At 32.7% G+C, this 57361-nt stretch overlaps 2 protein-coding genes across 21 annotated transcripts; both read right to left on the bottom strand.

Moving 5' to 3' along the window:
• Positions 1-806: 806 nt before the first annotated feature.
• Positions 807-25982, bottom strand: LOC127264395 (protein Dr1 homolog). 20 transcript variants are annotated; one of them, XM_051293880.1, is made up of 9 exons: positions 25819-25967; positions 25240-25323; positions 24774-24795; positions 23765-23868; positions 11394-11454; positions 5841-5930; positions 2937-3031; positions 1321-1389; positions 807-1237 (listed from the first exon to the last, which is right to left on the bottom strand). In XM_051293880.1, the coding sequence occupies exons 4-9, from the start codon at positions 23846-23848 to the stop codon at positions 1109-1111; spliced, it is 528 nt and encodes a 175-aa protein (XP_051149837.1). In that variant the 5' UTR covers positions 23849-23868; positions 24774-24795; positions 25240-25323; positions 25819-25967; the 3' UTR covers positions 807-1108. The 20 variants fall into 20 exon arrangements, with proteins under 20 accessions (XP_051149837.1, XP_051149836.1, XP_051149851.1 ...); XM_051293879.1 differs by lacking the exon at positions 24774-24795; XM_051293894.1 differs by lacking the exons at positions 23765-23868; positions 24774-24795 and adding an exon at positions 17377-17522 and having other exon boundaries at positions 11394-11449.
• Positions 18935-23747, bottom strand: LOC127264394 (uncharacterized). The gene is made up of 2 exons (XM_051293877.1): positions 22343-23747; positions 18935-22125 (listed from the first exon to the last, which is right to left on the bottom strand). The coding sequence occupies exon 2, from the start codon at positions 21411-21413 to the stop codon at positions 20535-20537; it is 879 nt and encodes a 292-aa protein (XP_051149834.1). The 5' UTR covers positions 21414-22125; positions 22343-23747; the 3' UTR covers positions 18935-20534.
• Positions 25983-57361: the final 31379 nt, after the last annotated feature.

Below are 57361 nucleotides of genomic sequence, written 5' to 3'. Positions count from 1 at the left end.
CTAATGAAATAAATACATGACAAAAGTGATAATAAAGTGTACGTGTTCGAGATATTTTTTGCAATTTTCCCTCTATCCGTCCATCGTACTTATGCTATTTACTTTTAAATTTACAAAAAAAAAAAATTAGCATAATTAGCGGATAAAAGTAAATATCAGATGGAATGAGGAAGTATTATTTATCCAAAAGTAATTTTAAAGAAATAAAGATTACATAAAATATATATATATATACATATATCCGTTAGTTTCAATTCTATAATTCTGTTTTATCATTTGTTTCTATCAAAATAGTAGTTTTATATTTATAAATAATTATATCATCAAAAAATAATTATATATATTTTAGCATATATGCTGCATTATAATATAATATATATTATAAATATACTGAAATACTGCTGACTTATCGAATCGAATTTATGCGACTTATCGAATCGGATTTGTGCCCATGAAAGTATAATTAAGAAAGTGCTAATCAGCACATGAAAATATAAAAACTATCACATAGAAGTAAAACATATAGTCCATGTATAAATTATTATTTGAATTATTGTGTTATATATATATATTTGTATTATATTAACATATACTTTGTACTATTGATTTATATTTCACACGGTACCGTAGCTAATTATTACTATCAGTTTATATTTCACACGCTGCAATAGCTAATTATCGTTAGCACAAGAACAACCAAGTAGCATTGTTAGGCAATGCAACTCAGCACAACTCTTAATATATGCAGCGGCAGATGATATAATATAATACTATAACATAATTTCTACTTCTTCATCTTCTACATAGGTGGATGAGTAAAAATCATACCAATGATTACAGATATATATATATATATAATTATAATATATATATATAATTATATATAATTGGGTAATGTGTAGTGTAGACACAACTGACTGACAAACTGCACTTATGTACAGATAAAACAACCTCCTTCATAGTACGACAGCAGAAAAGGGAGGAAGAGGGAGTCAAGAACAACAACAATGCTCTTTCTCTCTCTCTCTCTCTCTCTCTCACTAAAAATTTAGGTATTAAGACATTATCATCACCTGAGTGTATTGGAGTCCCTCTGCTCTGCTCTACTCTACTTGGGCTCTGAGGCACCTCCGTTCATCCTAGCACGCGCCTCCGCAAACATTCTCTGTTGCTCTGCTAATGCCTCTTCTTCCGTCATCTCTGCTCCGTTGCTCCATTTACCACTTCTCATGGTGTCCTTTGTCAAACTGCTTGTCAGAGAGAGAGAGATAGAGAGAGAGAGAGAGAGAGAGACAGACAGAAACAGAGAGAGCTGCATACCATAGTCTCAAGCCTGTGCTGCTCATACGCCGCACAGACTTCATCAGTATACTCCGCAAATCCAAGAACCTAACACATAATTAGCGATAAGAGATTTTCAGTATGACAGATGTTTCAATAACACTACAACATATCAAGGACTATATTCAATTGAAACTTAAAGCCCTACAAGGATAAAAACGGTGGATGAGATAAACAGCTGAGACACTCAAGTAACCTTAACCCGATCCTCTCTCCATCTCAGGTTTTTACTTAATTTAAAAAGCGAAACCATCCACCATATGAATACGATAAATGATAAAAACATCAAAAACAACTCGCTCACTCAATAAATCTTCACCATCTCAACGGATATTTAGAATATGAATCACAAAATGAGGTCATAAGAAAAATCTGTTGTTAATGATAACAGATTGAAGCTTATGAAAATTTCACAGACCTGCAAGTATGGGGCAAATACTTCAATAATCAATCACTTGGCGGCAGTCTTCAACATCGTTAAATCAAATTATTTCAGCTTTAAAACTTAAATGATTAATACAGACAGACCACAGGCATAATGGTTTGTGGGTGTATAAACACCAATGAAGAGCTACAGTAACTAATTTGGATAAGAAGATATAAATAAAACGAAATTCACAGTCAGCCCTGTCGTCCAAAAAAGCATCAAAGCAGAAAAAGTAACGTGGCAGTTATTTGAGTTCATCTTGGGCTCACCATTCATCCTGTAAAACAACATATTGGGACTGAAGATTCAAATGTGGCTGAAATCCTTGCTATCTCAGAAGTACTCGAATGTACTTTGGTACAACTAGGTGCTTTCCCACAAATTGTTGAGCATGACTCAAAAAATGTACTTGGTTGGTTGGATGGATTCACAGTGCTGCAATCCCTTGGAGATTGAACTTAAGTATAAACAACCTCTACTACATTTCTACAGCCCCTTCATCTCTTTACGATACATCTCTCGTAATATTAATGAAAAGGCATATTTCTTTGTAAATTGTTTAGAAATAGGACTTGCAACTATTCAATTGGCTTTAACAATTTATGTGACACCCCGACCCGCAAGCCACGGAAAGCCGGGCGTGTCGAGATTATAGACCGGCCCCACAGGTCCACACAAGTCCTTTCAGCGCGCTTATGTCCTCACTCTCGCGCACCTTGAGAGACTTTCCAGAAAGTTACCCATCCTTAAATTACTCTAGAGCAAACACTAGTTCTTCAAGTAGGACTTTCGAAAATAAATGTACACATTGTTGACATGAGTAGTCTATTCAATCCATTTAACCTCTAATCAACTTCGGATGATCTAATACCAGCTCATCCATACACGGGAGTTGGCCAAGCAACGACCCAACTCCGGGGTATCACAATCTATCTCGCAGTCTTGTTTTTCCATTTCTCCATACTATTAGCCCCTATTTCCAGCTCTCATTCCATATCATCCATGTAATTCTATCTAAAGGGGCTCCTAAATTCCTTGGATGGTAATCCACCTATCTTATTTTATACTTGACGCTTCTTTCCAAAATAATAATAGCAATCCAGTTAACTATGTTTAAGTTACATATAATATGATAAATCATAACAAAATTAGCATTATAATTAAACACCTCTAAGGCCTTGATTACATGCTCTGGTGCAATTGTTCTTTTCTCTTCTTTGTTACAAACTTCGTTGGATTCTGAAGAAACAAGATTAATAAATTCTGCAAAACAAGGAAAACTTGCAAATTAACCTGTTATTGAAATGGAAGTTCATGCTAATAAATTTACATGATATTACAGTTATATGGATGGGTGCAGCAATTAGAAGGTTCAGTTTTATCTAACAACTAATTATAAATGCTAATATCTGCTCACGGACAGGAAAATAACTTCTCATATATATTGGAAAAAAAAAAGAAGAAGAAAGGAAGAAACTTCTGTGATCTATGCCATTTGAACAGTGTACTAAATCTGAAAAAAGCAAGGAAAATATCAAAGACTGGCTCTTATTTGGTTCTGTTTTTCTTGGGTGGGAACATGGTCAGTCCTATAGGCATTCACAAAGCTAATAACTGTTTTAAGTCATTTCTACTTGCTGTCACCACCTCAAGCATCAAGAAATTGCTACGTCGAGCTATTATTAAAAAATAATAATAGTAAAAATAAAAATCTTTTAATTAATAGGCATACAGATTTTTAAATAAATATGCAATCTTCAGGTAGAATAATTACTTTCTTTAGTTAAAAGACACTCATTGGTTGCTAAAAATGGATTAGGGTGTGTTTGTTTTGTGAAATAATTTGAATGAAAATTTTTTTTTCTATGAGGTATAGAAAATTGTATAGCTAATATAAAAATAATAAATGTGTGTAATGTATTAATTTTTTTGAAAAAATGTGTAAGAGAAAAAACAAAAGAAACACACCCTTAGTCTCTTTAACCAGAAAGCATGGTTCATGATGATTTTAGTTCCACACAAGCATATCAAGAATATCAATGTAAATAATATCAAATTATTAATTACCAGATTATGAGAATAAGAAATATCAAGCATAAACACCTAAATAATAAATAAAACACCAAAAGGAACCCATAGTGAATAATTCCAAGAAACAGTATAATGTATAACAAGACAAGTACAACATTCAAGACAGTTGTTGGTATGTGCATCATGGAAGGCATAAAGCTCATTACTAACCTAAACAAAAAAAAAAGGGGGCTCTCTACTAATCTTCCGTGATGGTGTATTTCTTTATTAAGGCCAAATAATTTTACTCATCTTGAGTGCCTGTTGGCTAGATGCATGGCACACCATTGTTCATACAACTTATAGACTTGTGCTGCTTTTTCTTTTTTAAGGTATTGTGATTAAATGCGATATTTTGAATGGAAAATGGATGTTGAATATAGTGTTTTTGGAGGGAAGTTTAGAGGTTGAATAGCATAAAAAACAAACTGGTTAAAAAAACACAAGAAACCCTTGGTTCTGTTTATTCTGAGTGTTCTTTCAAATTCATTACTATGCAACTTCATGGTTTCTAAATCCTAACGAAGAAAAAAAAAAATACCAATTTTCTATACAAAACATCAAAAACCATTTCACGCAAAAACACAAATCACAAGACCAAAATCAAACACAAAGTAAAAACACACCATTAATCTTTAGTCACTTTTCTGGTTTTTCCAATATATATATATATATATATATTTGTATTTATGCTCTCTTCCAAATGTAACTATAATTATCATTTTCTACCTTTTTTTTTGAAAAAAATTCTAGATAACATTTTCAATGATAGAGAGATGTTAAATCATAATCACCAAGATACTATAAAAAAGATATTATTTTATTTGTTAACATATCCCCATGTAAATTTTACCTGTAGTAAAGAATTTGATATATCAACAATTTTAAGTGCAGAAAGCACAGAACCACACTGTGGCTAAAGAATCTTTGAAGTATTATGTGTCATGCACCATAAACAACTATGATTCAATCCATCAACTAAAATGAAATGAGGCAAACAAGTAAAATACTACTCCCTTCATTTCATTTTAATTGACACGTTTTTTTTTTTTTTTTTTTTTTTTTTTTTTTTTTTTGTCTATTCCATATTAACTGACATTTTTCTATATTTAATAAATTTATCAATATTAAACATACTTAAAAAATTTAAATTAACTTACTTAAATTTCTAGCACCTTAAATGTAGGATCCACACAAAACTCTTTCTCTTTTTTCCTCAATCAACTTAATTAAATTTCTAACATGTTACACATAAGATTCACTCAAAATCCTTTATTTATTTCTCTCTTCTTAATAAATAAATATTTTTAATTACATATAAAATTTTCTTATATTTAAAAAAAAAAATAGTTTATATTAATTATAAATAAATAAAATTTTCCATTTAATTGTATTATATAACATTTTATTACCTTATAAATGGTATCCATATTTTATAGGCTTTACATAAATATACGGTTTAAAATATTTAAAATACTTATTCTAAATATTTTAATTATATATATTAATTTTTATTTTAAAAATATCAACAACACTATTCACAAAAATTAAATAAGCTAATGTCATAAATCACTATCATTAATTCATTAAACCTCATTATCTTAAATATACCGTGCCACAAAAAAAAGTCTCAATTAAAATGGGACGGAGGGAGTATTATTTAGTTGACTCGTTTATATTTTTTTTTATGATAACATAGGAACCCGCAGCCGCTACCCAAAAGTGCGCACTAGGTAAACTCCCGATCGAACCTAATACTTTGTAAACTAAGCCTGACAAGACAAGTCATACTAGGCGAACCATGTGTGGCAGGTAAACCTGGAGGCGTCGGGATTTAAACCTATGACCTCACAGTCACAAGTTCACTCCCACAGCACCAGACCATCCTTGCGGGACGACTCGTTTACATTTTTAATCAAACAAAAAGTAGTATATATAATGACTTCATGATATAATATCATATAATATAACAATTAATGGAGATAAACAAGATAATACGAACCTACACAACATTTAATTAACAAATCTTGTGTGTCCCTTGCAACACGAACATCTGGAGGGAGCATCTCCTTAATAATTTTTGTCATAGTTGCTGCAAGAGAATAACTGTCAATTAGAACTTATGATAATAACTTGCCATTCAACATAACAACCGATTGGATATTTCTTTTAAATTTGAATTTAGCATTTGAATATCTTGTTGGAACTAATATGATAATTTGAAGAACCAAACATCATCTAATACAAATACAGAAAAAAGAGAAATAATTTAATTTATTATCGTTAAAATATAGTTAGAAGCAATATATTATATTTATGGTAGTTATCTTATTTAAGATATTCGTGGGATTCTTGTCTTATTTAGACGATTTGTATATCACTATAAATATGTACGTATTCTTATGATTAAAATAGAGAATTTTAGTTTCATATTCTAACATGGTATCAGAGCCAAATTCTCTCCGGGTACCTCCATAACCCGTTTTATCCCGTATATATTTTTATATTTTATTAATGTATTTGCTTCTATCCACGATCATGCTGTTATTTTCATGTCGTCTCCGCCTCTACTACTCCACTTACAGAGTCTACTTTCGACTCTAACGCCGTTGAGAGTCCTGTTTTCGACTCTAACTCTATTGAGAGCGAGAGAGTCCTGTTTCCGATCTAGTTCCGTTGTTAACGAGCGAGTCCTATTTCCAACTCTAACAGTGTTGAGAGTTCTGCTTCTGACTCTGATCCAGTGGACGGCTACACCACTTTCCGTCAATCTTGGCAAAGTCAAATTCGTACGTGGAAGATCTCGGCTATATCTTTTTCGGCAACTTCTGACAAACTCAAGTTTGCTCCATCATATCTTGAGTTTGAGGAGGGGTGTTAAAATATATTTAAAAACAATATATTATATTTATGGTAGTTATCTTACTTAAGATATTTGTGGAATTCTTGTCTTATTTAGACAATTTGTATATCACTATAAATATGTATGTATTCTTATGATTGAAATAGAAAATTTCAGTTTCATATTCTAACAATTATGATAGTTTTTAAAATTCAAGTGATGTCAAGTAATATATCATTTCTAAGATTGATGTGGTGTTTCTTTATTTTTCCCCTTGATTATGTATAGATTACTTGCAGGGATTTAGAAAATATGTATCAAGAATATTTAGATTTGTAGCTGAGTGCCAAGTTATATTTATTCATTGTAATTTAAATGTAAATTATTATGGAGAACTTTAATGGTAGGAGTATTCATAAAGCTGTTTTAAAGTAAAATATACACAAACTTAAATCATTCAATACGTTTTCAGGAATAAAAAAGGTAGGAAAAATGAAAATAGATAATAGTAATAACAAATTAACCATATTCTAAATTCTATTACATAATAAATACAAAAATATAAGGGAAGCATAAACGTTTATTATTAGTTGTAATTAATCATTTTACTTATCAACGCCCCAACTGTATACATTTTTCATGATATAACATGCGGGTGTTAATAATCTTGGTCGAATTTCAAAAGCAATACTGGATCATTTATAACCACAAATCTCAGCAAAAAAATATGAATTTGACATATATGAAAACTCACCATCATTTCTAATGTTATACATGTAATACCCCGTAAAATAATCGCCGGTAAAAATTGAATTTGGGCCAAGTAAGGTAAAATAAATAATAAAGACCCAAGTCTTTTATATTTAATAAAGTATAAAATAAAATAACATAAAAAAAAGAAAAGAAAAAACAGCCAGCATACACGCCGCCAACCCCCCTCTTCTTCCTTTTGGTCTCTTCTCGTAAGGTAAGTGGAATTAATCTTAGATAGATGATATGTTCTAATCGTTAGACCCCATCTATTGATATTTTTAAATTATTTTCAAATGGGTTTGCCCTAAAAGTGTTAGGTTTTGCCAATTTCTTCTGGGCTTATGTGAAGATTATTATAATATTTTAAATTAAAAATCGTAAAATTTGTGGAATGAGTTTGAAAACCCTAGTTTTGCCTTAACCTAGTTATGGTTTTTTTTTAAAAAAGATTTATGCCTATTGGGATGGACATTTTTTTCAATGTTTATTTGGAAAAATAAGGTGAGATTATAACGAACTTGTTTGGTTTTAATATTCCACTTTTTGGTTGGTTAAATGTCGGCAATTGAAATGTTTTGAGTTTAAAGATTTCTCTTTCTGAAATTTGCTAATAGCATGTTAGTATTTGGTCAAATTGGTAATTGAAACTACCTGTCAAGCCCGATCAACTCGTCGATCGTTTGGATGATAAGACATAGCCTTCCACCTCTGTGCCTTGCAAACACATAAGGGTATACCAATATTTCAGGATAACTAGCTAACCACGAACTAGAAACCGAATGGGCTAGGTCGAGATGGCGAGTTCCCTTTTTGGGTGATTCCGAGGTGCCCGTCATTCACGATAAAAAAGGTCTTTGGACCGTCATCCGTGATAGAGAGATGAATTGCGTACAATATCCTCTTGGTATATTATATTGGAGACTAGAGGGTTGTGGGCCGTTTGGCACCCCTCGCAAACTAATAATAAACTGATTTACGTGTACTTTGGGTTTTGAATCTTTATGTATACATTGTGTAGCTTTCCTTGAGGGTTGTGACCATATGCTTATTATGTGTAACTATGTGACGTGTCATACGAAGTAATAAGATTGGAAAACCGGATCGAGTCAGCCCCGATTAAGGCCTAATGAAGTTTTCTTCGTGATGAGCACATCACTATTATTTGAGAATGAAAAGAAAATATAAAGGAGGCGCTAAAAGACTCGTATGTGTGAGTTATTCTTATGTGATATGTGACATTTTATTCAAATTATCTTTTTCAAATGATTTTTGTGGCATTATACCGTATTAATTTATCTTCAATTAATTGCGCTTACTCAACCGTCGTGTTGACCCTCTTTCTACAAACTTCTTGTAGGTGATGTTGCTTCTGTTATACCTAAATGATGCATTCATGTCATATGATCAATCGGGGGAACTAGAACTACTCTATCTTCTAGAATGCGTTTGAAATTCATTAATTATGTTTAAGAACTAATGTCTTTTGAACTATTTCCAACTTATGCTTTTGACTCGAACCTTATTTATTTAAATGATAAGCCGGTGCACTTTAATTCTAAATCTCTAAGTAGTTGTTTTGTAATAGTTATTTTAGCCTTAGCGCCACAACGTAGGACTCGTTGGTTGATGAACGAGCCTTCCGATATGGCGTAGCGGTGACACTCCAGGTTGAGCCGGCCAGGGTGTTACAATACATACAGATATATTATTATTACCAATTCCTTCTGCCCTATTGGATTGAACTAAACAATTATAAAGGAAATAGCACAAAAAGTTAAAATGAAGTGAAAATTTGAAATATCATGTTAGATATATATATATAATGTATAATAAAATAGCTAATGAACATTTATATAAAGGTTTAAAATTTCAGAGAAGTTCGAAAGAGCACAGCCAAATAAAAAAATGAAATCAAACTTTAAAAAAGAAATGCCCAATAATGGGGATGGCACAAAAAGTATCAAATATCTACACAAAAAAAAAAAAAAGATATCAACTATAAAGTTTGACACTGTAACACCCCGGCCGGCTCAAACCGGAACGTCACCGCCACGCCACACCGGAAGACTCGTTCATTAACCAACGAGTCCTACGTTGTAGCGCTAAGGCTTAAATAATAAATACCAACAACTCATAGGGACTTAGAATTAAAACGCACCGGTTTATCATTTAAATAAATAAAGTTCGAATAAAAAACATAAATTGGAAATAGTTCAAAAGGCATTAGTTCAAAACATAAATTGGAAATAGCACAATCAATGAATTTCAAAACATTTTAGAAGGTAAGGTAGTTCTAATTCCCCCGATGGATCATATGACGTAAATGCATCACTTAGGCATAACGGAAGCATGATCACATACAAAAAGGATCGTAAGAAGAGGATCAACACAACGGTTGAGTAAGCGCAATTAATCGAAGATAAATTAATACGGTATAATGCCACAAAATCATTTGAAAAAGATAGTCGAATAAAATGACACGTATCAAATAAGGGGAACTCACACACACGAGTCTTTTAGCGCCTCCCTTATACCTCATTTTCATTCTCAAATAATAGCGATGAGCACATCACGAAGAAAACTCCACTAGGCCTTAATCAGGCCGGCTCGACCCGGTTTTCCAACCTTATTACTTCGTATGACACGTCACATAATTTCACATAACAAACATAGGGTCATAACCCTCAAAGGAAACTCCACAATGTGTACATAAGGGTTCGAAATTCAAAGTACACGTAAATCAATTTATTATTAGTTTGCGAGGGGCGTCATACGGCCCACAACCCTCTAGTCTCCAATATAACATACCAAGAGGGGATTGTACGCAATCCATCCCTCCATCACGAATGACAGTCTAAAGACCTTTCCATCGTGAATGACGGGCACCTCGGAATCACCCTAATAGGGAACCTGCCATCTCGATCCCTCGACCTAGCCCATTCGGGATCTAGTTCAAGGTTAGCTAGTTATCCTAAAATACCGGTATACCCTCACGTGTTTGCAAGACACAGAGGTGGAAGCCTATGCCTTATCATCCAAACAATCGACGAGTTGATTGGACTCGACGGGTAGTTTTAATTACCAATTTGACCAAATACTCAACATGCTCTTAGGCAAATTTCAAAAAGAATGTTCTAAACTCAAAATATTCCAATTGTCAACATTTAACCATGCAAAGTAGGATATTAGACCCAACAAGTTCGTTATGATCTCACTTTATTTTGCCAAATAAACATTCGAAAAATATTTCAATCACAATGGGCATGGTCTAATTCCAAAAATCAAAATATTTAAATATAATCGTAAATCTTTTTTCAAAAACCATAACTAGGTTAGGGGAAAACGAGGGTTTCAAACCCATCCCATAAATTCCACGATTTTCAATTTAGAATCCAATAATAATCTTCCCATAAACATTATAATCAAAGAAATTGGCAAAACCTAACACTTTTAGGGCAAACCCATTTGACAAGAATATTGAAAAAGATATCAATAGAAGGGTCTAAGGATTAGAACATATCAATCTATCTAAGATTAATCCCACTTACCTTAAGAGAAGAGACCAAAAGGAATTTTGGAGAAGAAGAATCCCCAAGGAAGAAAGAGGGCTGGCGGCGGCGGCGTGCATGATGGATGCTACTGCTGTTCCTTTTCTTTTTTATTTTTTATTTTTTATTTAACATAAAATACTTAGCCCTTTATTAATTATTTTATTCTACTTTGGCCCAAACTCAATTTTTACTTCTAATTTAAACCCAACTCTTTAATTTATTACACTAAAAGACCAAAATATATTATGCCCAAAATGAAATTTGTCCGACTCCGGCAAACTTCCGACGATTATTTTACGGGGTATTACAGACATAAATCATTTCAGATAAAATTCCAAATATGTGAATCATGAGAATATTAAAACATTGACATGAAAAAAAAAAAAAAAAAAAAAACAAAGAAACAAACCTTTAGGAAGAGAAGCATCCTCTTTTGTTCTACCAACAATGTCCATCGGCTCCATTCTAACCTTCAAAATACTCAATGCAAAACATATAAATAATCACAAACCTTTGTAAGATAGATATATTTAAAAAGAAAACAGAAGTATTAAATTTTGGTAATCATTATGTGATAGCCAAATGTTGAGAAAAGATTATATTATTTAATTAAGCTGGTTAAAATAAGCTGATTTACATTTAGAGTTGGAATTGATTTAGGCTAATTAGCATAGACATAACGAAGAGATGTTCATGACAGATGACCAAGGCAGAAAATCCAACTGAAGTGAGTTCAAAAAACAAGAGAAAAAGGAAGAAGATATTAAAAGGACATCCTGTCACAGAGATAACAATTAAATTACAAACATCAAAACCATACATCAAGCTAAACTAATAATTTTTCACACGTACAATAATTATTACAGAACACTCTGATGTGGAGGTAGGGACAATGCATGGTTAATTTTACATACGCAAGCGTGACAATGAGGATCTGAATATTGTATATCCGCTTCAATAGAATGTTAAGTGAATTAAAGTTTTTCATGAGAAGTGGTTGCTTAACATTAGTAAAGAACCACTAAATCAACTTTATAGTGGTAATCTAAGACATAATTTTTGTTTTAAGCCAACACTCAGCAGAAAAATTTGAAAAATCCTCCCAGTTACCACTTAGCCTAATAAGTGTACTTAAAATGCATAGCACTCCGACTATGAAACACTTGGATTTACTAGTTGAACAATGATAACCTCTCAATCAACCATATGAATCTAACAGGAAAATATAAATTTTACTGGATTAGTATCCCTCTTTTAAGCTCCTTATCAACTGTTTGTCCCACTGTTGTCATGGCGTCCCGGCGCTTTTCGGGGAGCGCCGGGTCTCTTCGCCTCGCCATATTAAAAAAAACGGCTTAGGTCAGCCTTAGCAACGCAGTGGCAATGCCTTAACAACGCCATGGCAATTCCATGGCATTTGGCAGGCTAGTCCAGAGCTTTGAACCCGATTGAATCTAACTTGTCATCATCTCTCTCCCCCGCTCTCCTCTAGTCTCTCTCCTTTTCTAGCCACGGTAGTCCATTGTCTACAACCACTTCATCCTATGGCGCACAATAGCTCTCCTTCACTCTCTCTTGTTATATGCTTAGGGTTATTTTTATTTTATTAATATTGTTAGTATTTTGTGCATTACATGATTATCTATTATTTATTTTTATGGTTATTTATTAGGTAAACTGATTTTTTAGCCTTTAACCGGACTCTTTTATCATTTGAGTTTCATAATTGGAGTCTATTGCAAAGTAGTCTCGTAAGTGAAATTTTTTCGCAATTTTAGTACTCCGGCGCTGAAAATGCCTACGTGGCACTCGCATGATTCTCCGGAGGACACGTGTCCATCAGGTAAGCGACACCTGGAGGACATGTGGATCTTATTTAATTATTTTTATTTTTTAGTTTATTTATTGTCTTTTCTGTAAAAATTAGAGATTTTCAAAAAAATAAATAAAATTTTTAAAATAAATAAAAATCTACGTGTCCGCCATGTGTCGCTGACTTGGTGGACCTGGTGGATACGTATACTCCAACGAGCCACACGAGTGCCATATAGGCATCTCCGGCGCCGGATAACTAAATTGCGAAAAATTTTCACTTACGGGACTAATTTGCAACAACCTCCATCCGGTTACGGGACTAAAATGATAAAGGGATCCAGTTACATGACAAAAAAAATCAGTTTACCCTTATTTATTTTTAATTTTAGAATCATTTTTTTATTTTCTTTGTTAGTTATTTCGTATATTCCAAACTTGAAGTAAAAAGTGTCAGAGATCCCAAATCCCTAAAATACAGTACATAAAAAACTAAAAAATACACTAGAACTTGAGAAAATTAAAATGAGCGATCTCCAATAAAACTTTTCGTGAGATGATTGAAGATGCCATTTCCATCCCCCATCAGTTCATTTAAATAAACCCCACTCGAACTGTCCAAAACCGTCTCTGAGTTGATTACCGAAGGTCGTGCATTGAACCGTCGTCGGTTACCCTGTCCACATTAACATCGGTTGCCTTCAGGAACACGTGGTAAATCGTACCCACAACCGACCAACCAACAATTTTATCGGTTCCTTCACAACCATCCGACCCAGTAATCGAATCCGGAAGAGCCTTTTTACCTGATGTGCCAACCAAACGAATCCAATGGTCTGTTAAGTTCTATAAGTCGAACCTACCAACATTCACACATGGCCCACCACTAGGCCCACACCCTTTCCTTCTCTTGGGCCAAAATCCTAATTTAAATATTTAGTGCTCAACAACTTGCTCTCTCCACGTCTGACTTTCAAACATCATACCTTGGTCTTCGGGACGTTTGGAAGTCTGAAACTCAAAGCAACAATGTCATCATTACGCCGTTCCGAGTCCAATTACAGGGTTTTACAAAAACTCTTTCCCTCACAACAATTCACTTTATCATTGTTGAACTAAGTCCTTCGTCTTCCTCAACTTCTCTTTTGCCATTCATCAAATTCAGTCCTTTGTTTTCCTCATCACAAATCACTGCACTTTTATCTTCATGGTCAACCAATATGTTCCTACCTTCCCTTTCGATGGCTCCGATCCGAAAATCCCTTTTTGTTTCATCTAGAGTGCTAACTTCCACCATTCATTTTTACTGTACAACCACCAAAGATGCGTCCCGAATGAGGGATATCCTTGAACAAGAAACCCCTTTGCCATCAAGAATGTTGCTTTCAACCCCTCTTGCCTTTTAGACACCATAAACACTCAGCTCAACGACCCCAAAGATAGCTTTCGCACTTGGCATTCCAGACTACTACTCCACTTTCAAGAGCAATGGAAACGCCAGGGAATTGACAAGGCCATTCTTCTTTCCACCAAAGTACTTCATCTCTATGATAAGGTTTTGTTAGCTGTGGGCACTTTCTGGAATCAAGAAATCGGCATCTTTCTCTTGCCTGCTGGCCTTATGGGTCCAACACTGATGGATGTGGCCATAATAGCCCATCTCCCCATTGTGGGCGAAGACCCGGCGGTGGGTCCCTCAACGGCCAAAAATCCACATCCGACCATGCTGGCTGGTCGTGTCCAACCTGCAAGACAAAAAGTGGACCAACTTTATAACCGACTTCCAAGAAGAATCAGGCACCCTTGTGACCGACCGCAAACATACTGCCTTCATACTATTTTGGCTTTGTAGGTATGTCATTCTCTCTTCTTCTAAGTGCATTCTTCCCTCTCACTTGGATTTAGCTATCCAGATCGTTTCTGGTCGGTTTTCTCGATCGGAACCCTCTTTTTTGCCAACCTTTTAGAAGGTCTATCCCGAGTCAGCAACCGTCTTTTTAATGTTACAAATTAGATACGACTGCCTCCGGCCCTTTTTGGTTTCTTTCGACCCAATTATCTAGCAAATTACTTCCGACAGCCGTAGCAACTTTCGCTTTTATGTTTATGAAAGTTTGATGCAATATGCTACCGAACTCTTCTGGTCCTACCCAGACATTGATTATCTTTTACCATACCCGAATCCATTACCTTATCCAACCTATCTTTTTTTCCTAGGATCCTGCCTTGAACCAAGATCCCTTTTTCCTTAGCAAAAGAATGGACATAAAGAACAATAAGTTCTTCTATGCCTTTAACTACCAACCTCAATATTTGGAGCGCCAGTTCGGTTGTTGCTAAGGCCTTCCTGGTCCGCTGGCCCGACCTCATCTGATAACCCAAAGCCCGAACAGCCTTGTTATCCCCGAACTCATCCAACTATTTTTGACTCAGTTTTCTGCCTATATCACTTCTAACTAGTACCTCCCTTTCAAAACCCAACCTCAAACTGTCGAACTCTTCAGAGAATAGTGGTCAACCACATAGGCTTTGTTTGTCCCGTCATCCTACCAAATGTTAACGACCCTGACACCAACACCGGCGCTGGTCTTATCTCGCCTGTTCCAGCACCGCAAAAGAGACGGGTGGCTGCAGCAGATGACGGCCCCAACAAACCCAAAAAAAAAAAAAAGACGAAAACAACCACCCAAACCAAACCATACGAACCAGCGGATCGTGGGGCAGTGAAGGATTACTTGGTCTCTCTGCCCATTGATACAACATTGGATGCCTCCCCATATCCGAAGTGGCTTCAGTAAGTCCCAGTTTCGTACGTTTATAAAATTATGCTTATTTTTTTCTAACAAGCCATCTTTGCAGTTGGTCCGTCTCTGCCTCCTCCCCCGACTCCTGCACCAATTGCTCCCCCAATCGGAACAACCGTGAACCGACCATCTACTTATTAATCCTGAATCATCGGTACTTCACGCTTTTTTTCACTATACCTTCAATAACTTAGACATCCCATTCTCACGATTCACCGGCACCGGAATTCTCTTCTATTTTTTCCCATGGAGAATCGCCAATGATCGGTCGGTCAGAGGAACCGACCTAGGAGAAAACTCCCCCACATTCGACGAATTCTGAAACCCCCAACATCACGCCGCCGAACCCAATAAGTACCACTTCGATCCTTAATTTCAAACCTCCGAATTTTATCGCATCGATCTGTTGGCCACTTCTTACAGACTCAAAACGCCCTTTATACCGTCCGACAAGATGCAACCGTCAATCCCTCCGAACGATATATTGAATCAACAATCGACAACCCACATCCCAGGGCCCGCCCTTCTGTTGTTGGTCCTCCGACTGCCGACCCTCCCCCCTCTCCGCGGTCGGCCCTACTGCGGCCGCCCGTCCTGGGATTTTAATCCAAGAACTATCTAAGAATTATCTTATTCCGAATCGAGGGAAGGGACCATCAATCAAAACCTGGGAGAAGTGGTGAGTTAACCTTTACTTTGTATTTCCAATTTCCACAAGTCTCACGAGCCTCAACTGTCCATGAACACAGGGTCTAAACCAGTTGCCGCTGACCCAAGCTGACTCCCATGAGGGAAGAAGTTCGGTGTCGGAGCTTAGGCGCTCTGGGGTCCACCCCCGTGGGTCCCCTAACGAGTTTCCCCAGTTCTGGCCATTTCCGAAGCGACGGCCGCCCAAGGTCAAGTAAACATTTTCGAAAAAATTCTACCTCTTAATCAATGTTTCTAACTTCATTTTCCATATTCAATTGGACAACAAAACCCCGATCTGTCCTTCATTTCTCAAGTACCGGTCCTATCAGCCGGCCGACCAATTGTGATTAACTGTGCCACACTATCTTTTGCTGACTTGAGGCTCGAAGACCTTCAAGCTTTGGCTCAAGTCACAATTGACTTGCTGATTCAGCATCCTGCTGTGTCAGCGGCTACTCCAGTTCTCCACCGACTGATTGAGCGGATTACCGAGCTTCAAGCCGACCTCCAAGTAATCCGAACTCCAGCAGCCGGCCCATCTCAACCTCCATCCATGGCGACTCGAACACAATTGAGGCAACCTTGTCCAAGACAAATGAGGACCTCAATTAGGCTGACGCGAGACTGAGCAGCCTCTTGCAAGCTCAAAACATCTTAACTGAAGACATCAACAAGAGGGAAAAAGAACTGGAGCGCCTCCAAAAATAGCTAGACAATCTGCAGAGAAAGCAAACTGCCCTGAACAGCTGCATCGAAGAGAAAAGATGTCTGATTGCTTACTATAGATAGAGCCGATTGAATCTGTAAAATGCATTGCAAGCATCCATTCGTTCGAAGCTCATTCATGAACATCAGATAGCCTACCAACAGCGACAGGCGGCTCGGTCCAAACAGAAATGGACCGACCTCCGTACCGTCCTTGATGCTTTGTTATCTCGCATGTAACTTTTGACTTAATTAATATAACATTTGTTTTGGCCCAACAAACATGTCTATCTTCACGGATAAAAAAAACATGATTTGCACGCTTAATCACCACAAAACCAAATCTAAACTCCAAACTTTTCACCCATAAATAAATCAAACCTGATCAAAGGTAATGTACCAAATTTTCCTCGATTTCCCCCCGCAAAATGGCTTCCCCACGCATTCACATTTCATCTAGCAATTGGGAAAATTCCCTACAACCTTTCTTCGTAGGGCAATACCCCGTTGGCGGCAATGTTGAAGACCTGATACAAGAATAACTGGATTTCAAATTCAAATTTTCGCCAAAAGGCAGAATAACAATGCATCGTGTAATTCGCCTAATGGAACATGTCTTCATTAGGTATGCGATATACTCAGTCCCATTCTTGACCTTAATCATCACATGTGTAATACCCCGGTCGGCTCAAACCAGAATGTCACTGCCACGCCACACCGGAAGACTCATTCATCAACCAACAAGCCCTACGTTGTGGCGTTAAGGCTAAACTAACCGTTACAAACAACTAATAGAGATTTAAAATTAAAACGCACCAGATTATCATTTAAATAAATAAAGTTCAAGTCAAAAGCATAAGTTGGAAATTAGCTCAAAAGGCTTAGTTCTTAAACATTAATAATGGATTTCAAAAGCATTCTAGAAGGTAAAGTAGTTATAATTCCCTCCGATGTATCATATGACGTTAATGTATCATTTCGGTATAATGGAAGCACCATCACCTACGAAAACTTGTAGAAAGAGGGTCAACATGACGGTTGAATAAGCGCAATTCCAAAGATATATTAATACGGTATAAGTTATGATTCACGAGTAAATGCCACAAAATCATTTGAAAAATATACTTTGAGTAAAATGTCACATATCAAATAAGGTTAACTCACACGCACAAGTCTTTTAGCGTTTCCCTTATATTTCCTTTTTATTCTCAAATAATGGTGATGAACACATCACGAAGAAAACTCCACTAGGCCTTAATTAGGGTCGGCTCGACCCAGTGTTCCAACCTTATTACTTCGTATGATACGTCACATTATTACACATAACAAACATAGGATTACAACCCTAAAAAAAAGCTCCACAATATGTACCTAAGGGTTCGAAACTCAAAGTACACCCAAGTCAATATATTTATTAGTTTGCGAAGGGCATCAAACGGCCCACAACCCTCTAATCTCCAATATAACATACCAAGAGAGGATTATACGCAATCCATCCTCCATCACGGATGACGGTCCAAAGACTTTTTTTATCATGAATGACGGGCACCTCGGAATCATCCAAAAAGGGAACCCGCCATCTCGATCCCTCGATCTAGTCTATTCGGGTTCTAGTTCGAGGTTAGCTAGTTATCCTAAAATACCGGTATACCCTCACGTGTTTGCAAGGCACAAAGATGGAAAGCTATGTGTAGTACCCCATAAAATAATCGCCGAAAATTTTCCGGAGCTTTCCGGAGTCCGACGCTGGAGCCGAACAATATTATTTGGGGTTTAAGTTGCTTGGGCTTTTGGTGTGAAAAATATTATAATTTGATTAAAATTAAGGTGTTAGGGTGATTGGACCAAAGTTGGGCACAAAAGGAATAAAAAAAATTAAATATGTATAAGCCAAAGTCTATTTTCTTTAAAAGAAAGAAATAGAGAAAAGGCAGACAATGTTCCAACCGCGTCCTTTTCTTCCTTGGAATTCTTCTTCTCCGAAACTTTCATTTTGGTCTCTTCTCTTAAGGTAAGTGGGATTAATTTTAGATAAATGATATGTTCTAATCCCTAGACTCCTTATGTTGATATTTTCCAAAATTATTTTCAAATGAGTTTGCCCTAAACGTATTAGGTTTTGCTAATTTCTTCTAGATAGATTATTATAATGTCCCCTAGGGCTTATGCGAAGATTATTATAGTATTTTAAGTTGACAGTTGTAGAATTTGTGGAATGGGTTTGAAATCCTAATTTCGCCCTAACATAGTTATGGTTTTTGGGAAAAGAATTATAATTATGTTTAAATATTACTCGCTCCGTCCGTCTCTAAGGGTCACATTTACCTTTTGCATTATTGTACTTAACATCATGGTTGTCACGGCGCCCTTTTGCGGCGCAGCGCTAGGGGACCGCCATACCGCCATGGCGACATGGCGCCCGCTATGGGGACAAAATGGCGAACGAGGCGTAATATGTATAAAATTAAATAGATATATATAATTATAAATAACATATGCCTTAAATCATAAAAAGAAACATAATACCATAAAAAATATAATTTCAATCATCAAACAAAACAAAATACTATCCATGAATCTCTAAGCCACCAATTTAATCATCTCAAATTTCAACAATCAAAGAGCTCAAGTCCACCACTACCACTAGGAATATCTTCCAAATCATCATCCTCAATGTCATCATCTAATGATACATCTTCATCGTCTAATTCTTGCTCCATCAATGCCGAAGTTGACGTTTTCTTACGACGTCTAGAGTATAATTGTATTGATGAACCCGATGTATCTCCGATATTTCCCCTTCTAGGAATATTGCGGCATTCAAGATTGGCCGATGCACCCATAGCTTCATCAACACGACTCTATGTAAGATCCTCTCCCGAATGAACTATATCATTGGTGTCAAGAACCCACTCATTATTCCATTCAAATTCCTCCAACACCAAAGAATTGAAGTTCTTTCCTTCATCGCGCCTCTTTTGAAATCTATTCGCAATTTTTCGATTGTATTGAACGAAAACTAAATCGTTCAATCTCTTATGCTTCAATCTATTTCGTTTTTTCGTGTGAATCTATAAAAAATAAATTATAATATATTAGTATATGACTACAGTAGCAATAATGCTTATTTATAAGTAATTAAATACTTACAAATTCAAATGAGCTCTAATTGCGTTCACACCCGGAGGACGAACAACAAAGACTAATTATACGGAAGGCAAATGATTGAAGCTCGAAATGAAGGCCTCCAAAAGCATTCCACCAATCAACTAAAATTGTAAAACATTAAAAAAATATGTTTAGTTCGATCTTTAAAGAAAAATGGAAAATAAATAAATAAAATAGAAATTATAAAAATTAAGCACTTACGAGGACTTTTTGCCTTTTGTTGCTTAATAGCCAATTGCTTTCCGAAGCTTCCCCACATATTATCATAATCATCGACTTGATCACAAATCTTTGTTTGCAATTCATCATCAATGACCATTTTTTCAAGAACATCATTAAACATAGCTCGTGCCTTACGAGCATAACTTCTTTCAACAAATTTGGCTTTTTTTCAAAATCTTCTTTGATTTTCTTTTAGCTTCATTCATCGCTACTGCAAGCTCCGACATTGCTGGCTTCTCATCCCAGTCAACGATCCTCAAAACAATTAGAAGTGGATGCGATGCTTTTATACAATACTCCACACCAGTCCAAAAAGGAGAAAACAATACCGTGTTTGCTACTAATCTTCCGGCATTTGTATTAGTCGATTTCGATGCAGTCCAATCTTCGCTAAAAAATAAGCTCCTCAAAGCATCCCTATGCTTATATAAGCTCTGCAAAGTCAAAAATGAAGTAGCAATTCGGGTAGGCCCAGGTCTCACAAGATTATTGCCGTCCGTCTTCTCCCGCATCGCATTAAGGAGCCTTACATGCTTATACATATAGGTAGTAACTCTTCTTGCATTGTCAATCTTTGCCCGGAAAACAGACAATTTCCCGATATCTTCCAACATAAGATCAAGGCAATGAGCTGCACAAGGAGTCCAATAAAAAGTGGGTATGCGCTGCTCCAATATTTTACCCACTGCCTTGAAATTGGCACCATTGTCCGTTACTATCTGAACCACGTATTCTTTTCCAATTTCTTCAATTTTCGCCAGAAGTAAATCCGTCAATAGTGATGCAACTTGCGCTTGACTTGATGCATCAATCGACTCAAAAAAAAATGTACCTTCTGGACTATTGACGAGGAAATTAATCAAATGCCGCCCTTTTTTATCCGTCCACCCGTCGGCCATAGGTGAACATCCGTATTGCTTCCAAGCAATAATATATTTTTCCTTCAATGTTTGCGTCCTTTTTACCGTTTTCTCCAAAAGAGGGAATCGTAATTCATGATAACTTGGACCTTCTACACCCGGTCCCATCTGCCCCGCTGACTCAAATCATTATCTCAAAACTTCGAGACTTTGCCACATTGAATGGTATGCCATTTTCGTAAAAAAAATCGGCAATATATCCATGAAATCTTTCGATCTCCTCCTTGCTCCTTGTACACGCTTCCAATGTTCTTTGACTTCCACTACTCGTTTTGCTATGTCTTTCCTCAATGACTTCCTCCCGGGTTTTTCTAAGCATTGAAGCAACCGACTTGCTTTTTTTTTCACCTTGTGACGGCATCGATGAAAAAATTAGAACAGATTGCGAACGCTTTCTCTTGTTCAAAGTACCCGAGCTAAGATAAGAAACTGAGTCGTGCGATACCCCTTGCTTTGCTCCTTGAACATTCACATCAACATCGTCGTCAATGTCGTCGTCGTCATCTAATTCAACACGACTACGACTAGGCTGCTTTCCTACTGTTTTTTTTTTAGGAATTCCCGCATCTCATTCCGGATTTCTTCGGTAGTTTTTTAATACTTCTCTACATCTCCAGAATTTCCAAGCATGTGTTGTTTCAATCGCTTTATTCCCGATCGTACTTGTTTATGGCAAAGGGAACATTCTACCAAATCTCTATTTCCCAAGTCCGGCCAAAAAGCATATTTCCAACCCGGATCATTTGACTTAGCTTTTCTTTTGGGATCTTTGGTTGGATCTATCGTTGACGCTTCACTTTCGGCCATAGCAAATTTAATCCTATAAATATTTATATATCAATATGTCAAAATAATACAAAATAAATAAAAAAATTGTTTTATACAATGAAATATTATAAAAAATATATTAAAAATATTATTAAAACAATAGCTAATAATAGTAATATAATATATATATAAAAAAACTAATAATAGAATAATAATAATATAAAAATAAATAAAAAATAAAGCATATCCACGATTAAGATTTCACTCACCCAGGAGCGCGGCTTCTGTTCGGCGACTGGTGTGACGCGGTGGACTGGAGCGGCTTCGGTTCGGCGGACTGGAGCGGAGGCAGACTGGAGCGGGAGGGAGATTCCAGAAGCGGCGCAACAAATCAAACAAGTTTTTAGAAGATACTTATATTCAGACCGTTCGGTTCAGGTAGGGCTTGATTTCGGGTAGAAATCAGTTAAGGGTAGGATTGGGTTAGGCTTGATTTCGGGTTTGGGCCACACGCCGCGACGTCGCCATGGCGTCGCCAAACCGCCGTACGTCACAAGGCGGGGCGGTGACGCCTGGCGCTCTCCGAAAAGCGCTAGAACGCCGTGGCGTCGCCATGGCGCCGTGACAACTATGCTTAACATTAAAAATATTCTTATATTTATATATTTGTTTTGTACAAATATCATTTTATTAGTATTATAAAACACTAATTGAAGTATTTTTGCAATTTTTTCTTAATTTATACTATATTTTGATATAATAATTAATATTCAAATATCAACACGCAAAAGGTAAATGGAACTTTTAGAGCCGGACGGAGGTAGTATGGTTTTTTGAGTTAGATTATGCCTATTGGGATAGACATATTATTCAAATATTTATTGGAATCGACGAGTTGATCGGACTCGACGGGTAGTTTTAATTAACAATTTGACTCAATACTCTACATACTATTAGGGCAAATTTTAAAAAGAGTTTTCAACTCAAAACATTCTAATTGCCAACATTTAACTAAGAAAGAAGTAGAGTATTAAAAATCTAACTGGTTTAATAAAATATCACTTTATTTCGCCAAATAAACATTTAGACAATATGACCATCCAAATAGGCATAATCTAACTCCAAAAATCTAATATTTAAGATAATCGCACATTATTTCCTCAAAATTCGTAAACTAGGTTAGGGAAAAATTAGGGTTTCTAACCCGTTTCACAAATCATTCACTTTCCTACTTAAATAACCGTAAATTTCCCTATAAACCCTAAACATCATCCTAGGGTATGTCTGTTTGGAGGTTTGGATTTTGGATTGAGATTTGAATAGTAAAAATTTGAATTTGAATAGTTGTATGATGTGAATATGTATTGATGTGATGTTTTAAATGTAAAATTAATTTTTAGTATAATATAACAAATGAAAAATAGGTGTTTGATTTTATGTTTTTGGAGGAAAAAATTTTGTGTGAATAGTAGAAATCACACAAATCCTTCAAACAAAAACACGCATAATAAACTTCCTAAGAGGAAGATGGGAAAATCCAAGGTTTCAGAACAAACCCATTTAAAAATAATTTCAAAGAAACCATCAAGAATCAACAAATAGGCTTAGAAACTATAACATATCATTTATCTAAGATTAATCCGACTTACCTTAAAAAAAAATCCAAGAGGAAGAGTTTTTAGGAAAAAAACCTCTAAGGAAGAAGAAGACCCTAGGTGGTTGGCGGCTGGAACACGCTGTCTGCCTTCTCCCTCTCCATGATGTACATGGAACATACCAACTTAACAGGCAAACCCTATTTCAGACCAAAAAAATATTTCCCAAAATTAACCACACTCGCAACCAATTCTCATTGTTCAGTTTCTTTTCATAATTGAAAAAGCATCAGGCACCAGCTTCTAGAATAAAGGACTAAACATCTAGCAAGTCCAGGAAAGTTATCAAGTTGAACAGAACTTCTGCAATGAGAAACCACTATATATAAGTATTGCTCTTAATTATCTTACACCCAAATGAAATTTGGATATGAACTACGTTATTTCCTCAGGTTGAATAACATGAAGAAACTGTTAAAAGAGTGGCTTGCTAGTCCATACCTCTGCATCAATGGCATGCATGCTCAACCACAAACATACTCTGACTTCAACCCAAAAACCACTACATTTATAAAACCCTTGCCCCAAGAGACCTCTGGCCAACACAAAAAGTCATAATCCCAGACGAATTAAGTGAAACAAGAACTTTGTGTGAGATGGGAGCACCGATCATGATAAGATGAAGAAGGAGCATTTGGGTCCATAATAGGGTAATGTGGGAGGGAAGATTACAGATGGAAAAGGACTGTCATGCAAAAGACAGCAAAGATATTAGCTAGGATATAGAAACGAAAGCACACCCCCAAGGCTTAGTCAGAGCTGATACAATATAATTGCTTCAAATTCATATCTACTATCCTACAGATATGTGACTCAAAAAGCAACAGAATTGAATTTCTTAATGGAAATGCAATGATTATGAAGATGAAGCTTTCTGAGTTTCACCTGCTCTCTTTAGTCATATAGAACATATTCAAAGACAACTTTTCACTAAAACAGAAATGGTGACCATCAAAGAGACACAATACACATAAATAATTACGATGATCCAAAGATCAAAGGCTTATTCAATGACCAAGGAGACCATCCAAGAAACATGGCTCACCACCCTCGTAGCAACTGTGCACCTGACCCAAATAAGTACCACATCAAATTCATATTGTAGCCAAAAGATGCTAACGATAAATAGTGAAATATGTTCAAAACTAACAGAGAGTAGTGGCCACCAGTCTCCATCCAATTAATACAAGATATAGTGTTATAAATAGCATTCTCAGATGTTAGCTGCCATATCTTAATCAATTTAAGATCTAAACCATTAATGCAAGTTATGTAACCTTATATCATGAACAGACAGGAGTATTACAGAGCGATGTATCTATTTATTTTAAGTTCAAACACCACCAGGAACCCAGCAGCAACACATGATGTCTACAGAAGTATAAGGGCGGGGGGAAATGCCCATCATTAGCAAAGCCAGAAAAATTACTCCAAGAATGAAGAGCTTATTGCATATGTACTATTCACGAAATATGAGTAATTGATTTGAGCTTCCTTACTATAGAACTCACCGTTCTCCCCAATGGAGTTGAAGTCCACAACCTATTTTAAGCCAACAAACCAATCTAGTTGGAATTGAAGCTTGCTCTTGGCTCCTATAAACATGCAATACTGAATTAATTTTATAATACGTTAATTATAAATTCTTTTCACTCAGAAAGAACAAAGTCAGAGCTTGTTATTTTTGGGGTAATAATTATTGTGTTTTCAGCATTTCTGTGCCAATTGGTGCAGAAAAGGCGACTTTACTATCCAATAGTACCAATATCTTGACAATCACACGAGATGCCTGTACGAAACTGAATTCGGTCTTGTGCGTAAGTACGCATTCCTCTAACATATCAAAACAATTTCATATCCCAAGGCACCAGTTTCCAAAATCTCACACTAATCCAAACACAATTCCTAAATTAACGAAAATGATACCAAACACATGGAATGATGTAGAACAAGAACTGTGCACATACGCCACGTACCAATTCATAAAATTACGCAAAAAACCTAGTAGAATTGACAACACAATGTTGGAACCCTAAGTGGCGATTACGTAAATCAATGAAAATTAAACATGAGGCTAAAAATTGCGTCACCTTGATAGAAACGGCGGCTTCCAATTGAAATCGAAGCAGGGGAGCGCCGTTGACAACGCCTGCAACTGTAGCTGCGCAGCGAGGGAGGGTTTCGAGGTGGAAACTTCGACGTCGTGCTGTGCTCGTCGGATGCGTAAAAACTGACATTTACAGTCTCTTTTGTTTCGCTGCCTTCCTTTTTTAAAAAGAAAAATATTATTAATCTCAATCCTAATTTTTTCATTTTTTATTTTACTATTTATTTTGTCACTTCTATATATTTTAATTTTATTTTAAATTTTAAATTTATAATATTTTTTTAATTACATTAATTAATTATTTTAATTTATAATTATACCACTTATAAATTTATGCGTGCAACGTCGGAGTACTATTATATATTGGTGGCCTTTTGGTTATTAGTCCAAAGTCAAGCCGTCAAGGGTTCTTTTATTTGTTTATTTTTTTATATGATTAATAATCATCTCATACTATTTTTTTTTAATAAGAATTAATTTATATTACATACCCCGTAATCTCAAAGTTAAAATAATTTTTTATTATTTTTATTTATTTCACTCAAAAATATTTTTTTTTATTTTAAAAATAATAATTTTACATTACCGAAATATCCTTCATTTTGACTAAAATTATACATATACAATTACACATATAATTACTTTATATATAAAGTCATGGATAAAAATATCAAATTTTTTATACACATTTTCACTAACTAATAAAATATTAGAACAAAGATTTTTTTTTTGTCTCATTCAATATCATAATTATCAATTTTAGTCACATCAAAAAATTTTATCAATTTTGGTCCCACTCAAATAAATCTTTTCAATTTTAGTCCCCAGATAATTGATTGAGACTAAACACGGCCGTGTTGAATAACTCAGAAGGATGACTAGGCGCTCTAGACAGTCAATACGGTGTTGATTATCCTACACTGAACATGGTTGTGTTCATATCCCTGTTCACCACATCAACACAACCATGTTCTAATCCATGTTCACGACTATGTTTTTAACACAACCATATTCTAGGCCATGTTCACTATCTTGTTCTCAACATAGCCATATCTATGTTCACGATCATATTTTCCATATAGTCATATCTTAGGTCATATTTTCCATATAGTCATATCTTAGGTCATATTTATTAATATTTTCACTTTTTTGTTAAAATTATTTGATATATGTGGACAAAAAATTGTGTTATTTTTAATAAACACAAAAATTTGTACAAATTATATTTGATTTGAATTTAAAGCGGGTTCTATTCTTTAAATGGGTCATTTAATTCTCCTTCCGGGTCGATTTGTTTTCCAACTTAGTTTTCGATGACTTCTTTGATCCGAAGAGATTTGGTCTTCGGTTTGACCTTGCCGGCTTTTGGAGAGCTTTGGTCTCCGTGCGGGCGATTTGATCGTCGGCTTTGGATTTGATGTCTTTTTTAGACGATCCGAGACTTTAATCTTTGATTTGGTTTTGCCGCCTTTTGGAGGGCTTTGGTCTCCGTGTTGGCGATTTGATCATCGGCTCTGGATTTGATGTCTTCTTTAGACTATCCGAGACTTTGATCTTTGCTTTGGCTTTGTCGCTTTTGGAGGACTTTGGTCTTCGCGTAGGCGATTTGATCATCTGCTTTGGATTTAGTGTCTTCTTTGGACGATCCGTGGCTTTAATCTTTGGTTTGGCTTTGCCGCCTTTTGGGGAGATTTGGTCTCCATGTGGGCGCTTTGATCATCTGCTTTGGATTTGGTGTCTTCTTTTGACGATCCGCGGCTTCGATCTTTGGTTTGCCTTTTCTGCCTTTTGGAGAGATTCGGTCTCCGTGTGGACGATTTGATCATCGGCTTTAGATTTGATGTCTTCTTTGGACGATCCGCGGCTTTAATCCTTGGTTTAGCTTTGCCGCCGTTCGGAGGGCTTTGGTCTCCATGCGGACGATTTGATCATCGGCTTTGGATTTGATGTCTTCTTTGGACGATCCGCGGCTTTGATCTTTGTTTTAGCTTTGCCGCCGTTCGGAGGGCTTTGGTCTCCGTGTGGCAGTTTGATCATTGGTTTTGGATTTGATGTCTTCTTTGGACGATTCGCAACTTTGATCTTTGAGGATGTGGATTTGGTGCTCCATAACGCTTTTGGTGGCTGTCCCTTTGACTTTTGGATTGAAGGGGGCCGAGTTGTTGCTTTGGTGAAGAACGCAATGAACACCTCGAAGCTTTGGGATGAACTTTGGATGCTCTTCTTTGGCTTTGATGGATTCCTCAACGGCTTTGACAGCTTTGATCCTTGAAGAGGTGAATTTGGTGCTCCATAACACTTTTGACAGCGTGTCCCTTTGACTTTTGGATCGAAGAGAGCCTAGTTGATGCTTTCTTGAAGAACACGGTGAACATCTTGAAGCTTTGAGAGGAACTTTGAAGACTTTCCCTTGGCTTTGACGAATTCCTTAACAGTTTTGAGAGCTTTGATCCTTCCTCCGGCTTGGACATACGACGAAGAACATTAACTTCATCGATTCGTCAACCAATGTTGGATCATTTGTCCAAATTAGCGACTTTCGATGAAGAACGCTTCGAATGACACGAAAAACATGAAGAACAATACAGAGAGAATCTAGAGACTTACCCCTTTGCTTGAATCTTCGATGCAACTTGTCAAATGAACTGGTCATGACTCCTATTTATAGGGGAATGGTAGCCTCAGCTTCCTTTTTGAATGGTGTCATGTGGCGTGTCCTGATTAGCCAATAGGAAGATTTTATAATATTTCCTTTTCCATCATATGTTTTTTTTCATTATTGACGGATTTGATTGTGCACCTTCCATTCTCGCCAAGATCTTTATATCATTGCCCTTTTTCGCAATATATTAATTTATATACTTCCTTTATTGACAAGATTGATTTATTTTGCTGCCAAATTTATTATGGCTCTATTTATGCACGTAATATTTGTACGTTATCTTCCATTTTAAGCAAATTTTTGCATTATTGGTTGATATTTATTGTACAAAAATTAACATATGTGCATAATTAAATACCATATATTTATATTATTGGAATTTTATTTTCTTCCAAAATATATGATATTTAATTTAATTTAGGCATTTAATTTTTAATGGCTACAATATATATTTATAATTAAACAAATATATTTTTTACAATTATTTTATAATATAAAAATAATCAATTGCTAATATTTAAAAAAAATGCAAAAAAAATTATAAAAATAATCATATATTAATATATATTTTTAATAATCATAAAATTATAACACTCTAGTACCGTGACTCCAGTGTATATTTCATTTCATTTCATCTATATAAAAGCAGCAGGTCTCCAAACTTTGGTAGGCTAAAAGACGAATGGATATAACGCCTACTTACCTCAGAGTCTGAATGAAGCCTTTACGACAGCTTAACTGCCGGGAGAGCCAATAAAGGTACTGGTGTAAGAGAAAAAATTGCGCTACAATTGTAAGCTCTTTTCTTTATCCAATTCCGTCAACCCTGGGGCCTTGGATGCGCTAGCAATTGGCACATAGGGGAGTGGTTGTTTAATTTATGATTATTAAAAATATATATTAATATATTATTATTTTTATAATGTTTTGCAATTATTTTTTAAAATATTAAAAATTGATTATTTTCTATATTATGAAATCATTGTACAAAATATATTTGTTGAATTATAAATATATATCAAATAATTTTAACAAAGAAGTGAAAATAATAGTCGTGAACATAGCTTAGAACATGGTTGTGTTTATAACAGTTCGTGAACATAGTCTATAACAAAACTGTGTTGAGAGCAGGGTCGTGAATATAGCATAGAACATGGTTGTGTTGATAACAGGGTCATGAACATGAAACATGTTGTATTCAGAACATGGGCATGAATACGGCCGTGTTCAAAACATGGCCGTAAATAGGGGCATGAATACGACCATATTAAGTGCAGTGTAATCAACACAGCTATGTTGAGCCCAATACGGTTGTGTTAGCTATCTGGAGCGCCCAGTCACCATTCTAAGTCATCCAATACGGCCGTGTTCAAACCAATATGGTCATGTTCAGTCTCAGTCAACCATTTTGGGACTAAAATTAATAAATTATTATTTGAGTGAGACAAAAATTGATAAAAAAATAGTTTAATGAGATTAAAATCAATAATTATAATATTGAATATGACCAAAAATATTTTTTGCTCAAAATATTATTATTTCTTAATAACAAATAATATATTTATTAGAAAAATAGTATTTAAAGTAATAATATTTAATTAGTTAATAATAGTAAATTATAATATTATTTTATTATTTTTATATAAGATGTATTGTTAGTAATTTAAAATAAAATTAATATATATTATTAAAAGAATTTAGAATATATACTTAAATATTTTAAAAATTATATTTTAATAAAAATATATGCAAGATGAATATCATTTTATAGATAATACAATTTTATATAATACAAATAATAAAAAATATTGATTTATTTGTGATTAATATAAACTAATTTTATAAAAGATAAAGAGTTTTAAATGTAGATAAAAAATATTTATTTATTGAGAAAGAAAAATAGAAAAAAAAAAATTAAGTGGATTCTACATAATTTATAATGTTATATTATATAAAGTTAATTAAATTAATTTATATTTATTAAGTATTTTAAAATTATTGTGCGTAGACTTATGTCTTTCTTTTAAATGTTTTCAAGTTAAACAAAGATTACAAAAAGCTTACCTTTAGATTTCTTATACTAATTTTCTATAATGAGATGGCTCAACTAAAGGCTGAACGAGTAACACCTGAAAGTTGTAAAACTCATCTCATTTGGGCATTATTTGATTGTCCGAAAATAAAGCTACCTTGGCATTATTTGTGGGTGATTGTCAATATATGTTCGACAATGAACTTTGACCGTTTAGAATCAGAGAGGAGATTAAAATAAGTTTTCTATCGAAAAATTCTCTGTAGTACTTAGATTACAAGAAAAATGCATGTATGTTTCTGGCAATGCTACCGTGATGTAAAACATTGTCGAGATTGTTTGGGGGGAATTTGAAGTCTACCACCATGATTGAGATTTTTGCAAAGTTTAAAGAGATTGTAAAATTCAGGAATGACATGTAGCCATTGATGATTTTACTAGACTTTATATTTATTTATTTTTTCCAATATTTTATCTACAACAAAAAACTATTAAATTTCAATTTTTAATTGGGATACATTGATGTGAACTAATTGGGCACCTATACTTGGGGGACAATATGTCATCGTTACATATTGAAATCGTTACGGGACTTCATAGCTGAGAATGCCTACTTGAGTGGATGCACCGTGACTTTGTTGGTACACATTTAACTCATGCATTCGGGTGGGAGAAATATGAGGTTGTTAACATGTAACACTTCGACCCGCTAGTTGTGCAGGCAGGCGTGTTGGAATCATAGATTGACGTCACATGTCAAAATATATCGGTGTCGTACTTTTCGGTATGTCAAAATATATATTGGTACCGTACCGAAACTTTTGGTATACCGGCATACCGAAAGTTTCGGTATAGTAGCGGTATATACCATTTATACCGAAAATTTAATATACTAGAAGTTTTGATATAGTACCCGATATGTATCGTTCATATTGAAATTTGTTTATAAAAAAAAAAAAAAAAATCTAATACACAACTTCGCAATAATTCATTATTACAATGTTAATAATCTAATATACTAGCAAGAATTAGTGAAAAACAGGATAAATCACCCAAGTTTCATTCCATATACTACTTTTATACATCTCATATACATATCTTTATATTTGTATTTTCATTAATCAATTAAAATTTCAAAAAAGTAAAAAATAAAAACCTAATTCCTAAAACGATAGCCTAAAAAAAATGTAAATTGAATCTCATCAATCTCCATACAAAATCGACAAAACATTCAAATAAATGTAAGTTGGGCCAAATTGCAATCTTAAAATTTGTAGGAAAATCTCAAAATTTCAAAGTTTTTGATAATAAAATGAATCGGTATTTCTATCACCTGAGTTTCGGAAATTGGCAACATTGCGCACACGTCGGCTCCGATTGGCAACATGTCATCAACGGCAGGTTGGCATTAGCTCACGTGCGTGTCACATGCAGCTTTCCGACGCCGAATGATAGAAATAGCGATTCGTTTGAAGATGAAGTCCTATTTTCAGAAACTGAACATTTTATGTTCTAAATGATAGATTCCTACAAGTGTCTCCACTTAGTGTTTTTAGATCAATTTGTTTTTTTATGTTTGCTATAGAAAACTATACATGTAATATAAAAGTAATATTTTATGTTGAATTATTAATTTTTTATAAATGAATAAAATATGTATGTTATATATCATATTAATATGTATATATAATATATTTTCTAATAATATTTATAGGGTGGTTCTGCTTTGTAGGATATAATTTTAATATATGTATTTTTTTTAATGGATTATATAATTATATGATAAAATAATTTAATGTTTAAAATAACAAATTGTTGTATAAGATTATTAATTTTATCTAAAATATTCTTAATTAAATGATAAAATTAATAGTAAATTAGGTATTAATGATAGATAAAATAGTTTTTTTTTTTTTACATTAGTTATATTTTAATATTATTTAATACTCCACCTATAAGAGAATGAATAATAATTCTTGATTGTAGTATTATTATATCATAGTAAACACAACGGAACCATGTAGGGACACGGGGCAGCTGCCCCAAGCTCATTTTGTTTTTTCAAATAAAAAAAATACATTTTTGTTAATTTAATTATGTCATTTTGTCCCTCAAATTCAAATTTTTTACCTCTATTTTATCTTTCAATTTATTATTTTAATTTACAATACTATATAATATTTTTAATTATAATTATTTATATAAAAAATATAATAGTTTATTTTAAATATTATTGTAATTGTATTATATTTTTTCTCTCTTTTTTTCTTTTTAGTTTTTTTTTTTTTTTTTCATTATCCCATAATAATGACAAGAGGAATCAAAAGAGATAAAGTGAGTCAAAATTCAGTCGAAGTGAATCGACAAATTGGTTCTTACAATTTTTTTTTCCACACAAAGAAACAAACAAACTACCTGATTAAATAAAAAAAATTAAAAATTAACGGTTTGAAATATATTAAAATTGAAATAGAATAGTAAATACATGATTATGTTGGATAAAATAATATTATTCATCCTAATCATGCAAAGTAAACATACTCATAAAGAATCACTACTAGAAAAAAAGGTGGATAATTGCGAAAATTTATCGCAGATTTTAATTCGCGACAACTAAAAGTCACGAGAGTAATTCCGTGACAAATTTATGTCACAACTTTTTTCTGTGACTTTTCTGTGTGTAATATTTGCAGAAAAAGTTATATACAATTTTCCGTGACTATTTAAAGTAACGACTTATGTAGCGAACATATCCAAGATATTTCTACTCCGTGTCTTTTGACTATTTCATCACAAAAACCGTCACAAAATTTTTTCATGACTATTTTAAGTTGCGGAAAAAATAACAAATACTTGCAATATTTTAAATTATTACAGATATTTTCATCGTATAATTTTAGTGACTTTTTATATTCAAATGTCACAACATAAGTAACGAAAATAATCATAACTTTTTTTTTTTATCGTTTGTAGCTATTTAAAGTAATAGCAAAATAATAAAATCATTTTCAATATCTTTACTTTTTTTTACTTGTATTGTAATTGAATGATTTATTTTAACTATTCATGATTATTTAAAATCATGACATAAGTATCAAAATATTAACAAAATTTTAATTCTATATTTATATTTATAAAAAATTTTACTATTTATGGTAAAATTATAAATTATTTAATTTAATTTTTGTTTATTTAATTAATATATTAATTTAATCTATTGCAAATATTTACATAAAAAAATATTAATTATTTATAATTACCATATTGATAATAGATTTAAATGTATTGTTAATTTTGAAATTTTATATGATATACTTTTAGAAAAAGGATTGAGTTTAAAAAATAAAGATAAAAATAATTAATTGACAATATTTGAAATTAAAAAAGTCTTGATACTAGTAAACTCTTTTTTTAGTCTCGTAACTGGATCTCTTATTATTTTAGTCCTATAAGTGGAGCATGTCGTAAACTAGTCCCATAAGTGGAAAATTTTCGCTGTTTTAGTCCTCCGGCGCCGGAGATGTCCGCGTGGCTCGCCGGAGTCCAGGAGCGACACCTGACAGACACGTGGATTTTAATTTTTTTTTTAATTTTTTTAAATTTATTTTATTTGGTCCAATTAAAAAAAATAAAAGAAAAATAAAATCCACGTATCCGCCAGGTATCGCTGACCTGGCGGACACGTGGCTTCCGGCGAGCCACGCGGGCGTCTCCGGCGCCGGAGGATTAAAACAACAAAAATTTTCCACTTATGGAACTAGTTTGCGACAGGCTCCACTTACGGGACTAAAATGATAAGGGGGTCCAATTATGGGACTAAAAAAACAGTTTACCAAAAAAATATTACTCCCTCAATCATATTTCAAAGTATCTTTTTTACTATTTTCCTCTGTCCCACTTTAAAGTATCACTTTTCCATTTTAAAAACGGTAATCATACACTAATACTAAAATACCATCAACTTTTATTTAAATTACAAACATGTCATTACACATACAATTACTTTATACATAAAGTCTAAGGAAAAAAATGTCAAAACCTCTTAGATACTTTTATTAACTAATAAAATATTATTATTTTTTAATCTATTACAAAGTTCCAAAATGCCTTTTTGAAATGGATGGGAGGGAGTATATGTTAAATAAATTTATTATTTTTATATTAAATAGACAAGGTCAAATTTTTGCCAAAAAAATATATATTAAATAAATATGTATAGATGGTTAAAAGATAAACTTATAATCAATAATATTTATATAGTAAAAATATAATAACAAACAAAAATTAATACTTTAAAGCAGATAAATAAGTTGGCATGACAAATCGTGATAGGTATTTAATAACTATAAGGTTATTGGTCTGAATCCCGTCAATAACTTTCGACTTGTAAATTAAATTGAAAAATAGTGTGATTGTAGTTAGCTTACGACTTTCAGAGTTATTAGAAAAAACAATGGTGTGTGGTTGGTTGATTGCATTGAACAATAATTATAATATAATTATATTTAAAAAAAATAAAGTCATGGAATTTTTTCAACTTTTGTTAATATAAAATCACGAAAGTGTAATAGTTTTATAATTTATTGTCACGAAAATGTCACAATTATAAAATATTCACGAAATTGTTTTGCAGTTTCTATTGCTATATAAAGTAACAGACATATCATGGTATTATTTGTGACTTATTGTCAGAGAAATGGTACAAAAAATATATATTTTTAAAAAATATAAAGTCACAGAATTGTTTCAACTTCTGTTAATATAAAGTCACAAAATTATAATAGTATTATTTTGTAACTTATTGTCACAAAAATGTCACCATTATAAAATATTCGCGAAATTTTGTTGCTATATAAAGTCACTGACGCGTGTTATTGTGTGACTTATTATCACAGAAATGTCACAATTTAAAAAAAGTCACAAGCGAAATTCTACGAAAATAGTTTTGTATATTTTTTCGTAACTCTTTAGTAAAAAAATCATTAATTTATATTAAAATCGTGACTTTTTTTTATTGCAACTATAGCCCAATTTTATAGTAGTGAATTGCTTTTTCTGTGTACATATTTGGAATAAATTTCATTATATATCGTTGTGTATTATTAAAAATACAAAAAATATTACATTTTTTTTCTTTATCATATAAAATCCCCTAATGGTAAATATTGAGTTTGCATAGAAGATACATATATTTAAATAAAGAATATAAGAGAATTACACACTTATTACATAGATGATCTAATATTGAATGCAAATCAACATGACAAAATCTCTAGCTAGTAGAACATTATCTTAATAAAAGAAATAAAATAGATAAAATCGACAGCTTATTCTTAAATCTTATTACAAAATATTAGATGAAATTTCTGATATAATTTTCTAAAAATCATGTCTTTTATGTGACTGATATTATATTACATAGAATGATATATCGTGAAATTAAGTCTCGCCTCCACATGGTTCGCCTAGTGTGATTTTTCTTATCGGGCTTACAGGATATTTACGCCGTGCACACTTTCGATAGCGACTAAAAAGAAATAGAATAAATGATTTATTTAAAAAATTAAAAGACATTTATCTTCAAATATAACATCTCCATAACAGGTGGATGATTTTATATTGTTATTATTTTTGAAAAAAAAAAAAGAAAAATTTATGCAGGCTTTTTGCTACCATAGGAGATTTTTATTTTAATAAAATAAAATCTAGAGTACTTTGTGCATTTTTAACGAAACTCAAAGGTAAGTAACAACGTATCTTTTTATGTGTTTGTATATATATTTTTTAGATGAAATAAAAATCGAATACAATAATTTGTATAAAAAGTTGGCATATTTTAATAAAAAAAAATTGTAAAAATTATACAAGGCTCAAGAGTCATTTCCGTAATCATAAGGTTTATAGTACTACCCTCGTTCGTACTATTACTTTGTGTCCTAATTATGACCTTACTAAGGCTTCTTTATGAACGTTTAGATACTCTTTATACCCTATTATATAACAAATCTTTATGGCCCTATAACAATGGGAGTTAATTATTTAGGACTAAACACCAAAATTCTTCGACATAATTGCCCTTCAATGTTTTTCGCATTTATATTCATTAATTCTTGAATATAAACTACGTAACAATGGCACAAAATTGGTAAAGCATTGGAAATTTGCCTAACACCTCCAAGGGCCTAAATTTTGAATTTATAATGAAATGAAGACCGAAATAATATTAACTTTTGTCTAATTCATGAATGAATGGCTTGTTGGTTTGGAGTTACTAACTCACAAACTAATACTCGACAGAGCTTGAGAATCAGTGATCAAACCAGTATCTAAATCGCGACGAGGGGCAAAATATTATAATTTATTTAATTTTTAACTAATAAATTTAAATAAAAAATAATGACAGAATTATAAATGAATTTAGATAATTTTGGAGGGAGGGGACAAATTGTATATAAATACATTAATATTTTAACACTAAAAAAATCATAAAAATCATAATTAATATTTTCAATTGACCCCTCAAGCTCTAGTGTAGTTCCGTCCCTGTTGGGAATGCTCAACTAATCCAAAACTTGTCCAAAATTTATGGGGTGTTACATTGGCGGCTATCACATAAGCTTCTTGAAGCCAACGTATTCGAAGTTATAAAATTTGGATATGCAACAAATGATTCGCCTAGTGAAATTTGCTTTGCTGGCTTAGTTTGCAGATTATTATGTTCGATTGAAAATTTACCTAAAACACACTAATGGAAGAGTAACGATTGCAGGTTCTCTCGTAATTAAAAAAAATATATATTTGTTGAAATAATGTTCTATGATCGACATCTCTCCTCGCTTAACATAGTTCGGTCCATTGGCATGCATGCTTCATTTGGATTGCGATTAAGATCCATATATATAAAAACCTATTGGCCGAATGGATCGAATGCCTCTAAATTTATGGTCATTAGCATATATTATCTCAACCCGTTTAGGAACCTGTTCAACTTTTCTCCTCCGGCAAATTTCAAAATTTTGGAATTTTAGGCGCGAATTTTAGATGGTATAGCTATATGATTTTGTTTGGAATATTATTAAAAATTTGTATTTTGAAGGAATAAAAAAGTAAAGTTTGAATAAAATAATTATAAAAGTTTAAGGAATTTCAAATAGAAAAAAAAGAAAGAAAAGAAACATAATATTTAAAATAATACTGCCTTATTAAGAATTTATGTGTCAAGAATCATAACATCAATATGAATAATATTTATCTTTGTTCACTTCGTATCTTTTTATAGTTTTTTTTTTTTTAACTATTCAATATCTTAATTAGTCTTCCAAAATATTATATTCAATACATATTTCTAGGCAAATGGTCACTTCAAACAAAATTACAAAAAGTAAAGTCAAATATATAAATTAAATTATATGATCCTTGGAATCTTATATACATGACATACGCTGAAAAGTTTTAGCTCAAGCAATTGAGCACTTCTTGGCTTGCTGTTAGATTTGAAATTCAAAACAACTATGAAATATCTAATTAAGGTGTTTTTTTTTTTTTTTTTTTTTTTTTTTTTTTGATTTTTGTTTAATGTTTTTGAGGTAGAATTATTATCGAATATGGTGTTTCATTACCAAAATACAGTAAATTATTTTTTAGTCTCATATCTCACATCCTTTATCATTTCAGAATTTTAAATGGACCATATTTGAAATAGTCACATAAATACAAGCTTTTTGCAAAAATGGTTTTTCGGTGCCAGAGTTGTAACACCTCAAGTTAGCTCATACTGGAAATGCTACTGTCACACTGAATCATGAGATCGTTATTTTCTACTTCGGACCCCCCAATACAGTGTTAAGGCTAAAATCAATCATAAAAGCGCATTATTACATAACAAAATCTGATTTAAGAATAGTTACAAAACACACTCGTAAAAGAGAGGTTTTTCCGGTTAAAAATTTACATATAATATAATAGATGTAAGTTCACTCACTCAGCCCGTCTTTCTATATCTCAAGACATCCCCTGTCCCGGAGGTGCCATGCATACCTGAATCAAATATTTTTCTTAAAAGCAATTTAGAATTATATCCACTTTCAGAATTAACGTGAAATGTGTCATGTCATACCTTTTAAAATAAAGTCTAATCTCCGTCAATCATAAAATACATGTTATGCCATGCCAATAGTGAAATGATGCAACAAAGATGATGACTCCAAATATAAGTATATTCTCCACTTGACAAAACTACGTATTACTTGAATTTCTATATAAAAACTATCACAATAGCTGGTTAATGGCATACTTTATTGATCTCCATCGCTTGACATGATCCAGAATTGGTTTGTTGAGATTATTAACAAATTTTGCCATTTTAAGCGGTGTTTTGGAGCCAGAAAAGCTTAGGCAGACGCCACAAGCGACAATCACGTCCACTCTCAAGCGGTGAGTCCATCGCCCAGAAAACTAAGGCAAGAGAGGCAAGCGGCAGCTTCCACCGTTCACAAGCGGCAGCCTCTCCTGCTCGCAAGCGATGCCCCAGACACCCACCGCTGCAGAGTGACGGCAACCCAACTCAAATATTGACCAAGTGTCCCAACTGCAGCGGTACAACCATTCCACTACCAGCCAACATAAGCAAGCCCGCCTAGCTGCGCTGATGCCCTCTAGTCATCCGGAAAGTGAGGAAGATTTGCGCCCTTACAAACCCATGCAAGCGAAGCGAGCACACTAGGGGTTATGGCCAGTAACTGCTTCAACAGAATAACCGTCATCAACTGCCTAACTGCCTAGCGGTTGAAACCGCCTTGTAACTGCTTGTAACTGTTATTTCTACCTGCTATAAATAGGGCCAGATACCTGTATGTAGATATACTTCGATAGGAATATACGAGCAATTTCTTTTCTTTGCATTCTAGCTGTCTTCCTATTCTCCGAGAGCTCCAAACCTGTAAGGGAGTTTTCCACATGAATGGCCAAGGGAGTGGGGATTCCCCTTCTCCCTTGGCCAATACTTTACTGCTTACTTAGTGTAGTTTATCGCTTTCATTTACAGTTTTGTAGAATTAGAAATTCCAGCTTTACTAGTAAGTAATGAAATATCATTCAGTTCTTCATCTCCATTTCTTTCACACTTTTTCACACTTTTTCACACTTATACAAACCCTGATTTTAAAGAATTCCACTTTACTGGTTTAGAGCACAAAAAAATTGATTATCCAAGCCTTGTCTTTTGTCACAAACATTTTCAAGGTAGTTCAATGTAGTTAAGTATGTGGGAGCCTTGTCGACATGCTTAACTACTGATTCTAATTCAGTTTTGATTATAAAGAGGTAACAGAAGAGTAAAGCCACTAATGAAGCAGAATTTGGAATAATTAATGGGGCATAGGCGATGGTCTATTAGGTCGCAGAAATTCCTAGTGACAGTAGGGTTTCTTTCTTATAATGTTCCAATTCTGGGTGTTATTGAAGTCTTGTTATAAATCCTTTAAGGTCAGATACCAATGATGAGGATTTTCTATAATTTGGTTTATATATTTACATCATCTTTTTCCCCTGCTTCCGTATTATATATGTCCGTTTAAACACCAACACCACCCACTCATTTCATCCAGGAAAATTTAGCCATTAAGTAACACACAGTTCAGACACAACACCTCTCATTCACTATTTATCGCTTAATCTATACATATGTATATTCATTGTGCCACTCGCTCGTGTCCCCCTCGTTCGCCCCTCACGGGCACTCCACCGCTGACCTCCGCGCCGCTTGCCTCCGTAGTACTTTACCGCTTTTCGTAGAATTAGAATTTAATCCGCTGCAAGCGGGTCCCTTACTGCATTTTCCGCCGCTTTCACAAGATCTGTACTTGATTTAAAATTCGCGACTTAAAATCTCTGTATTCAACCTGGAAACTCACAAGTTAAAGAGTATAAATAATTATGATAACTACTTAGAGTCTACAATCACAAATGTTTACCATATCTGATCATTTTCTATAATCCACCACATTATCTTCTTCGAATAAAAATTCCCTGTGAATACACCAACATAACCAATCAAATTTTTAGTTATCAAAAGATATCAAACTCGACAATGATGCATATGCACACACACACACACATACACACACATATATATACATCCGTCGAATTGAGCAGCCGGAAAAACCTCGGCTCCATAATAATAGGCTCACTGTATCTGTCTAAGTGAGCAGCCAGAATAACCTCAGCCCCATAATAACAAGTTCACTAGATCATCATCAATAAATAGCCGAAAAATCACCTGCTCAAGGAAGGACCTGATAAACGCATAATAATATAATGATCATCCGATCACTTCCATATACTCACCATACGACTTCCACAATCAATACATGGATAGCCAAACGTTGTCGCTATTCATCACAAGACGCCCCATAGTTTGTGATAGCAAAGATAGGACCCCTACTGACTAGCCCTATCCCGTGTAATATAGTAGAATCTGTGCAACCTGGAATCACCCAAGGAAAACCTGGAAACTTTACTCCTCATCGTGCACCCTAACAGGATCATGTTTGGAGTTTGACATACGATCCTAAACTACCGGTAGACTTCATTAGTAGGTACTCCAATAAGTGAAACAACACTGAACACGAATGATTAGACCGAATACGTCTAAACTCGGAGGCGTATGTAACATTAGACAAGGTGGGTCAATTGACCCACCAAAAAAAATAAGAAAATAATACTAATTATTACTAAAATTAGAAATACACTCCTAAATATTAGTGCTATATTTGTTTCATGAATAAGTGACTATTTGACAAGACCCACCAAAAGAGTTATTGATTTCTTGCCCTTTTTTTTTTTTTTTTTTTTCAAAATAAATTTTCTGTTTTTGATAGAGAGAGATTGTAATTACTTGCAGAATTATATCCTACTAAATTTTCAGAAGCAAAATTGATGATTTTCAAATTATTATTGGATAATTTCATTATTGATGTTCAATGTAATGAGATATTTTAGAAATTGAAGGATATAAATGAACTTTGTATGAAATTTGTTGAGACAAAAAAAATGAAATACCTTATATGAAACTTCTTGTTATAGCAACTGCAATAGTGAAAATATTATTTTCAACAATAACTATCATCAAGAACAAATTACGGAATAACATGAAAGATTAATTATTGAATGATTGTTTCGTTACTTTTCTAAAGAAAAATGTGTTTATGAAAGTTAGTATAGATCCTATTGTCAACCAATACCAAAATATAGGATCTTATCATAAACACTTGTAGTTATTTTGATGTAGTAGTGATTGTTAATTTAAAGTTTCAATTTTTTTTTATACAAAATTTTGTTGATGCATTTATTTATTTTAATTATATTAATTCATCGACCCATCAAATTAAAAATCTTAGATCCGCCACTGTCTAAACTACAATGGGTCTAATCCCTGAATGACTATGCGACTAAGTCACCCAGTTATCTAACTACTATCGTCCACTATCGCCAAAGTGTTACGATACATCGGGGTCGAATATCCTAACCCCAGATAATGCCCTCGCCTAGCACTACTGCACATGGCGACTAAACAATAGATCTATAAAACATATCCGATAAACCGTGCAATAAGTGTGTAGCATGTCAAATAAGTGAATTTATCAAAAAGGCCTGGTGAGGCAACTCACTTATCCTCATTTTCATAAATTCACCAATGCGATCAAATACGCATATCAAATATCATAAACTGTGAAGTCAACCACATGCATATGCACACATATCGATAAATATATACATGCACTGGCAGAATGATCCACATAATATCATATTAATATATTAATCAGAATCCATGCAACATGAATACCTAATTTTTTAAAATCAGATTTAATTTCATACTGCTTACCTCTTATCGACGCTCTCTAACTTTTGCAATATCACCAAAATCTCCTCCAACGTACACTTGTCCCATTACATATTCAAACCAAATGAGCTATATGCTTATTCATAGGAGCTACCTGCTTATTCAAAAACTAATTTCTATAATTAGCTCGTTAGGCGTTAAACTTTTATATTTAGTAGAATGCGATATTCTAGTTATAAAACTCTTATACCTCATAATATTTAAATCACTTGATTATTAACTAAAAATACTTAAAGATATGAATAAACAGACATGTGCAATAGACTGCCATTTTCAATTCGGCTCGGATCGATATGAAATTCTCAGAATATAACGCTAGGACTACGAATAGACTATTAACTAAAGCAATTAATCGATTAAATAGCTAAATAGCCAGTTATGAATTTTTGAAAAATTTCTAATTTAATATCCTCAATATCTAAATTCATATACAATCCATAATTAAACTCTACGTATAGTAAAAATAACAATACCGAAGTTCGAAGGCTAAATTTTTTTCTTTCTTTTTTTCTTCTTCTTCCTTATTTGCGTTCTGCTTCTGCGTCTACGTAAATGTGTTTTGTTTGCTTTGCTTTTACATATATATATATATATATTTATATTTATATTTATATTATTATTATTATTAGTAACATTATTATTATTATTATCCTTACCATCATTATCATCATTATTATCATTATTATATTAAATTATTATATATATTATATTTTATATTTATTTTTATCAATATTTATTTATTTAACAGTCTTTTTAATCATAATAATATATAAAATATGACTATAATTTATTCAAGAATATTAATTTATTGATTTAAAAAAATATAAAAATATTTATTTGCTATAATAATGTAGTATTATTTTATACACTCTGAAATTGAGGCATTACAGGAGTTGCCACGCTGGGCCGCCGTTGCTGACGTGGTGCTGATGATGACTCCAAATATGAGCATATTCTTAGCTTGACGAAAATGTGTATTACTTGAATTTCTGTATAAAAACCATCATAATAACTTGTAAATGACATACATTATTGATCCATATCGCTTGGCATGATCCAGATTTCGTTGTTGAGATTATTAACGATTTTTGCCCTTTTTAAGCAGTAGTCTGGTGCCAGAAAAGCTAAGGCATGCACCACAAGCGGCGGTCACCTCCACTCGCAAGCGCCCAGAAATCTCCTGAAAAGACTAAGGCATGAGAGACAAGCGGTAGCTTTCACCACCCGCAAGCGACAGCCTCTCCCGCTTGCAAGTGACAACCCAGACACCCGCCGCTGCAGATCATCACCAGATTCCAACTAAGTGTTCCAACTGCAGCGGTACAACCATTTCATTTCCAGCCAGCACAAGCGAGCCTAGCTGCGCTGATGCCCTCCAGCCCTCCGGCAAGCGAGGAAGATCTGAGCCCTTGCAACAAGCGGCCTGGGAGTTACGGCCAACAACTGTTTCAACAGAATAACTACCAGTAACTGCCTAACTGCCCAGCGGTTGGAACCGCCAGCAACTGATTGCAACCGTCCCATTTAACCTGCTATAAATAGGGCCAGATATCTTTATGTAAATGAGATCGATACTTCGATTATGATATACAGCCCTGTAAGGGAGTTCTCCACAGGAATGGCCAAGGGAGTAGGGATTTCCCTCTTCCCTTGGCCAAGTCTTTACCGCTTTTCTTAGATTAGATTACTGTTTTCTTTTACAGCTTTGTAGTTCTAGTCTTTCCTGCTTTCGTAGTAAATAATGAAATATCATTCAGTTCTTCATCCTCATTTCTTCCACACTTTTTACATACTTATATAAAGTTTGAAATTATAGAACTTCATTTCACTGGTTTAGAGCATGAGAAGAATTGATTATCTGAGCCTTGTTATGCGCCAGAAGCGGTTTCAAGGTAGTTCAATGTAGTTAGGTACGCGGGAGCCTTGTCGACCTGCTTAACTGCTGTTCTGAATTCAATTTTGATTAAAAAGAGGTAACAGAAGGGTAAAGCCGCTAATGAGGCAGAAGTCGGGGAAATTAATGGGGTATAGACGGTGGTCTATTAGGTCACAGAGATTCCTAGTGACAGTAGGGTTTCTTTCTTATAATGTCTCGATTCTGGGTGTCATTGAAGTCTTGTTGTAAATTCCCTAAGGTCAAAATTCTAGTGTTATGAATTCATTATATTTCAGTTTATATAATTACATCATCCCCTTCTAACCGTTTCCGTAATATACATATATCCTCGATAACACACTTACATCGTTTGCTCATTACATCCAGGGAAATCTATCTATTTAGTAACGCACAAGTCAGATACAACACCTCTCCTTCACTCTTTGTCGCTCTCCTATATACATTTACATATGTATATATATATAATGTGCCATTCGCTCATGTCCCGTTCACTCGGTAGCCGCTATTCATCCATGTCCCGATCATCTGTCCCCACTTCCGCTATTGTCCCGATCCTCTGGTTACCGCTGGCACTTCATATTCCGTCCTCGCTTCGCTCGCTCCCGCTCATCTCATTTTTACCGCTTTATTTACTTTTTCAATAGATTAGACTTTTGATCCGCTGCAAGCGGATCCCTTCCTGCATTTTTCGTCGTTTTTTTCAAGATCTTCACCTTTGAAATTTATGACTTAAAATCCTTGTGTTCGACCTGAAAACTCACCAGTAAAAAGAGTATAAATAATTGTGATAACTACGCAGGGTCTACAACCACATGATTTACTATATCTGATCGCTTTTCTATAAACATCACTCACTGATTTTCGAATATAAATTCCCTGTGGATTTGTACAAATTACGAAATACACAAATGACAGTTATAAGCTGACATGGCTGACATGTTACCGCCACGTAGATGTCACGTTAGCGACACGTGGATTTGTTGTTTTTTTTTTTTTTTGTTTTAATGTTTTGGTAAACTGTTATTTTAGTCATGACCTGCTTATTGTTTTATGACTTTAAATGGACTCTATCTGAAAATAGTCTGCAAGTAAAATTTTTTTGCTAAAATGGTCCTCCGACGTGGCATCTATGTGACGATGACATGTCATTCGCATCAATAACACGTCAGTAACAGCGGGTCAGCATGGCGAGTCTGGCACCGAAAAACTATTTTAGCGAAAAAAATTTACTTACGAAACTATTTGTAGATATAATCTATTTAAAGTTCTAAAATAATAAAAAGGATCGGATACGAGGTTAAAAACTAATTTACCTTAAAAAAAAAAAAAGTAAATGTTGAATATAATATTTTAAAGAAATCATACGTGATATTAATTAATAAATAAATAAAAGAAAAAGTGAAAGTTAAAGTGAACAAACCCTTGAGTCCAGTTGAGATTTGAAACAAATTTAATATTTCTATTTAAATACTAAGTGCAAAAGGATTAATTATATTTATTTTTTTAATTAAATACTAAGTACAAAAGGAAAAGTTATTTTTTTTAATAACATGCTAAGTACAAAAGGATTAGTTATTGTATACACAAATCATGAATAAAGAATTAAATGCATTAAATTATCTAAGATAGGCTAAATACCGCATGAGATATAAGATATATAGGGTTTGTTTGGACGCATACGCATGTTTGAAGTTTGATAATGATAATAAAAAAAAAAAAGAAAAAAAAAGAAAGAAAGATAGATTTAAAATATGTGGTGTAAACATGTGTTTGATGTGAAGTTTAAATGAAAATAATATTTTTTTATATAACATTCAAATAAAACTAATTTAATATTGTATTTATTTAATATTTTAGTTTGAGATATATTTTTTTTTATGTAAAATATCGGAAATTATGTCAATAATATAAAAAATAATATTTTGTACTGAATACTGATATTTTGTGATAGAATAGAATGTATATTATATATATTGAGATCGCATCGTTAAAAAAAATTAATTGGGCCAACAATCCTATGTAAAAATCTACAACCAAACACAAATGATCTCAAATTTTGCATTGTAATGTGATCATTAAAGTAGCATTGTACAATGAAAATTTCTCATTCAATATTTCCTATGACATTAGACCCAAACTCATGAAGATGAGATCTCAAATTGCCTATAAATATGGCCAAGTATCCATTAAACAATCTCATCAACAAATCTTAGTCTTAGTGTAAAATGAGTCCAAAATCTAACTTTGGTTTTTCACTTTCCATTTTACTACTCATAATTGTAGTTGAAGGTAAATTATTACAAGAGATAAAATGCCCCATAGAGTCCGTATATCAACTTGGAGACTCGATATCTGATACCGGCAATTTACAACATATCATACGATCCATCCCCTCCGTGCGCTCACCTTATGGTCAAACATTTCCGGGGAAGCCTACTGGACGTTGGTCTGATGGTCGCCTTATCATTGATTACATAGGTTCGCCCTACGTTTATTTTTACAATACTACTTTGTGTGGTTGTTTACCCTTTCGCATGTATTTGTTCGACTAAATAATTTTGAAAGATGTTATTTGTTAGCATAAGTTGTATAAATTACATAAACACAACTTGCAAAATTTGTCTTCTTCCTTTAATCGATCTTAATACTTTTTTGACTTTTTATGATTCTGTTTTTTATTTTTTTTTTGCAATCTATTTTGCAACATGTATAATGTCATCACTTTATCTTGGTTTAAATATAATTTGTGAACAGGGGGCGGATCCACCTTTGGTGGAATGTGCCATCAGTGATTTTATTATATCAAAATAAAATTTGGATGATTTGATAAATATGCCACTATTAAAAAAATTATAGTGCCCTCATTTAAAATTTAAAATTGCATCGTTATTCAAAAAAACTAAGTGAATTATTTAAAATTTAAAAAATATCATCAATATCAAGTAATTAAAATTCAAGCCAATTAAAGTAATTCATTTATATTTTAAAACATAAACATACAGAAGAACGTTATATTATTATTATTTATTAATAAATCTAGTATTATAATTTACTATTTTATTTTTAAAGTTATATATTGTGCAACCAGTAAAAAAATTTTCCGGATCCGCCGCCTGTTTGTGAATATATTGTTTTTTCTCTTAATTCATTAGTAAGTTCGGTTGGGTTGACAAGTGAAGATCGTAGTAATTTTCTTATATATTATTTATTTAATTTTTCCATTGTATAAAATCTCGTAGTAATAAAATATTTTTGGAACATTGACAGCTAAGTCGCTTGGGCTTCCATTTCTGAACCCTAATTTGAATAAAAGTGCTTCCTTTGAGCATGGAGCCAATTTTGCGGTCGCCGGAAGCACAACACTCGGCCCTTTGTTTTACAAAACAAAAGGGGTCATAACTGTACCACTTCCTTCACTTCGCACGCAAGTACGGAGATTCAAGAGGCACTTAAAGTCCATTTGTTCGACTCCAGCAGGTTTCACAATTGTTTGTTATATATGATTTAACAATTATAATTTTGATGTCATTCTTTGTTCGATTCGTGTACTATATTCTAGTCACTCAAAATATTCTTAGGGTGTGTTTGTTTGGGGGTTTGAATTTTGAGTTGGGATTTGAATAGTAAAAATTTTGAATTTGAATAGTTGTATGATGTGATATAAATAGACGTTGATGTGATGTTTTGAATGTAAAATTGATTTTTAGTATAATATAAAAAATGAAAAATAGGTGTTTGATTTGATGTTTTTGGGGGGAAAAAAATTGGATGAACAGTGTAAATCCAATTCAATCCTCCAAACTTCATCCTAAACATATAAATACGGCTTGTATTAAGAAGAAGAAAAAAAAGATTAAAGAATTAACCGTTATAGAGAGTTTGACGACAAAATTATAGTTATAGTATTTAAGGTTGTGTTCTTTTTGTTGGTCTATTCACAAGTTTTTACTATTCAAATTTTTTTTTCTCTAAAAATATCACATCAAACAATTATTATTATTTTTTTTATATTATACTATAAATTTATTTTACATTCAAAACATCACATCAACCTCTATTTATATCACATCGAACAACTATTCAAATTCAACTTTTTACTATTCAAAAATTAAAACCCACTAACAATTTAACTTTTTTCTATTAAGTGTTTTTTTTTTAAAACTGTATATACATAAAAAAGAAGTGAATTAAAATTTTATTTTAAAAAGGATCAGAATTATTAAAACATAGGAAGATCACTGCTTACCCATATTTCCAATTTTGTTATCACATTATACTTTTTTTCTTTCTTAAAAACCATCACATATATACATATCTATATATTTTTTATTTAAAATATTAAATAAAGATATATTATTTATTCAAAACATGATATAGGATACTATTTATATCATATCCATATTTAATTATTTAATTGTTATTATTATTTTTCAAATAATAATAAATCTTCCAAAGTAAATACTTATAAAAAATATATGAAGATAGACAAAAAATATATATACACATCCACAAAAATTATTGTGTGTAGTTATAATTTTCATTTCTTACCAGAATGTGAAAGGAAGCTTAAAAAGTCACTTGTATTCGTGGGCGAAATTGGTTACAATGACATCGCATATGCATACGGTGAAGGGAGACCCCTTGCATTGATCCGAAGTTACCTACCCAAGGTTAATGAAGTTATCATTAATAGCGCAAGGGTAATTATCTCACACTTAATAATTTTTTTTTTAAAGCATTGCAATTTTGTTTTTTAAATATCTAATATATTTCAAATCATGAATTGCGAAAAAAAACAAGATTTTGTGTGTTTGTTTGAGGGTTTGGATTTTGGGTTGGAATTTGAATAGTAAAAATTTTCAATTTGAATAGTTGTATGATGTGATATAAATAAGAATTGATGTGATGTTTTGAATGTAAAATTGATTTTTAGTATGATAAAAAATGAATAATAAATCTTTAATTTGATGTTTATAGACTAAAAATTTTGTGGGAATAGTAGAAATCCCACAAAATCCCTCAAACAAACACACCTCTAGTTTTCTATAATGATTTCGAAAGTATAACATTCTTGGTAGACAAAGTATACATAAGAAAATGTGATCAAAGTTTTCGATAATTCTTTTTATTATTGAAAACTTTGTAATATCTAGTACGACTAAGTTGTCTTTTTCCCTTTGATTTATTGACTTGTGGAATGACCTAGCTCCTCATTATTTATTTATTACAAGATACTTCTAAGATAAATTTCCTTGTCGGGATAATTTTTCATTTGTAAGTAAAACATATTTGGAAATATTGCCAAAAATGTGATAGAAGTTTTCCGTAGTCTTTTTCTAATTATAAACTTTGTGATTTATAGGATCAATATTTTGTACATGCTCAAATAATGGTGTCTTCATTTTTTATTTGTTCAACTTTTTAGGAAGTGATTCGTGCCGGTGCACATCAGATCATAGTTCCGGGACTCTTTCCATTAGGATGCTTCCCATTTGCACTTGGCAATTCTCATAAACATGTTGATAGGCGACTTGATGAGGTGGGATGCCTGAGAGATTTGAATAAAGTAATTGCTTCTCGAAACAACAATTTGCGAAGGGATTTAATGAAACTCAGGCTGGAATTTCCTCATGCCACAATACTTTATAGCGACCTCTATGAAGCATTTCAATCCCTCATTGTTAAAGCACCTATTTTTGGTATGTATATAAATTTATTTTACCAAAAGAAAATTATTAGGGTTTAGTACTAACTTGTGTATATTTTTTTTAGGGTTTGATAAGAAAACTTTGTTGAAAGCTTGTTGTGGAGTTCAAGGAGAGTTTAATCCTTTTAGCCATACATTTTGCGGAAACCGACCAACGGTGCCAGTTTGCCCTAATCCAAATAAGTATATTAATTGGGATGGCATACATCTTACACAAGAGGCTAATCGTCGTATCGCTGAATTTGTGATGCGCGAGGCGAAGATTAAATGCTCTAAGAAAGTCATTGAGTAAAATTTAAACGTTGCTCGATCAGTCGGTGATATGAACTATCGATGTAATAAGTATTCTCTCTTATCTTTAGGGAAGAGTGGCAGTGTATCTTCGAACTTTGTTGTTGTGTACTCAACAATATGATGTAATAAGATGAAATAAAGTGTTCGACTCTATCATTGACTTGTGTGTGTCTATTGATTTGATTTGATTTTTTTCTTTGTTTTATTGTATGTGTTTAATTCAACACTCTATAGACATGACTCAAACTATTCAAAAAATAAAAAATAAAAATGTAGACATGTAATGTAACATACCATATATATATATATATAGTTTGGTGATAGGTTTGATATGACCTATATTTTCAAGTTGAAGTTGAATTGATATTCAACACCATAGGAAACTCACTCCAACTTCGTTTTGCTGAATGTTTGTGACCAAAAGTTAAAAAGTGTAATCGCATATACGGATCTATAAATAATTATAGTGTCGCACAATGTATAAACTTAATATAAAATAATAATATTAATATTAATCAAAATAAATAATTATTGATAATACAAAAAAATAATAATACTCCCTCCGTCCCGGTGCAAGGTTGCCGTTTACTTTTTGCATGTAAATTTTTGGATATTAGTATTATAATGAGTTGTAGTAAAAAAGACAAAAATGTCCCTATTAGTATTGTGTAATATAAAAGTAATGACATTTGTGTAATATAGTGTAAGTTGGAAGAGTATTTATTGTGTTAGGTAGACAATATAATTACTAAATTAGGAAATAATAACCTTATTTTGGGACGGACGGAAATAGAAAATGACAACTTTTCAATGGAAGTATAACATTCCCTCGGTTCCATAGATTATGCAACATTTTCCTCTTTAGTTTGTCTCAAATACTTTGCAATGTTTCTAAAATATGAAATAATTGACGACACTTTTATCTCACCGCATCACTCAAATTAAAACAATAAATATGTATTTCTCTCTCGTCACATTGTCTTGTTCCTAAATTATTCTACTTAATGCTATTCATTTAAATTTTTGTGCAAAAAACCAAATGTTGCAGGGTATATGGAACTGGGAGAGAATTATTTTTGTATGTATATATATTATCTTCTTAAAATATAAATAAATCATTTTAATTCGAATATTGTTTAATTAATTAGCTAATGATAGCATTTCAAATGAGTTACTGATTTCTTTTTTCTATTTTTTTAATTAATTGGATAAGGGTGACATTTCAAATTTTAAATAGAGAGTAAAATACAGGTGTCATCAGTCATTTATTAGTTCTCTGTCCTTACTCGCATACTTTGCTTATGAACAATAGTTGTTTATTTTTGTTAGGTTGTAGTTTGAAATTAATTTGAAAAGAGTCGTTGAATTGAGTTTTTTATTTTATATATTTTGATGTGATATTTTTTTAAAAAAAATAATTATTTTTTATTGAAAATTGTGATGGATGAATAATATTGATTTGAATTTGAAATAGTAAGAGAATAAACCCCGAATCTTGTACATTTTATCATTTTTTTCTTAAAACCATCATATCAAACAACAATTTTAAATGAGCTCAGGGTGGGATGGCTTTCGGTTTCGCTTATTCACGCCTCTTGAGCACCTTCTCCATGTACGTTGGCACAATAAGAAAAAGCTTTTGGCTCGCCAATTTCTCAAGACTTTCATCCCCAAATTTGTTTCATTAATGACTAGAAAACACTTGTATAGCCACAAAATTAGATACGAAAAAATTATAAAATATATATAGCAAATTACTTTGTTATAAAATTAGCCACAACAATGTATTTAGTGGCTATAAGCAGTGTAGCTAATTTGGTTACATAAATTGCCACAAAATTTTGCAACATAATTTTCCATAAAATTATTTGTCATATTAGTTGCCACAAAATATATTTGCTATAAATTTTGTCACAAATACTTTTATAAATTAAATTTACAATAGTCACATAAATTGCCATGATTAATTGCAATGAATTTTTCTTCAATAAAATAAATATATAATTTAAATTTGCTCTACAATTTTCCACATAACTAATAATTGCAACAATAAAATCATGATATAATATTTAAATTTTAAAACTAAAATATTATAAATATTAATTGAATGCAAAAATAGTTAAAAAAATATTGGCACAAAATTTAATATTAAAAAATATTAGCACAAAATTTAATATTTTATACACAATGCTTTAAAAATTCACCATGCACAAAGTCGAGAATTTAAATATAATATTCAAATCACTAATGAAAAAATACTGCACAAAAAATATTAGAAACACAAGTAGTCAATTCAATAAAAATAAATAAATAAAAATCTAACAATCCCAACGACACTATTCTAATCCGTTAAGACCTCTATAAAACTAAATTAATCAAATCTTGAAACTTCTTATTTTGAACTTCGACTTGATCTTGAAATTTTGATGTTAACTCTTGTCGTTGCTTCTCTAATTGTGCTTGAACTCGTTCTTCTATTTCAGCATTCTTAACTTAAGTTCTGCACATTGGTCCTCAAAACGTCTGATAGTTTCTTCATTATCCTCTGAACTTGGCTTCAAATTGTTGGATTGAGAAACTTTACGTGTTAGCATTATGCGTTTACTTTCAGAACCAAGTTCGAGTAATCTTTCCCTCTTTACCCCAATCGTCTCTATATTGATTTCTTGATTGTCTGATGTTTGAAGATCATCCTGCTGAAATCAATGAGATTTTACTTGTATTTATATAAAAAAATTAGGTTACATATATAATCTTTAATTGAGTGTACAAAAAAAAAAATATTACAACAATATATATATTAACATACATATTTTTTTTATATAAAAAATAAATATCTATATAACTTAAATAAATAAACAAAAGTTTATAAACAACAATATTAAACATGCAAATAAACGATAAACTATATGAGTGGCTTCGAGTTAGAAAGTTTATAATTAGCACAATATTTTACATTGTATATCATTTAACAAGATATATAACAATAATTACCTCAAAATTTTTCCAAAGACCACTCCATTGTTGATTTTTTGTCATCCAACCACGCTTCATCAATTCAAATATTGTTGGTTCCTTCCCAATTCCAACATCTAATAAAAATTTAAATAATTTCATATTAATATAAGTTCCATGGAAAGAAAGAAAATAACATAAACATAAAGTCAATTTATGAAAATATTACCATTTTTCTCCTATGTTCAGACATTGAAGCCGAGCCCCCTTGATACAATATTGTATTGGTGTTTGCATTTGCATTTCAACTCCGGTGATTTCTGACACTAATATCTTTAAATGATTTTGAATTCCATTCTTGTAGCATTGTTTTCCAATCTTCTTCTGTAATCCATTTCCTTTTCTCGTTGTTCAATTTGCCCTTTTTCTTTTTCTCATCACGTAACTTCACGAAGGTGTTTCTCATCCATCCTTCGGCTGCTGCTTTGAAGTACTTATAAAAATGACTTTCGTCTATAGAATCCCAGGTGAATTTCCTCTGTTTATGTAAAAATACAACATAAAATATTATAACCTATTGAAAAATAAATAATATTGACGAATTTTTAGCTTAATGACTTTAATTGACGAAATCATAATTGCTTGTGTTCGTTTGGAACCTTTTTAAATGAGATCCAAGGTCCATTAAACGAACTCTTGATGATTTCTCCTAAAGCGCTCTTGAAATCTCGATCGTACCAAAACACAAAATAATTTAAATGACACATTAAATGAATTCGCACTAATTCTTGAAATATTACTGTGTATTATGTTTATTAATTTTGAATACATAAATTAGTAAACTTACTCCATGTCATTTGGTCGAAGGTGGATTTGAGTGGATTTTTCCTGCTGTGGTCCGGATGTTTCATTTAAATTACTTTGTAATGGTTGAATGATTGGATTACCAGATGATGCAATCGGTTGCGGGGATAGTAATCTTTCTCTATTTTGAGAATAATTAGCCATTCCCATGTCATGGTCATTTGTAAGTGTCGATACTATATCTACATAATATTGAATATAATATTAGTTTATATGTATATAAAACAATATGTTAGAAAAAAAATGCATAATATATATCTATATTTGATATAATCTAATGTAATTTTATCATTTAAATTTTAATTTTACTATATAATATTACAATAACATTATGCAAAAAAAAATATGAGCTAACTTTAAAAAAAATATAATTTTTTATAAAATAAAATAAAAAAAAAAAGATCAATAATGAATCAATACTTGTCGTGTAATGATTTAAAACAAAAAAATAATAATATACAATTAAAATATATCATAACATAAATATAAGTACTTTTAAAATATATAATATTAACAAATATATTATGATTCATAGTAAATTAAAATTTAAAATCTTATCTGAAAAATAATATTACATAATAAATTTACAATTTATTATAAATTATTCTAAAATATTAATTTTAATAAAAATCAATTTTTATAAATTAAATAAAAATTAAATATAACTCAAAACGATTGTCTAAACATAAAATAAAATAAAATAATTAAAATAATCCAATACTAATTCCAACCCACTTTAAAACATAAGATAATTATGTGGATTAATTCCTAAATATCTTTAAATCAATTCTTTTCATCTTCCCCTACAGGCAGCCCTCAGGATTTTCTTCCCCAACCATCTTCTTCTTCCCAACCCTCCTTATCCACACCGCCGGACCACATTCCACTATTTATTCATCTTATCGAACACTATTTTCCCTAAATTCATCCCTAAATTCACTTTCTTCTTCCTAAGTTTTAGATATGAAATTGAAAAAGAAAGAGCGATAATACAACACGACAATAATTATTATATTCTACTGAGATCAACACAAACTCTATAATCAATCAAAATTAGGTAATAATCAATAATGTGGACAACAAAATTAAATAAAAAAAATTCTTAACAAAAGTGATTAAATTTACCATTAAAACCAGGAATTGCATAACATAAATCTTGGAACACATTGCTACCGATAACTGAAAAAAAATGAGAAATTAAAATCAAAACAGATTTATAGTATATAGATTGTAATCATCACATAAATATATATAAGGTTACCTTCCGACATTTTTGTAAAGAAATTTAATTAAGATTTTCGTTCTTGCCAGACATTTTAACCAGCAACTCTTCTCGGGAGTGGAGGGAATTGTTTGAGAATGCGCTCGAAGATAAAAAAAATTGAACGAGGAAATTTTAAAAAGTTTATGTGTGTTGATGTAATTTTTCAACAAAAATAAAGTAAAATTCAAAGATATAGAAAATATCCTTAAACTTGATTAATTAGTGCCTGAGATTAGGAATCTCTAAACACTGTAACGTACAGAAAATAAACTGGAAAATAAAAGACTGAAATTTAAAGTGGTGATCCCCAAATCTGACTTTGCTTTGTTGAAGTTGATTGAAGATGCCTTGCCAAATGATTATCCAAGCCTTTAAATATTCTCTGGGAAACCGTACCGAAAACCGTCACCCGAACGGTTACAACGTCTCCTTCCCAACCGTCTTCCAACCCTTCTCATGCTGACACGCGTCCCCAGCAGACCAAAATTATCCCTATATTTCACTCTTTGAGCCGACCACAAACCTTCCGCTCTTTTGGCCCGACTGCCAATCTACAATAGTATGGGTCCGACTGCCAATCCTCCCGACTTGAGATCTTTCCGTCTTGAGGACACCTCCCGACCTAAAAACCTTCCGACTTGAGGTCTTTCCGCCTTGAGGACTTCCCGACCTGAAAACCTTCCGACTTGAGGTCTTTCCGTCTTGAGGACCTACCGACCTGAGGTCCTTCCGTCCTGATGACTTTCCGTCTTGAGGACCTCCCGACCTGAAGACCTTCCGACCTGAGGTCCTTCCGTCTTGAGGACCTACCGACCTGAGGTCCTTCCGTCCTGATGACTTTCCGTCTTGAGGACCTCCCGACCTGAAGACCTTCCGACCTGAGGTCCTTCCGTCTTGAGGACCTACCGACCTGAGGTCCTTCCGTCCTGATGACTTTCCGTCTTGAGGACCTCCCGACCTGAAGACCTTCCGACCTGAGGTCCTTCCGTCTTGAGGACCTACCGACCTGAAGACCTTCCGACCTGAGGTCCTTCCGTCTTTAGGACCTACCGACCTAAGGTCCTTCCGACCTGAGGTCCTTCCTTAGTAATAAACCTATTTTCCTTGATTTCCTCATGGTGCCCTTCAGTCAGTTCAATCAACTCTATTGCCAGGCCCACTATTCTTTTTACCTTGGGCTTTTAACCTAATTCTAAATTTCGTACGTAACAATGTGAAAGAAGAGAAAGAAAATCTATTAATAGTGGAATCGTGGATGATGTTAGTGTGTTAATGACTTAATGTAATGTATTTGTTATAATTAATATATTTAACATATTTTATAACGCTATATTATGTATTTTTTATCCAGTAAATATAATTATATGAATTAAATATTTTTTAATAATTTTTTATATTTTGAATTGGTTCTTTATCTTATTAATATATTACCTACTTTATTAAATTTTTGGAATTTTATTAAATCATAACATAAAATCTAACAATCAAATTTATGTTTAATATTATACACTACAAGAAAAAATCATTTTTGTAACAAAATATTTGTGTTTCTAAATCTATTTTTTCCGTTACTAATGACATTAGAGACGGAATTAGGAATAAAATTACGTTAGCTACGTGAACTTTAGGGACGGAATTCCGTTACAAATATATTATTTTTTTTGTAGTGATATATACACATAGGGATAATAGGATAATTTTTTTTTTTCCAATTTCTTCTTATTTAATTAATATATCTACTGCACATGTATTTAATATTATTTAATTTATTCAATTATAACATAAAATTTAATAATGTATTTAACATTGTGAATTTTATTTATAGTATTAGATGTATTATATTAATAATTTGATACTTTCAACGTTACTATCCGACTAATAAACTAGTTATACCCTTTATTTAACTAATTATATATTATGTATTTTTATTATTATAACATAACATTTAATAA

The sequence above is a fragment of the Andrographis paniculata genome, unplaced genomic scaffold (assembly GCF_009805555.1).
Source record: "Andrographis paniculata isolate CXL003 unplaced genomic scaffold, ASM980555v1 Contig70END, whole genome shotgun sequence".
Lineage (NCBI taxonomy): Eukaryota > Viridiplantae > Streptophyta > Magnoliopsida > Lamiales > Acanthaceae > Andrographis > Andrographis paniculata.
The sequence above is the reverse complement of the archived record's forward strand: the minus strand, read 5'-3'. Positions and strand labels throughout refer to the sequence as shown.

What these genes read in the sequence shown, in the direction of transcription:
- LOC127264395 (XM_051293878.1), bottom strand. Translation starts at nt 25,965, where the DNA reads ATGTCAGTTTTTACGCATCCGACGAGCACAGCACGACGTCGAAGTTTC. An exon ending in GTTAATTAAATGTTGTGTAG is followed by an intron (nt 3,032 to 5,840) that starts GTTCGTATTATC and finishes CTTGTTTTGCAG; the next exon opens with AATTTATTAATCTTGTTTCT. An exon ending in ATGTAATCAAGGCCTTAGAG is followed by an intron (nt 1,390 to 2,936) that starts GTGTTTAATTAT and finishes ATTATGTGTTAG; the next exon opens with GTTCTTGGATTTGCGGAGTA.
- LOC127264394 (XM_051293877.1), bottom strand. Translation starts at nt 21,413, where the DNA reads ATGGGACCGGGTGTAGAAGGTCCAAGTTATCATGAATTACGATTCCCT.